The sequence below is a fragment of the Heterocephalus glaber genome, unplaced genomic scaffold, assembly GCF_053883595.1.
Source record: "Heterocephalus glaber isolate CG9 unplaced genomic scaffold, H.glaber_assembly_v1.0 deba00001569, whole genome shotgun sequence".
NCBI lineage: Eukaryota > Metazoa > Chordata > Mammalia > Rodentia > Bathyergidae > Heterocephalus > Heterocephalus glaber.
The window spans coordinates 4281506-4353594 of NW_028258354.1; positions in this window are offsets into that span (position 1 = coordinate 4281506).

The following is a 72089-nucleotide window of genomic DNA, read 5'->3' on the forward strand; positions in this document are numbered from 1 at the left end:
AAAAACTTGATATGAACACTTGAGTAAGAATAAGTAGAATGGGTTGTCGTGCTTCTCTCAAAGATAAAAATACTAATTTTAATTGAACCTTATTCTCTTGACTTCTAACGTTGAAATTATTACAGTAAGTATTCTTTTTCTTTTTCTTTTTGGTACTGGGGATCGAACTCAGGACCTTGCACTTTCAAGGCAAGCGTGGTGCCACTGAGCTAAACCTCTGGCCCATAAATATTCCTATTAGTGCGCATTTTAGAAGTTAAATCAGCCTCAATAATAAATTTGAATGATTAAATTGCATGTTTGCACTTGAAGCCTACTCTTGCATATGAACAATAGTGAGAGACAGAAATAGCACAGGTAATTGAAATAGCCCCCAAATCTACACATCTAATGCCCTCCAAACTTACACATCTAATTCTAATGCTTTCTTTCATTATCTCCTATTAGGCTTTTTGGCAAGTAGCAGGTAAGCAGAATGGATTAGTCTGACTGACTGCTCTGTCAGCTTCTCAGTTCATCTTCCCACAGAAGTCCCGGCCTTCAGAGCTTTGGCCAACCTCCTGGCAGAGCCACAGGTGGGCAGAGATTGGAGACAATTGACAGATGTCCCAGTAAACTCCTGGAAGAGTGGAGAGTAATTTGTAAGAAATCTAGTTTTTAACTTAGGTACAAATAATGCTGATCATCAACTCTGTATTTGTTCTTGCTCTCAAAACTAGTCCCAGTTTTAAGATTCTTTTTCTATTTAATTAAAAATAACCAAATAAAGAACAGTCCTTTATCCTTTTTGGTCCCACATATCTTGCACTTCATTCAGGGAAACAAAAATCTTAAGAACAATTTAGCAAATGAACATCTAAAGCATATTTAAAAAAATTTCAGCTGGGCACTTATAATGTGAAATTACAGGCACATGTCTATAATCTCAGCCCTCGGGAGGCTGAGGCAGGAGGATTGCCCTGAGTTTGAGGCCAGCCTGGGCTACATAGTAAGACTGTCTCAAAAAAATTTTTTTTTCAGTGATAACTGGGATGAGTATAATTATTTTTTTTCTGTCTTTTTTTTTTGCATCTGAGAAATGAAAGAACTTGTTTTGATTCACTACTTGCAAATGCATTTGAGATTAAGGGCTGTGTCAAGAAAAAATTATATAGTGTAATGAGGCCTTGTGATTGGACCCTCTCCTTGTCTTCCAGAGAAGAAGGTCCTTGATTCTTTTGACCTGAGACTCTTGCCAAAAGAGAGATGGGAAGAAAATGGCAGCAGCCAAGACACAAATAGGGTAGGTTACTCTGTAGTAAAAAGGATGAGACACGTCTCTTAAACTTGTCTCTTAAACACAGAGTGGTTAGCATTCATGAGTATGACTGTTCTCACATCAACTAATTATATATAAAATCTTCATGACTTTTTTTCACTTGTGTCTTTTATATGAGATACAACTGTGTTATCTTTTGTTTTCTTAAGCTTAATACAAACAACAATGATAAACAGGCTGTTTTTTAGAGCACACAACTTTATTGAGGATGAAATTTAATTTTTATAGGCTGGAATTGAAGTGGGTCCCCTTAGAAATTCTTAAGTATAACTTTTTCCTTTAACATATTTATGTATTTAAAAATTTTTATAAGTTGACAAAGCTTCATTGTGAAAATCAAAACAGTCCTGGTTTGTATTCTGAGAGTGTTGTTACACACTATTAATAAGACTTGGATACTATATTAGTATGAATGTTTTTTCCTTTTCCATTTTCTTTTTAGAGATTTTAGCGTTTTTGCACTGATTTCTAATATAATTTTTAGAAACCCACTTTTATCTTACTTTTCTCTTTGTCACTTCTCTCTTTGTCACTTGTTCTGTTTTTTCTTTCCTTGTAGATATTTTTGGTCTGGCTATTGCCTGACATTTTGTTACTTTTTGTAGGTTTCTATGCAATAAAGTATCCTTTGTCTAGGGTTTATTGCACCACAGAATCAATGTTTGTGGGCTTGTGGAGTTCTCTACTTTTAAGGGATATGATGGCTCTTTCATAAATCATTTTGGTGAATCTGAACTAGTCTTCAGTTATTCATTCAGACACTAATTTAGGTGCTACAATAAAGGAATTTTGCAGATTGAAGCCCTTAACTAGATGGCTTTAAATGAATCAAAAGGAGATTGTCCTGGGTGGGCCTGACCTAATAATGGGATTGCTTAACAATGCCTTTCCTAGGCTCAGAGCCTCCAACAGCTGCTGGGCCTGGAATTCCTCTTACCCTGTATGGGGTTAGAGGTTCTAGCCTGTCTGAACTTTTCTCTATTTGATGGCCTGTGGACTACAGGCCTAAGTTGTGTCTGTGGGGTTCCAGCTTGTTTGTAATCTTTGCTTCTAACTATGCATATGTGAACAAGAGCTTCAGTCTGAGCTCATGGGCAACAGTCTGCTCATTTCTTCTCTTTCAGAGTGTATTTTCTTGAGAACTCAGACCTCAGCCTTGTTTAACTACCTCCATAACTGTGTAAAGCAAGTTTTTGTAACAGACACACACACACCCCCTATTGCTTACTACTTCTGCTTCCCTGTCTGAACTCTGACTGATAGAGTTGGTTTCTTATTCCTCCTCTTGAATCTCCAAGGACTCTCATTAGTTTAGTTCTCAGCAAATACTGGCTGAACAATTCCTGAAATCCTCAAGGTCTAAAGCAGACTTTGCCTAAAGTATAATTTTAATAAACATATAGGCTTTGGATAAATCAGTATACTTTAGGAGTTCACTGTTTCCTTTTTAATTTAAATGTCTGCCCTTTTATTTTTAAATCTTGTTTTCCCCTTTATTTTGATGAGAAGAAAACAGCTCCAAAGTTTTGAACATATTTGTCCCTAATTTTCTCTCATGTGTCTGAATTCAGTGAACAGAGACTAATCACGGACCAGGAAAGAGCTGCTCTTTTGAAATTACAAACAGCTTCATCCCAGCCAGCGAAAAATGCTCATAAGTTGAGGGCTGGTCTTATCTGAGGTGCTGAATCAGGAGAGTATTCATCACACACTTTTATCAGTAGAGGGCAGTCCACATTTCTCTCCAGACCCCTCACTTAACCTGAGAGGTGTCAAGAATAAAGAGGACACAATAGGGCTTCTAAATTCAGGCTGAGTGGAAAGTAAGAAATGTAGATTTTAAATGGAAGAATAGAGCCATTATAAATAGGAACATATCCTTCTGCCTGCCTGTTTTCATTTCTTCCTTTCTCCTCTCCTCCTCTCTCTTCTTTCCTTCCATGCAGCACTTATGGAAAGATAAACTGATAAGATGGGTCAGGAAATACTTCTCCTTGACAAGCTATCAGAGTCTTGGAAGGCCAAGTAAGGTATAGTCAGGGTGAGGGTCAGGAGTTACATGTGAGGAAGGAGGCAGGGTGTGGACAGGTTGATCTTGCTCTGATTGGGGGTGGGGCTAAAGGCATTTGCTTATCTCTATTTCTACTCATTTCTGTTTCAGGAAACTGATGGCAGAGAAGCACCCAACCTGGTAGCATCTATGAGAAGCAGTGGGTCCACAGTGGTACTCAGATGAGAAGGGGGAAATATTTGCTGCCATCAAGACCTGTGTCAAAATGCAACAGAAAGCATGAGGCACACAGTGGCCTAACCCAGCTCCCCAGGGCAGGAGTCAGGTCCCAGCCTCAGAACATATTTTCCTGGAGTGTCTTCTCCCACCGATCTGGTGTGTGTGTGTGTGTGTGTGTGTGTGTGTGTGTGTCTGTGTGTGTCTGGAGATGACCTGTCCATAGTTCTGAAGGAAGTGGCTGGTCATGGTCAGACAAGCAGATGTTCTTAGATTTAGGGACTTGGATCCTGTTTCTGGACCATCTGACCAATAGAAATGTGTTTTATTCCTGACCAACTTCAAAGATTTCTTATTTTACATAGCCCTAATTGTATAGCATTTGCTTTATAAAAGCAAAGTAAATAGAGGAATAAGTGGTATAGAAGATCACCTAAACCTCTTTTGTGGCACTATTTAGTTTGTCTTAAAGAATAATTCTGGGGAACATTATGCTAAACAGTTTTCAGGGGGATTAAGGGGATTATTAAAATGTTCTCCCTTAAATATTGCTGAGGTTTGTAACACTTTTAAATTACTGCCAAGAAAACAAAAGGATGTGTTATTAGGTAGCATTATATGAAATGCATGGAGCAGGATGTTTAATATTAATCTATATTTCACCCCTGGGAATACCAAATGGATGAACAGTTGTTTTATGCACCCTAAAATTATGTTTTATCATAAAAGGGTCACATGCTCTATTACCTTACAAGATAAATTTTATTTGAACTATAACGCATTTCTAAACATTGTGAGTGATTAGTGGGAAGTGTAGTCTTTTGTAACACAAAGGGCTGCTGACTAGAATTATAGTTCCCATTAACACGGATGTAAGTGAAATAATTTTGTTTCAACAGTCATATCCTAAGGGCAAATGGGTCATAGGGAGTGATTAAATTGAAAAACATGAACTTGGTAATAATCAGTATATATAAATCCCCTGTGGATGACCTTGATTTTTTCCCTCAGGACTTTAGCATTTTCAGGCATTTACCATTGTATTAAGATATACTGGAAACAATAATAAGGTGATTGACTATGCCATTAGATTTTTTTACTATATAAGTATTCTCAGCACAAGAGACTGCATATTGATATTTCTTTCTAAATTGAAATATTATACAGAGAGCAAAAGGATTAGATAGATGCAGCAAATAATTTGACGGCAAGAAAGATACCATAGATCAACAATGATGAGCTTCTGTGGTAAAAACACAAGTACAATAATGATAAAAACATGCTTTGCAAAGTTATAAGGCATACATTTGAATTGGAATAGCTCTTCAAACTGAATATGATGGAAACATTATGAATGTTTATTTAAAGGAGTTTTTCTGACCTGATAATCCTGAACAATTGACAGAAATGAGAATTTATGCTTTTGCTCATAAAAAGGAGATTTTACTCTAGGAAATTATGTATGTTTCCAGAGCAATACAACTTTCTCAAGATTACCTGTATCTAATATATTTTTGAAGTTCCTTTATCCTGGGCCATGGTGGCACTCTGAATTTTTAATACTAAAGTTTGTACTGACATTGACTATGTGATATTATACCTTTCTTGTAGCTGGATGAGCAGCAGCACCTCATCCAACAGATTTTCTGGCAGACTTGTATAGGCTTCACATGTGTTAATGGTACACCATGGCCTTGGGTGCATGTTAGGCCCAACATATATGTAGAATAAGGAACAGGAGCAAGGAATGAGGCATGAATAGAGACATAGAGAGGCAGAAAAAAGCACTGAGAATAGCTTCTCTGCAGTTGGGCATTCAAATACATGGAGAGACAGATAGAAGACACAAGATATGTCAGAATTAAGCCACAATGATGGATGAGAAAGAGAAGGGAGTTATGCTAGGGGAGTAGGAAGGTGTAAAGAAAAACAAGAAACTTCCCTTAGGCCAAGAAGGAAGACACAAACACATTTTCATAGATGTTTGTATTATGTGTATGTTTACAGCCTTGGTCCTTTGTGTTTACTGGTTTTATTGTTCTATACAGGGTCATATGGTGCTAAATAGGTAACTATTCTACTCTAGTTAAACGATGCCTCTTGTTTTGATGTAAGTTTTGCTGACAGTAGTGGCAGGGTTCTCCTGAGAAACAGTCAACAGCATAAATAAATTGTGGAGGGTAGGCTGGCAGGCTGATGATCCAGGGATGAGTTGATGTCAGTTTGTGTGTGAAGGTAGTATACTGTCTGAATTCTCTCTCCTATGAAGGATGTGAGTCTTTTTCTTAGAACCTTCAATTAATTAGATTAGGCCCACTCACATGATGGGCATAATATGCTTTACTTGCTCTACTAATTTTAATGTTATTTGCATTTAAAATACTTTCATAACATCATACAGACATGTTTGACTGAATATCAGAATACAGTGGCCTAAGCAATTTGACACATAACGTTAATCATGCTGGCCTCTAGAAGAAAGAATTAGAGTGAGAGAGGGGGTGAGGAAAAGTTGTGATAGAGTGCTAACAGAGAGGAGTAACGCTGTCTGCTAAGCCCACCCACTTCCTTCACCCTTGCACTCAAAGTTGTTTTTAGTCAACTCTGTGGAGAGACCTCTGACAAAGTCTCTATTACACTTATTACATCCACTTATGTCATCCAGATGTTCACCAATGCTCTCCTTTTTCATCCTTACCACTTTTACAAGAGGCAAATTCTATAAATAGATAAAAATTGCTTAGTTCAAATTGTTTGTTAGATGAATGAATGAGTGACTTATCCTCTCCTGCCTGCTCACTGTATTAAGGAATTCCCCAACTTCTCTTTTCAGCTCTTGTCCTGGATCTTTCCCTAAGGGATCCTCACCTCTGCTTCCCTGGGTTGAACTTAATGGCACGATATACATGGCTCCCAGATCTTATTCTTCAGAACTTATTTTTCTCTCTAAAACTAAGGATCTGAATTTCTAATTGTTTATGTCCTAAAAAAGTCTTTGAAATACAACATGCCTAACATGAATTAATTTCTTCTTGTAATCCTGATTTTCCTCCCCCTTGTTCTGTATCTTCAGTTTTATGATTCTACTGTTCTTTTTATTAGCCCAACCTAGAAATTTTATTGTCATCTTCCTTATTTTCTTCATTGAAATACTCATAAAATTACATTCATTTTGCCTGTTCAAGATTTCTTGCCTCATTCTCTTTGCTATTCCCTAGAACATTGCTCTAGTTCAGGACCTTATTATCTTTACATTGTTATTTGAATCATTTCCTAAGACACTTATGACCATGTCATTCCTTACCAGAAGGGCCCAGAAGAGATGCATGAGGATAGAAGGTGACCCTGGCCTCCTGAATCTCTGAAAGGTCCGAAAGAGCCCACTCTCTCAGGGTAAGTGAGACATGACTCACACTTGAGGATGTTCTACAAAATGTACTACTGAAAACTTCTTTTAAAATTTCCATATATTCTGGAGATGGAGGTGCTTTTAACTTGCTTCAGTCATGACCTAATTGGCTTGATGAGAGTTATTAATATGCTAGAAGAAATTCCTTCAGGTCTCTTCCTTCCCAGAATGAATTTTTTAAGGGCAACATTAAAAATCAAGGTCAGCACACAAAGGCATCATTTTCCTTATAGTACGAGATACAAATTTTAAGTCAATCTTATTCTGAGTTAAATTTTTTTCATGTAAAAACTAGCTACAGTAAAATTTTAAAAAAAATCACTGCACATATATTACAGAGGCCTAATGACATTTTCCCGCATAGCAGTTACCAAATAGCCATACTTATCTACAATGGTGGGATTCTAAATCATCAAAGAGCTATTCTCAGCCTTTACAATATGCGATGCTTTGTCTTTGTCTATTTTCTTCACTGTCACCTTGGATCCCTTTTTTTTTTACTGACATTTCTCCCTTCTTGAATTATCTATCTCAGATTAGCCTTCAGAAGGTGTTGTTTTACTGAATTAATGCAGTGATTTACATTGGCTAGGGCTTTTGACTTAAGTGACTTTTATTGTATCCTATTTTTAAGGATATTGTACACATACACAATATATTTTAGCAGCTTGGTCAGATACCTAATCTTCAAACTGATATTACAAACTGATTTTTTCTTGTTTCATTTTTAATGGAAGTGATTTGGCTTTGGTAAAGGCCTTGATTTTTTTAAATAATTGAAAATAGAAACTTAAGAGTAAGAATGAAAACAGTTTTTAAAAAGAAAAGAGTTGCAGGGTTCTGAGCAGAGTAAGGTTAATTTCCTGCTATAGGATTTGGTTTCAGGTGTGCGAGGCACAGAGAAACAGAAGTGTCTGTGTGGTTATCTGTAGGCATGTGTGAGTCTCTGTATGAACTGGGACGACAGGAGGGTACCACCTCTCCCCTTAGCTAGGTAAAATTGCACTTGCTAGCCGTGAGCCATGTGGATGCAGATCTCATGTAGCTGTGAGTCTCAACATTTCCAGGGAGCACACCTCTGTAGGAGAATTATAGATTTACCCCACTTCCAGCATGTCACATATCAAAATCTGACTTTACAAAGTGGTGAATTAAGAGTTGATTTTTACTATGTAAGAAGATTTACTGTAGGCTTATTTAAAATGCAGACTACCCAAGAGTATTCCAAATGTACTAGATTTACATAATTGCAGCTACTTGAAACTTTCAGGATTGCTTTGTGTAGAGTGGTAACAGTCTCTAGATGCACGTATGAACTTGGTATGAACTTGTTTCTTGCTGTGTGATAAAGACCTAAATGAGGTACATCTACTCATGATCTTGCAGTCTCAAGTTGGCCAACAGTTTAAGCCAAACTTCAGTTTTGGTAGTTCGGATTTCTGTTGTCATGACAGATCAAAACTGAATTATTTACTCCTGACTTAGAACCCTCCCCTAAATCTTATTAATAGAAAGAGGCAACATCAAATTATTTCTTCCCTTTGTTCATTTTCTAGTAAAGATGCCCCAAAAAGAGATAAAGTGAAAGAAAATTTAAAAATCTAAGAATCTATAATAGCTGTATAAAGTAATATATTTGTTAGCTTTATTTATTTTAAAAATTCTTAAATACTCTATACTGCATTTTGGAACTCAAGACTGTATAAAAGTTTTTATTGCATTTCCTCCTTATATCTTTAGCTCCCCAAACACTTAAGCTTTTTATATTTTACTTTTGAAATAACATTTCCTTGTAATTTTAATTGTAGTATACTTGGGAAACATAAATTCAAAAAAACTATAATTCTGCAATTTAAAGGTAAACACTTTGTATATATAATTATAATCTTTTATTTAAAACATGCACAAATTAAATTGTATCAGTTCGCTATTATCAAAACAATACTGCATAACAAATTACCCCCAAACTCAGTGACATATAATGAAATTCATTTAGTTTTGCTTATGAAAGTGCATATTGACTGTGTTCTATCCAGTTTCAGTGTGGCTTGCTTGGAGCTCTGCTTGACACTGTGGGTCTAACTGGATTTTGCTGCTCACTGAGTTGGCATCAGATGGCTCCATGAATATTTATTTTGGAGCCTAAGGTGAATGGACAGTGTATCAACTTGTGCTGCCATAACAGAATACCATAGACTGTGTGGCTTAAGCAACAGAATTTTATTTTCTCACACCCTGGATTCTGGAAGTCTGAGACCAGGGCACCAGTATGATTGGGTTTTGATGAGAACTCTTCCCTGTGTTTGCAATGGTGGCCTTCTTGCTGTGTTTATGTGCTTACAGGACCTTTCCTCAGTGTAGCTCTAGGGAAGAAAAAAATTAGTCCTCTGATGTCTCTTCTGATAAGGGTATTAGTCTCATCAGTCCCTACCATCATGACCTCATCTGACCCCAATTAGCTCCCAAACACCATCTCATTGAGATTTAAGGCTTCAACATACAGATTTTGGGTAGACATAAACATTCAGTCCATAACTAGCAGCCTGCCTGCCTTCCTTCCTTCCTTCCTTCCTTCCTTCCTTCCTTCCTTCCTTCCTTCCTTCCTCCCTTCCTTTCCTTCTTTCTCTCTCTTTCTTCTCCTTCTTCTTCTTCTCCCTCTCCCTTTCCCTCTCCTTCTTTCTTCTTCTCCTTCTCCTTCTTCTTCCTCTTCTTTTTCTCCTTCTCCTCCTCCTCCTTCTTCTTCTTTCTTTCTGTAGAACCTAATACTTCACATATTTGACTTATTTTTTTACTCTTATTTTTAGTATTTGATATCTTTTTAAAAAATTAATTTTATTGGTGCATTTTAGATATACAATATAATGACATTCATCGTTGGAAATTTGCACCTTTACATAATCTCTCTTGGTTCTTATTTTTTCCCCATTCCCCTGCTCTCCCTTCAACCCCTCCATCCCTCCCTATTTACAAAGACTGTGTTTCCATTTTTTCATTTTCTCATATTAATTCCATTCCCTTCTTTCCTTTCCCCTACCCCTCCCACTACCCCTTCCCCTTTGCCTCTTTTCTTCCTATTTCACATTATCTATTATACCTTTTAGTCTTTAATTACACTTTCAGTTCCTCACACTAGAGAAACTATTTGGTTTCTCTAGGGCACATGTATGTCCTATTTATTTCACTTATGAGTCTTGCCTCAGTGTGTATCCATTTAGCTATAAATGTCTCTAATTTCTCATTTTTTATGGCTGAGTAGTACTCCATTTTATAAAAAACCACAAATTTTCTTTATCCAGTCACCAGTTGATGGGCAATTGGGCTGCTTCCAAATTTTAGCTATTACAAATTATGCTGCTGTGAACATGGGTGAATATATATCACTGTGGTATGATTCTTTTATTTTATTTTTTCATTTTTAAATTTTTTGCTACTGGGGATCTAACTCAGGATCTTGAGCTTGTGAAGCAGGCACGGTGCCACTGAGCTAAATCTCCTGCCCCAATTCTTTTAATTCTTTGGGGGAACATATCCAGCAGAGGAATAGCTGGATCAAATGGGACTTCCAGTCTTTGTTCCTTGAGGTATCTCCATACTGATTTCCACAGTGGTTGCACCAGTCTACACTCCCACCAACAGTGGAGCAGTGTTCCTCTTTCCCCACAGCTCCACCAACATTTTCATTGGTCAATTTCATGACAGCAGCCATTCTTTCTGGGGTGAGGTGGAATCTGAGCGTTGTTTTCATTTGCATCTCTTGAATGACCAGTGATGTGGAACATTTTTTCATATATTTATTTGCTATGTCTATTTCTTTGAGAAGTGTCTGTTCATTTCATATGCCCATTTTTAGATTGGGTCTTAAAATTTGGGAGGTCTGATTTTTTTCAGTTCTTTATAGATTGGAGATAGTAGGCCTTTGTCTGAGGAACAGCAGGCAAAATTTTTTTCCCACATTGTGGATTGTCTCTTCACACTGTTGGTGGTTTCTCCTGCTGTGTAGAAGCTTTTTAGTAAAAAGAGATCCCATTTGTTGATCGTTTGTGCTGGTTGAAGGGCAACTGAGGTTTTGTTCATAAAATCTTTTCCTACACCAATGTCTTCAAGAGTTCTACCTAATCTTTGTTCCAGCTGGTTTAGTGTTTCTGTTTTAATATTTAGATCTTTAATCCATTTCAATTTTAGTTTAGTGCATAGTGAGAGATACAGGTCTAGTTTTAATCTTTGGCAAGTTGAAATCCAATTTTTCCAGCACCATTTATTAAAGAGGCTATCTTCCCTCCACTGAGGGTGTTTGGCTCCTTTGTCAAAGATAAGGTGACTGAGTGTGTCTGAAGTTGTTTCTGCATCTTCTAATCTGTTCCACTGGTCCTCAGGTCTGTTTCTTTGCCAGTACCATGCTGTTTTTATCACAGTAGCTTTGTAGTGTAGTTTCAAGTTGGGGGTTGTGATACCTCCTGCCATGTCTCTGTTGCCTAGAATTGTTTTTGCTATTTTGGGTCTCTTCTTGTTCCAAATGAATTTTTGGATTATTTTCTCAAGGTATTTGAAGTAACCAGCAGCTTTTATAATGGCTGTGGCAGAAACCTGGGAGAATAAGAGCAATCACACACTCATTTTTCAAACTACTGCTTGTAAAAAATCTGCTAACATTCCACTGACCAAAGGAAATCATATAACTGAGCCAAAAGTCAAGGAGCAGGAATAGTAAAAGTGGGAGAAGCCACATAGTTAATGGCAAAAAGAGGTGAAACAGGGAATTTTAAAGAATTGAGGTCAATAATTTAAACTGCTGTGAAAATTTCATTTTTATGAAACGATTGTAGCAATAAATGTATTTGTACATATAAACACACACTCATTTTTTTGGCTAATATTTCTGTGCTAAGCTTTGTTGAGTGATTTAACTCATTTAAGCCTCAACACAGTCTTATGAACTAGGTAATACAAATAGCTTTATATTTATGGGTGAGGAAATAGAGGCACAGAGAAATTAAATAAATTGCTCAAAGTTCTGGGGTGTGGACAGTGACAGTTTTGCTATAGAAGATCCTGTGTTCTTATACACTACAGTAACAGTGAGAGCTCTGCTTTATGTATTGCTCAGTCTACCAATCTTATTTCGGTTCTCAGAGGTAACTTTCTGTCAATAGTGTTGGTTACCAGATTAAGATCTCTCTTTATAGAGAGCAATGTATATATCCTAGAATCCTTTTTTTTCTTTTAACAGGGTATTGCTATGTAGTTCAGGCTGGCCTTGAACTCATTATGTAGCTTAGGCTGGGCTCGAACTTGCTGTATTCCTCCTGCTTCAGCCTCCCGAGTGTTGGAACTACAGGCATGAGCCAAGGTGCCTGGCAACCTAGAATCCTTTTTTGTTCCTCATTGTTTCTTTTTCTTTTTATAATCTGCTGAGAATACTAATCTCCTTGAGAATAATAATTAGAATAATATTTCATAATAATAAGGCTCTTTTACTCTGTGAGCCATGGTTCTCTCTTGTGCTGCCCACCTCCTTGAGTGTCTAGAGAGGTATGATGCAGGAGGCACTGAGTCCATCAGCATAGGTAGCAGACTGAGTTTCTTCCATGGTTGTCGACATTCCTCTCTTTCAGTTTTCTTTTCAGTGAGTAGGTTATAAATTTGTATATAAATCTTGTTAGCTGTGTGCTGATTAGTAAGCTTATAATTTTTTTATCATTTAATCTTTTCTTCCTGCTTTCCTCAAGTTGATTTTGTTCTTTTATGCTGGCTTCAGACTTTACTGCTTATTCTGGCACCCAGGAAAACCATAATTGTTATGTGTTTTTTCCTAGTGCTTTCCTGTTTTTTTTTTTTCTCTTGGAAAGAAAAAGAATATTTGTATCATTGGGAAAAGTAGGGTGCCTTGTGCAGTAGAATGCAGAATTTACAAGAATGTTAATGATAAAAGAAAGCCTTTAAAAGGGCTTAGGAGAGGAATGAAGAGAGTGGGAAGGGGTTCCCCGGGCTGTGCCAAATCCAGAAAGGTTTCTTATTCTTTGCTCTGTGGATTATTTTGTTCATGGACCTACTTTTCACTCCAAGGGTGAAAGGATCTGGCTTAAGCAGGTGTTGCATATGGTGGAATGGTTGGAGACAGTCTCTCCAGCTCCATTTGGGGTTTCTGACACCCCCACAACAGGACCCTACACAAGGGAGTGCATGCCTTGCTTTGGTGAGGTTGCCCCTGCTTCCTGAGATAAAAACCATGCTCCACTGTCCTCTGAATAAGTCCTCTCCAGAATCCTGCTCCAATGTAGTCAAACTTCATTTTCTTGCATGAGAAATCTGGGAGTGCTTTTCCTCTGTGGGTGACTACCTTTGTTTCAAAGTCAATTTTACTAGGTTAAACCTTGGATTTGGGGGAGAAAGAGTGAGAAGCAGTGGGTGTAGAAGAAACATTTATCCCCACAAAACAGGCCCAAACTTAGGGGTTCATCTCTCAAGCTTGTTACAGATTCCCCCTGAAGTACTCTCTTGCTGAAAAGCAGAGCAGAGCTACTATGTTACATGTTTCCCCTTTTCAGTGGAGCACAAAGAAGACCGTACAATATCTGTGTGCATTTCAGTATAAAACTCGTATTTCTTTTCTCCAGGCTTTGGATAAAATGTTTAATGAAGGGGGTCAGGTGATTTCTTGTTTCCCTGAGTGAATATCCTGAGAAGGAAGGAAAACTACCAGTCTTGTATATGACATTTATTTTAATTTAGACCCTTGAACAAATAAAGTTCTCAGGAGATTAATTGAGGTGGGGCTTAAAGAGATGGAACACATACAGAAAGGAAGAAAATAGATACTTAATGAGTGCCTCCTGAATGCCAACTGTTATCTTGGTGATTTCAGAAATCCTCACAGATATCTCAGTCTTCACAGCAATGAACAGGTGTGCAGGCTGGTGGCATTAATGGCACAATTCTTCATTCTTTGCCGTGCATCTGTGTTGACTCTGTTTTAGGCCATATGATTGTTTTGGTCAATTGAATACAAGCAAATGTGCTGTAAGCAAAGACTTGAAAACAAATCTTGTGTGTCTGAGGTTGTTTTCTCTTAGCATCTTTATTATTTCAAGAGAATGAGCCCAGGCTAGCCAGCTGGAGGATGCGAGACTCCTGAAGCAAGACAAGATTATCCCAATTGTATGAGCCAAGGTCATCTTAGCTCAGCCAACAGAAAGCCACACCTTGTGAGAGCCAAACCCCAGACATGAAGGACCAGTCACTCTACAAGCATAGGAGGGTGCACAGCTATACCTCATTGCACCCGGTCTCAATCATCTGAACCTCATCGCTTAGCTGACTTACGAGCTAAGTAAATGTTAGCTGTTGTCTGCCATTGAGGTTTTGTGGTTATTTGTTGTACAGCATTATTGGTGCAACAGGTAACCAATACTGCAAGATTTGCATTATTAACGATCTTTTTATAGATGAAGAAAATGGGCCTTAGAAAGGTTAATTAATGTACCTAAGGCCGGTAAGTAAGTGGTAGTGCCAGACTTTGACTAAGATCTTCTGATGCCCTGAGTTATGTTATAGATGGATTAAAGCCAACAAAAGTGACATCATAAATTTATAATCTTTAAAATAATAAGCTTAGGCTTCCCCTAGTCCCAAAGCTGATCCTTTAAAAGCACAGCCAAATATAAAAAGAAGTCTAAAAGTAGACCAATTCCGAAGAAAGCAAAGCTATTAAACAACTCGATGTATTTTTTGCATTTACTAAATTTGTTTTTCTTTTTATATATTTTAAACTGAAATTTCTCCTCACTCAAAAACTTATCCCATTCTATTTATATGGTATATGTCAGGAAGACCTGTAAAAACATAGAAGAAACTCTTGCCTTTTTTAGGCGAAGAAAATAAGATATTATGTAGTTTTCTCTGTTGGCATAGATGAGCAGATTAAACATAAGTAGAAGATTCAGCATATCTCTATTTCCCCAACACAAAAATAGTGCACTTGACCACTTTTTTATGTTTTAGTACATTTTTTGCTAACAATTTTTTATTATATATAAAAAACCCCATGTCTATTCCTTACAGAAGTTTTAAAATCATTTCACAGCTGAGCGGAAACCTAAACAGAGCTATCTTAGTGTAATGAAGCAGAAAACGATTGCTTCTTAACAAGACTGGTATATGGTGACAAACAGCTCATAAAAATCCCATCTGCCGCAAAATGCCTCTATTTTAGTTGCCTTAGAATTTAAATAGCATATTTCCTATTTCTTTTCAGAAACAACAGAGGAAATAAAAAACTGTCACCACCATCAAATTGTCCTCTGACAAGAAAAGCACTTGGCTCTTAATGATTGATGTAGCACAATCATAGGACCACCCGTGTCTGGTGATGCCCCTTGGTCTGTGCAGAGATTTTAGTCCACTCCTCTCCACCCCTGCTCTGGACTCCAAGGGGAGGTCATACAATAATGCAACATCGTGTCTGATGTTTTAACATCAAAGACTGGCCTGCGTACCAATCAATTTTAGATTTTCTTTAGTAAAAACAAAGGACGATTCGAGAGCTAGTAGGAATGAAGAAATGGGAGCACCTTCAGTCAATGATTTTATGAAAAACTGGAATGCATGTTGTGAGGGCATTGCTGTTGACTTCCACTTAACAGTTTTATATAATTATATATGCGTATATCTGTTTTATTTGGGTGGCATTTTAAAAGTGTTTTGCTATGCCCTATTAATTTCACATATTTAGCTCAGCCAAATAGCCTTCACTTTTTGAAACATGTAAGTCAAATGGCTTGATTAAAATATAGAATAAAAATTTTAATGATTTTGTCTAAAACTATACCATTCACCTTTGTACAGAAAATACATGTATCAGAACTTTAAAGCAACTCTTCAAAATGCCAAAAATCAACAGGTAACCTCGTATGATTTTTATTTATTTATTTATTTATTTATTTATTTTCCCCATTAACTTTATTGGTACATTTTTGATATAAAATACAGTTACAGTCATCATTGGGATCTTGTACCATTACATGAGTACCTTGGTTCTTATTTTTTTTCCCCTTCCCTTGCCCTCCCTTCACCCTCTCCATCCTTCCCTATTTACAGACATTGTTTCCATTTTTTTCATTTTCTCATATTTTTTCTTTTCGCTTTTATCCTTTCCCCTACCCCTCCCACTTTCCCTGCTCCTTTAGACCTTTTCTTCCTGTTACATAATATCAATTATACATTTTTAAAAATTACAATATCAAGATCTAGGAGACATTACCACAGATTTTACAGAATTTAAAAGGATATAGAAAGCATATTTCAAAAATCTGTTTTGAAATAAATTTGACAACTTCTAAGAAGTAACTTGGAAGACAAATTAATGAAACTAACTCTGGAGGAAATATAAAATTTGAATAGCACCTATTAAAGAAAGTATATTACTAGCTTGAAAACCTGCCTATATGACAACAGCAGGCTCATGAACATTTTAACTGATAAATTATATCAAAAAACTAAAGCAGAAAAAAGAAGGAACATTTCTCCCCTCATTTTAGGAAATCAACATTGTGCTAATCCTATAACTGGATAAAGATAATAGAAGGAAAAAGTATGAGCATAGATAGAAATTTGTTTAACAAAACAAATTCTTAGAAGTCAGATCTGGCAGGATGTAGAAAGTGGTTTTGTTATAGGGATGGCAGTGTTGGTTCAGCCCTTGTATGATTTTTAAAGCACACATATATTAGTTCGGTATAGAAATAAACTGCGTTCTACAGTTAGAATATAAAATGCAATATTTATTGGCTTATTTTGCTTTTAGAAGAAGCTGGGAAATTTTCTTGGAAAGGGACAATAAAAGCTGACATTTAAATACATTTAACTTTCACATAAAATGTCACAGAATTTTCTGGTCTTCTGCAGATACTACTAACTTTTATAAATTGGCTGTGACTCAGTTCCCATCTTCATTTTAAGTAGAACCTTCTTTTCAAGGATATAGCATGTTTGCTTTTCATCATGACTCTAATATTCTCAGAATGCTTACTATCACGCTCATTCTTGAATTATCTAACACACCCTTCAATCAAGTCTCTCAAATAGTGCTTTTACATCTCTATACAGAAGGGGCACGGAGGTTCAGAGAGCAGGAGGTCACACGAAGGTCACACAGCTGATTCCAGGGCTCTTTTCATTAAGTTGTTTTGCCTCACGGAGTAGGCAGGAGAACACACACCGCCGAGAAGCACTGAATTAGGAGCCAGGAACCCTTTGTTCTTGTCTTTATTCTCACCAGTACCTGCATAAGTCTGGTAAGACGCTTCACATTGATGAGATGGTTGGACCAAATGCTGCTAAGGCGTCATTGTAGAAATGTGATCTGCATGTACATTATTATTTAAAAACATGTATGCTGAAGTGAAGGAAATCATTGATATGTGAGAGATATATCAATTAAAACATTCCAGTTCTTTGCCTGCTTAAAATGCTTTAAATATTACTCTAATGTTTGAAAGTTCAAATAGTTTGTGTATTTGTTCTCCTGTTTGTTGATGGACATTTAGTTTATTTTCTGGTTTTGGGCTCTTCTGAATAAAGATGTGAAGAACATTCTTGTGAAAAAAATTTTGAGAGCAGGTGCATATATTTCTTATAGGTTTATAAATGTATGTATTCATTTAATAAATATTTACCGAGCAACTATTGTGTCAGGCACTATTTCTAGCATTAGCAGTAAAATGGTGAATAAGCAAAGAAGATGTCAGCTCTTATGAAGCTAACAATCCAAGGAGAGGAGACCGATGATATGCAAGCATAATGAAGAAATGAAAAGTGGGTGAGGAGGTAATAAAGAGGTGCTGAGGGTTGCTATTTAACATAAACAAGAGCTTTATGAGGTGACATTGGACTGAGATCCCAAAACAGTGAGGAGCTGGAAAAAGATATTTAATTTTTCAAGAGCCACCATTTACTCACCAAAATGTGTCCAGTTGCTCTATATATTATTTCTTATTTTATTTAGAAAAATAAGAAGGGGCTGGATTTTGGTCAACAGTCTCAAATACCCTTTAAATATTGTTTCTCCTGCTCTAAGAAATTTTTGTTGGTGTTGCAGATTTTAAGTCTGTCTTGGGGAAAAGAATGGGTAGTTTCTAGCCTTTGTAATTTTTAATGATACAATGATAAAGGGTATACAATGTGCTGTGTCTCTTAATGTCTTCCAACCTCAGATTTGTTCCAGTTCTCTGAAAGAGAAAGTCTCATAGGCCAAGACTGTTTAAAAAATGTGGCCTAAGTAAACAGTCACATTTGCCACCAGAGTTCACTAGCAAGAACACAGGCTGCTGGGATATACAGGGACAGAAAGTGGTGTTTTCATCCTTTGGTTCATGGACTGTCTGTCATATATCTTCCTAAATTTCCTTTCTGGTCTCATTATACCCTCAACTCCTCTATTCCCCCTTTCCTCCCCTTTGGTACACGAAAGCGAATTGTTCTAATTTCTTTTGTAATGAACATAAGACCACACAATATTAAAACCATTCTCTTTAGGAAATGAGGGAAATCAGATTTTCCTCAATTCTATTCTGTCTGCTGGCTTCCATTCTAGTCTGAGTCTCCGTTCCATTTGCCATTTGAAATGACAGGTAGGTTTGGAAACACTCACTCTTTTTCAGATGCTATCATTCTTTATCTTTATGAGTTTCTTTGGTGGCATAAAGATAAAGACAGCCATAGCTCATATTCTAGAGCTTAAACCTAATGTGTTGGAGGTGAAAGAAGCATAAAATCACATGATGTCTCTTGTTGGTCCATGGTATTACTAATTGTCTTATACTGCAATACGCTTATGCTATATTCCTTCCAAAGTTACACAAATGAGGCAGAAAATATTTGAGTGGGTAAAATAAGGCTAATTTTATAGGACCATGGTTACAACTTTCTTGAATTCTGTAAATGGCAAGGGTTTCCCATGTGTGGCAGTAGAGATATAAACTGGCAGCAGGTGTTTCAGGTGTGAAAGAAAAGATGAAAACCAGATCACACTGAGTTAATAAAATACATTTCTGGTGTTGACACTTCTCTCCCAGGGAAGAAACAGTCCCGAATGCATATAAACATTCTGACATGCATAAATACAGTGCTAGCTACATTTTCACTTTTACCAATCCTAGGGATTTTGGGGCCTCTGGCTATGATATCTGGTAGTAACTCACCTTTCATTTAGGGTGAACTTAGGGTGAAGTAACTACAATCTCAGAGGTAGAGGGTGGTAAAACCATTAGGAAAATGATTTAAAGGTTTGCTTTGGGCTTTGTAACTAGGCAATGGTTATTACAATAGAAAAAAATTCAGCCTTCTTGGATATGCATAATAGTTTTAGGATGTTTGGAGCAAATTAAATAAGAGGTAATAAAATCTTACTTTCCACTCCTTTCTTTTGATATTCTGAGTAAAGGTTTTTTGTAACTTCTCCCGTTACTTACAATGGGATATGTTATAGCCCTTTCTTTCCTTCAGGCTACCTCTTTTCTCTTCAGAGTTAGGAATAAATTAATGATAAGGTCAGAATTCAACTATGTGTGGCTCTTATGAGAATGTAGATCAAGAAAGGAGTGTCTATTTTCCAAAGGAACAGCAGGTTATTGGTGCACTCCATCATAAATAGACACAAAATCTAAATAGTGCGTTATTAAAACAGCTGGTAAATTTCATATTATATTTATCTTGAATTGAGCAAAATGATAAAACTGATGAACATGTTTAAGTTTTCACTTTCTTTCTGCACATGCTGCAAATCATTCATGGATGAAGATGTGGTGGTGTACAGTATACATGATGTTATTTAAGAGATTCAGGCAATGATCACAAGAGATAGCACAATGGAGATTTGTATCAGCCATTATTGCTTGGATACAAGCAACAGAAACTAACTCTAGGTCAAAAGAGAATTGTTTGGAAGGATATGAAGGAATAGGAATTCTAAAACTTAGGCTTGGTGTGGGGCAAAGAGTGGAGGTGCTCCAGGAATTCACAGAGCAGGACTCCTCTTTGGGCTCATCAGAGTGCTGCTGCTAGAATAAATGGGGGAGTTATAGACAGAGAATGGAAAAATACTCTACAAAGGAGGACCTCCTACATAGCAGAACCATGGTCTCACAAACCAGAGGAGTAAGTGTAAGTGTTGGGTTTGTCTTGTTGAACATATGGGAAGGAGAAAGCCTCCTTGGTAATATTATTGATAACTACTGTGTAGTCACAAGTGTAGGGATAGAGACTGCTAACATTAGAGAGGTAATACCAAGTCCCAGACACTATGCTGTGAATGTCTTAAAGCAGGCTGCCAAATGACAGGGGTTCACCAAAACCTGAGCAAAAACAAAAGAGGAAAAAGGCAGAACATTTATTTCATCATGGAGATATTTTATCTTTTATATCTATAGTACAGGATAGGACTTTCTATGGATTAAAAAACATTAATTATACTAGCTCCTCCTTATATGCTCTTCACAATTATTGTATTTAGTTTTGTGTGGATTAACTGTGAGGTGTTCATTTTAGACTGGTGTTTCAGTTGTTCTCAAGTTAGCTTTCTGCTATTTTCAGACAATTCCTAGAGGATCAGAGAAGATCTTGGCAGATCTCCAAATGGATCCAGAAGGTTCTACACAATGACTTAATGGGCAAGGAGAAACCAAGCAGCTGCAACTGCAAAACAGAATGAGTTTGATGACGACAAAGATGTAATATAGAAAGAGGAAGGTTAGTGGAGCCTCTATGGCTTTGACACCACCAGATCTGAATCTTAGTTTTGTCATTTACTATACAGCTTTGTGACCTTGGGTAGCTCACTTAATCTCACTAAACCTTAATGTCTTCAACTAAAAATAGATATGATGAGATAATTCCTGTTCAGTGGAGCCACTGGGAGATCAGACATGTAAGTAGTTAACACAGTGTGCAAAGTAAGAGCTCAATATGTATTAACTTAGTTTTTATACAAAAGCCAGATTTTGGTCATTTCTGCTATAACATATGGGAAAATAAATTTTGAGTAGAAGTTTTAACTATAAACTTGAGGCTGCTTAGATTATTGGTAACACGTGCCACATACATAATAAAGCAAGTATCTGCACATTTACATGGACTCTGGTAAGTACTTTGTAAGCTCAATGCCTAGCCTGTGATTATCTATCCAAATTCCAGTACAGTCTTAGGATATATCCATAAAAGCAAGATGTCCAGGTGACCAAGGGGTGTTATACTTGATTCTCATTAGTTGACATCAATGGCATTCTGAGCAATTCTGGGGGCAAAGTACATGTTAAGAAGATTACTGACATTAGGTAGATAGAACTGGCAGAAGTTCTGGCTATTCGTATCAATTGGGAAATATATGAATAACTGGAAATTGGTTGGAGCACTTGAGTATAAAAAGAAACTGGTCTGCTCTCCTCAAAAGTTAAAGAGTTGATCTTGAAAGGGTCTATTTGTCTGGGTGCAGTTGTTGGAAACAACACAGAGGGAAATTATGGCTCAGGTTGAGGAGGCTGATAATTAGAGCTACTGTGAGTCCAGAGGGTCCTCTCTGTCTGTTAGTTGGGCTCCTATTCCTGGATGATCTGTACTCTGATAAGAGACACTGAGAAGGGCATTTTTACCTAGAGTTGGAGTTGTTGAGAAGGTAACCTTTGTAAGCTGTTCCAACTATTAACTCTAACATTTAATAAGCATTCTATAAAGGCAGAAAGAGGAAAATAGCAGTCATAAAGCTAGTTGGATCCCTACACCTTCCTAAGACTAATGAAAAACTTCTACACTGGTGGGCCTATTTCTCCCTGATCTCAGGACTCGGTATCCCTTGACCAAGGAGACTGTATCCAGCTGTGGAAAAGTATAGCTAGACATTAAGAGGTTCTAAGCATCATATACTCAAAGTAGAATAAAGATATGTGAGAAAAAGTGGCTACATTTTCCTTATTGTATCTTACTGAATGTGAGTTATGCTTTGTTACTATGGACTTCAGAGGTGAAGAGCATTCATGATGTAGGATTAAGTATCTTCACACTGATTGGAAGAGGCATGGAAGGAATCCCATGCAGCATATTTTCTAAATGTGGACCTGGGGAGTGAACTCAGGGTGTTCACACTAAACTACATCCTTAACTCTTTTTATTTTATATTTTGAGACAGGGTCTGGCTATGTCACTAATTTGCCCAGGCTGAGTTAGAACTTGGAATCCTCCTGCTTTCATCTATCAGGCATCCACTGCTATGGCTGGACACATCTCTGGTTTTCACCACCTCTATCTTGCATAGGGAGAAGAGATTGTGTGTTTGTGTGTGTGTGTGTGTGTGTGTGTGTGTGTGTGAAGAGCAACAGGCTTTGGGACCAGGCATCCATGGTCTTCTGGAGACCATTGGCAAACTCCCGTACAGAGCTCAGGTTCCTCAAATGAATATAACACCAGTATCCACTACATAGTTTAATTACATGGATGAATTAAGATAACATGTAGCACAGTGCTTAATACAGTGCCCAATGCATTATAAACACCCTGTGAATGCTACTTCTTATAATGAACTTCATATTTATTTTTCCTGCTCTGTTGTGGAAGGAATGACATATGGTAACAACTTTAATACAATTTCAAATATGCATTATTATCATTAAGCACATATTAATTACTTGGGGGAAAATTAATTCAGAATCTGGAAATCTTTATTGTAAATATTTCCTAAATTTTAGTTCACTTCTAGCCCTCTCAGAGCTCTTTAAATTATTGGCGTCCTCATTAAATTTTAGTTCTCCAAATGGTAAAATGATAAGCCATATATATTTATAGACTTTTCTGGAATGAACTTCCATGTTCAGAGTTAAGATGTGTAATAGAGTTGAGAAATAGCTGTAAACTATTGGAAGCATAATAGATAAATAGCTACCTTGATAATTAGTCGTGGAAACTGGAGAGTAAAGTAACCTTAAGTAATTATATACCCTTAAAAATTTATACTGGCTTTCCTTAATAAATATTGAAAAATTTATATCAGAGACACCTGTCTTTACAAGACTAAGAGAAAAGGGGTACAGTAGGTTCTAATTGAATTTATGTTTAAAAATTCTTACTTCCTAGCAATAATGTAAATTATTTCTTGTAAATGCTATAAAGCAATTATTCACTAGCCCATAAATTCATTATGTGTTTGATTATTATAGGAAAATATATTTTAAAGCCAAATGGAAATTTCAAGAGCTGCTATGAATTACATTATGTTGTATTTTTAAAAGAATTTGATTGTTATGATACTATAATTTCTAACCTTCCATCAAAATAGAATAAAATAATACTCACATCTAATTGAAACTCATTTACAATCAAGCTATATGAGGAATTAAAGACAAAAATTGACTGTGTTATGAAATTTCATGCCCCAAATTACTTTGTGCAGGTCATTAATATTTATAACTAAACTGTCCTTTGATGTGCATTAATAATGTACCTCGGGATTACACAAAGAATAATTCATAAATATTCTGGAAAAGGGAAACAAGCCATAATTAAATCAGAGTAATTAACATAGATATTGGATTATGATTTGAATGAAACACAAATTCTTACAAGTTGATATGTTGGGCTTTTCATGAAACTCAGAATTTGATAAAAGAAAGTGGTGATGTATAAAAGTAACTTTCTAGAAAAAACCAGAATCTCCTAGAACTTGTGCACAGTAAACATTAATTTGACACTGAAAATATTATGAAATACACCCATATATTCACTTGTTAAAGTTTTGTTTAATAATTATGTAGTCTGTTGTGGAACACTATGTTAATTTTTCCAATGAGTTCCAAAATATTAGGTTACCCAAATTTCAGTGATGTTATACTTTTTGACTCACTTTTAAAATGCAAATTTAAAAACCTGATATGGCCTCATATGTTAAGAAACTGAAATAACTAATTTATTTCATATTTAATCTGTATGATATTTGTGGCTCCTTTAATTTACAGGCAAAGCAGATTTATCAAGTCAAAATTTATTCATAATTTAATTTTTCTTCTAGACTTGAAAGGTGCTGCTGTTATAGAACCTATACCAAACCACTGAGCTCCCATGGAAATGTGTCATCATCATTCAAACTGTAAATGTTTGTTGGAATTTTAATCTTTATATATTAATTTTTATCCTTTAGATTTATTCAAGTATTGATCTGGTGATGTGTCCTATAGTTTAGGTGGTGCCCAGATTTGCTCTTCCTTTTCCTATTCCTGTTTCAAGGAATGAAACTAGCATCTGATCTTGGCCCCAGTCATCTGATCTTGATGTCCTGGCTCCTTCTTCTCTATCACTCTCCCCTATAAAACACAAAATCCTTCTTCTACCCCAGTGTCTCTTGGAAACATTCATTTCTTTCCATCTTCCCTGCCCCTACATTAGGTTGAACCACTGTAATTTCAGTGTTTGGGAAATTGTCTGCCTTTTTCTAGTGTTCATATCTTTCAATCTGTCTTTTTCATCGTAGCCAGAGGAATCATTCTACACCACAAATCTGATCACAGTGTCCTAACTACTGCTTTTCAATTTTGAGTATCTTTAACGTTCTGTGGATTACTTAACCTAAATTCTGGCCTCTTAGTGTTTTGGGCACCTCATTTCAATGAGTATTTCTTCTATGTCAACTTGGCCAACATACTTGCCACAGATCCAACTTCAAAATCATAAATTCATACATTCCATTCTTTGACCAGTATGTTCTATCTCCAGTTTGTATCCTCAGTCACCTATGGAAACAAACCTTCAAAGATAATAAACATCTATCACTTTCCTTTCTATTTCCAGCCTTAATTTTCCTTTTTCATCTAATTGGAAGCTATTTAATTATAACCACATAATTTTTCACAGAAGTGAATCATTATAATTATACTCTAGAAAATCCATGTCCCTATGAGATCTAACCTTCCACCTTCTCCATGCATATGACCATACAGCCAATCATGGCTATAGAGAAGTCATGTAATGGGCAGATTGGAGAAAGTGTAAATTGTGATCAACACCTTCCATGATCTGAATATTTTTGCCTTTCCTACATTCATGTAGAAATCCATTCCCTTTTAGGGAGGCATTAGTAAGTGGGGCCTTTAGAAGGTGGCTTAGGTCATGAGGAAAGATCCTTTGTTAATGAGATTAGTGCCTTAAGAAGTTGAGGGAGATTGTTTGCCCTGTCCACCATTGGGTGGGTGGGGGGAGTGGGGAGGAGAGGCGTCATAAGAAGGCTCTTCAAAGAAGAGAGCAAGTCCTCACCAGATACCACATCATTGGTGACTTGATCTTGGACTTCATAGCTGCCAGAGCCATAAAGTTTTGTTGTTCATAAATTTCCCAGGTGAAGGTATTTGTTATAGAAGCCTGAATGGACTAAGAATTCAACCTAATGTAGACTCAGTGCTGGTATACCATTTTGTTGCACATAATGGGATGACTGTTGTATTTTATATATGTTGGAGATAAAACTGTGATCTAAAGAAGACATTTTCTGCCTTTCCCTTGCACAGCTTTCAGTCTTATGGGGAATATAAGCAATTACCAAGGAGTTAAGAGCTTTAATTGCAGCAGTATGAAGTGCTGTGGGAGCTATGGGAATCTAAACCAGTCCTGGTACTGGGGGTAGGAGTCAGAGAGGGCTTTCTGGAGGAAGTGGCATTGCAACTGAGACTTGAATCAGTTGGAACTTATGAAGTGTGAAGGAAGAATTGTAGTAACAGTATACAAAAAGATTTGGAGTGGAAGGAAATTATGGTGGAATATAAAGAAGTTCAATGTGGCTAGAGCATAAAGTACAAAGTGAGAAGTGGTGGCAGTGAGAGGCAAGTTTGGAGTGGTGTCAGTCATGCAGTACTTTGAAAGAATGTCAAGAAATTTGAACTTTTTCAAAGAAATGAAGATCATTGAAGGAGTATCGAAGAGACTATGGATATGATTGTCTTTGTATTAAAATGTCTGAGATAACTGGTTGGAGAGAGATAGATGAGTTTTCTGCTGAGCAATAAATAAGCAAGATATTGTAGGATGAACAATTGGGTAAACATTATCTCCAGATGAACAATAAAATTTTTAATGATGCTCATTTTATTATAATATGTATAATTATATACTGTGTATTTTATTTTGGCATTGTATACAAATACAAGATTCACTAAAGTAAATTAACTTCTAGCATCTGTGCTTAGTCACTGGGAATAAGAATGGAGGAATGAGGAAAGAACTCTAATGGGGAGCACAGAGAGAGACATTCATAATTTATCAAAGTATCTATTATGTCTCATGGCTGATGATTGCTTAGATTTCAGGCCTCAGTTTAAATATCATTGTTTATAGTTTGAAATATATATATCCAACAGTTAGTTGCATTAATAATCAATAGTTGCATTAATATCAACTAATTGAAAAATGAAGCCAAGCGCCTATGACTGGGAGCTTTCCATCCACCCATATGCATCCTGTAGTCCTCCTATCTGTCTCTGAGGCCCTGGCCATCTTTGGATGATGACATATAGAGATATCCATGAAAGGGGGAGAAAGAGCCCTTCTGTCTATAGCGAGGGTCTGATTATAGAAGTAAGGGCTGGTGGCAATGATGGCCACACTTACACAGTAGAAAATTTCCAAGGAGTGATAGGGATGGAGTGAGTTCTTGATGAGCTGAAGTAGGAATAAAAATTCTGTTATTACTTTATGGTTATCTACATAACAGGCATCCCTCTTTTTATTACACTTTATTGTGCTTTGCAGATACTTTTTTTGCAAATTGAAAGTTTATGGCAACCCTATGGTAAGCAAGCCTGTTGTCACCATTTATCAAATGGTTCATATATTATTAGCATTTTTTAGTTATAAAGTATGTTTGTATTAAGATATGCACATCTTTTTTGGATACAGTGCTATCGCACACTTAATAAAGTACAGGGTAGATAAGCCTAACTTTTATGTGCACTGGGAAACAGTGTCTTTATGCAAATTTACTTGGCTGCAGTGGCCTGGAACCCAATGTACAACATCTCTGAGGTATGCCTGTAGTTTGAAAATCACTTTTTATTCCTTGTGTATTTGAGTGTAACAGTGACACTTTGATGGATAAGATTATTCCCATTTCACTGGCAAGAACAACAGGATTCCTATTATGTAAACGACATGCTGCCATCACACATTGTGAGTGGTGGTAATAAGATTTGAGTCCTATCTTACTCTTTTCATTTTTTTCCTGCAAGGTTTTAATCTCCAATTTTTTCTCAATGCTAGTATTCTCTACTCAAATTAACCATAGTTTATGAAATGGTCTTGAAGAAAAAAGAAAGAAAATTGTTTTACAGAGCTTCATTGTAGGAGAATGAGGCATTCTGCCTAAGGTAATCATCCAAATAAGGACATTAAAAATCATTTTTAATGGAAAAATTCCAAACAAAAATTTTATCATTTTCTGCTTAATTTATTGTTTTATCTGTGGAAGCACAGTGGCAGTAGAAAGAAGGTACTTAGCAAATATGTATTGAATTCTCATCATAAACAATTGCTATTACCCTGAAGGCCTTCCTGATGATGCCTGCAGGCTCCTGCCTCTTTGCTGAGCGATTAGAAGTGACTGCAGTTTTACTTGCTTAGTGATTTGTGTGTTTGCCCTTGTTGTTAAGCTATTACTTGTTACATCTTTGCATTTATAACATGATCCTCTGATAATTTGCTATTTCTAATCTTCTGTGGGCTAGGAAACCAAATATTCAAGTTATTTGAATTTCAGAAACTTATTTTATTTCTTCCATTTTTACTGTGATTGCTTTTTGAATAGTGAAAGGGAGAGTTTAAATTGTTTGTATGAATGTTAGGACATGGTGGTTCTGAAACAGACTTATTCAAATTGAATGTTAATGTACAGACTCCTTGATGGATGCTTAGTACACTGGGTCTTGTGTTTCCTCAGGGGCAAAATTTATGGGACCAATATGTGAGATAAACTTAACCCTATATTATGTGTTGTCTATATATTTTAATCAGAAGCCTAACCTCCCTGCAGACTTTGCTTCTGTGAATCACTGACTTTGAACTCTGTCACTGTGTCTGATTGCTCATGTAATATTAAACCCTAGCTGAGCTTTAATTTCAAGAAACATGAACAACATTCTGTCATTGAGCCTTTCAGGAACTGTGGAACTATGGAAAGTAGTTTCTTTAACATTACTGAAAAATGCAAGTAATGAACAGTTTCTGATACAGTCTTGAACTCAGCTGCTATGTTTTAAAAATGGACAGAAGCTATTAATGGTCAGTGTACTGTACAGTGCATTCCATTTTGTTTCATGATAGCTTTGCCCACGTCTGATACACATTTCATGCATGATACCAGAACTGCACTCTTAATTTTACCCTTCCCCCAATCTATTCTCCCCAGATCTCATATATCAATAAAATCATTACCTTCCGCCAGGTGCTCATTCCTCAATGTAGAAGTGATTTTTAGTTCTTCCTATCTCCTCCTATAAGCAACTCACCAGCAGTCCTTTCTAAAATAAACAAACAAGATAAAAATAAAACAAATTCTGAATCTTTATTTTTTTTCTAATTCCTTTGGTGCAACCTTGCAATGCCATCTTATTTTTCTCCTGGCCACAAGAGCCCTCTCTTTATGTGTTCTCTCGCCGCTAGCTCTAGAGTATGTACTTCTAATGGTTGCAAATTGCTGTCTCTTGTTTGCTTCTCACTGCACTTATAGTAAAAAGCAAACTCCTTACCCTTGCCACTGGCTTTGGCAACAGGGAACTCATTAGGAGCTTCTGCCAGAAGTTTTAGAGAAATTGTGCAAGTGAACAGCAGTAAGCAAAAGGTGGAGGAGTGAATAGCAGTTAGAAATTGCAGGTAGCAAATCATTACTTTCAGTAAGTTTGATATGAAAAGAAAGAAAGTAGAGGAAGGGGCCAATGAGAGAGGCTATCAGTGTTAGAGGGTATTGTCTTGTGAGGCTCCAGCTAAATTGGGTTCCAGTATCAGAGTAGCTGGCAATCCTGCCCTACCAAAAAACTAAAAAGGGATGGGAGTTTATCGTGTCCCTTTCACAAGAAACTTCTTTTGTCTGGTTGACAGTTTAATGTCTAGTTGTCTGTCCCATAACCAGGAGCCACCCCCACAGGAAATTTGTTTATACTGACATGTGGCTCTTGTTTGACCTGTGTCCAGATGCACCTGGCCATCATTCTAGCGCTTGGAGCCTGCCTTTGTGTTCTCCCTGATATCCCAGGGAAAAACTGCCCTGTGCAATGCCAGTTCTTTGGATGGAGAGTGTAAATTCTATACACTAACACAATAAAAAAATAAGTTCAGAGATCCTAGGCAAGGAGGGAGCCAAGAGTTGGGGCTGCTGGGAGCGCAGTCCTGTGTTCCTAGGTCACCTGAGGAAGAAATGATGTGTGGGGGAGGGGCAGAGAGAACGAACTAGCAGTATATAATGAAATAGGGTGTGGGTCATTTTAAATTCAGGATCTAATGCCTGAATGGTCCATTTAAAAGGAGTAGTGGAGAAGCAGAGAGTTCCGTCTGAATGGTGGGAGAGATGCCTCTAAATTCTTATCTTTGACAACTGACTTGGGTCATTTGGGTGTGGGTGGTCTACTTCTAAGGCCCAGCCAGTGACCTGTGTCTTTTCCATTATAGGGAGTAGGAGTGGTGCTTTCCCTCTTTCCTCCTTTCTTCCTTCCTTCCTTTCCTTTCCCTTTCTTTCTTTCTTCCTTCCTTCCTTCCTTCCTTCCCCCCTTCTTTCTTTTTCTTTCTTTCTCTGTTTCTTGCTTTCTTTTAAAATGGGGAAATTGAACAATTTTGGGCAAAAAGGGAGAAATGGAAATCTGGAAGTTTAAGGAAAATAAGGTGTGTAATGTCACTGAAGTGACACAAAGAAGTGCATCATTTTATCCTTAGAGTCTGCAATCAATATTTATTGCTATATAATAAATTGCCCCCAAATTTGGCAGCCTAAAACAATGCAGTTTATTATCGCAGACAGTTTCTGAGGGTCAAGAGTGTGGGAGCTGCTTAGGTGGGTACTTCTGGTGGCAGATCTCCTGGGAGGTCAAGTCGAGCGGCTGGCCAAGTGACAGTCTCTGAAGACTTGCTGGAGCATCTGTGTTCAGGACACTGGTGAGATGCTTCCTGACTCCCCACATGGGCTCCCACAGAGCTCCTTAAGATCAGGCCCCACCTTGAGAAAGTGACCCAAGGGAGAGCAAGAGAGCGAAAACATGGGACAGACTCTGTAGCGACTTTGGAACCTGATCACCTAGTGAGGTATTGTTACTTCTGTCACATTTGTTGTTCATACAGATTGTAAAGTGGGAAGAGACTACAGAAAACAAATACCAGGAAGCAGGGCTCCATTGGGGTTCTTCTTGAAGATTGGCTACCACAGAACTCAAAAGGACTATCTTTGCTCTGTGTAAAGGGAGTTTGAAAGAAAGGGGAGAAAGTGGAGAGAGAGCCTCTGTTTTCTGAGTGAGGTGGAAGGCAAGTGATTGCCTGTGAGAATGTGAGAGGATTATGGGAGAGAGGTTGAGGCTTGGAATCGCCATTCAGGAGAAGGGGAACAGGAGCCCGTTTGTAGTGTAGATTGATCAGGTAGAATTGAGAAATCAGCTGAAGTAGGAAGCCAAAAATGAAGCACCAGTATACATGGTTGTGTGATTTTTTTCCCCTCAAATACTGTCTAATGAAACAGAAATGTAGATATTGGTTGATTGGTGTGATTCAGGATGCACTTTTGTTAAAAGGATATGGCTCAGGTGAAAGGAGACAGGATCGTTTTAAAATGAGGTTGAGGGAATGGTAGAAATAATCTATTATGAAGCTGTAGGAAGAACTGAAGATGCAAGACAGGGAGAAAGTGGAAAGGTCAAGGAACTTGACATTTAATGTTTGAAGTGAAAATAAAATTAGATGGGGAAAGAGTGCTGGGCTGCAGGAGGTGGCCCTCTGAGGTAATTTTGGAATTTAAGATATGCTAGTTTATGGATATAGAAAACTATTTCAGGAAATTGTATTAGAAATAAACTGCACTTATAAGAGAACAAGATGGGTATAGTCCATGGAAAATGGAGTACTGGTTAATAGATCAGCAGGTATTTGTTTGCACTTGCTATTTTTTCACAAATATGGGAGGTTATGTAGGTCATAAAATCAAATAAATTGTGTATTTTCTTCTGCTGAAGGCTTTACCACATGATTTTTAAATCTCTGCCAAAAGATTTTTCACTTTACACAAGAATCCATCACAAATTTTATGAAATTATAAACACCTTTTATGGGTATATTGGAGAAATTTGACATGAGTTTTGCACACCATTAAAAAAGTATATTTTGTAAAGTAAATGTGGGTTCTTTCTCAGTGTTCCCAGTTTGGAAAATATTTCAAAAACTATCTTCTTATACTAAATTGTTATCAATTTTTAAAAAATTTATTCTTAAGTTCTTTTATTGGTACATTTTAGGTATATAATACATTTACATTTATCACTGGGTGCTTGTACCTGTACATGATGTATCTTGGTTCTTATTTTTTCCCCATTACCTGTGTGCCCTTCACCTCCTCCACCCTTCCCTATTTACATAGACTTCATTTCCATTTTTTTTTTCTTTTCCCATATTTTTTCCTTTCCCTTCTTTCCTTTCCCCTTCCCCTCCCATCACACCTACCCCTTTGGACTTTTCTTCCTATTTCAAATTGTCAATTATTCATTTAAATCATTTTAACCCTTATTTATACTTTCAGTTTCTCATACTAGAGACCCCATTCAATATTTACACATATGTGTCCTATCTATTTAGCAATAAATGACTCTAGTTTCTTGTTTTTTATGGCTGAATGGTACTCCATTTTATAAAAAAAACACATCTTCTTTATCCAGTTTCCAGTTCATTGGCACTTGGGCTGTTTTCAAGCTTTAGCTATTATAAACTGTGCTGCTATAAACATGGGTGCACATATATCACTGTGGTATGATTCTTTTAAGTCTTTTGGGAAGATATCCAGCAGGGGACTAGCTGGGTCAAATGGGATTTCCAGTCCGAGTTCTTTGAGGTATCTCCATACTGATTTCCACAGTGGTTGCACCAGTCTGCACTCCCACCAGGAATGGAAAAGGGTTCCTTTCTCCCCACACCCCTGCCGCCATTTGTTATTGGTTGATTTCTTGATAGCAGCCATTTTTCTGGGGTGAGGAGGAATCTCAGTTTTGTTTTCATCTGCATCCCTTGAATGACCAGTGATGTTGAACATTTTTTCATATATGTGTTTGCTGCTTTTATTTCTTGTTCTGAGAAATGTCTGTTCATTTCAGGTGCCCATTTTGAATTGGTTCTTTGAATTTGGGGGGTCTGACTTTTTTCAATTCTTTATATATTCTAGACAGTAGTCCTTTGTCTGAGGTATAGCTGTCAAAAATTTTTTCCCACATTGTAGGTTGTCTCTTAGCTCTGTTGGTGGTTACTTTTGCAGTGCAAAAGCTTTTTAATAAGATGAGATCCCAGTTGTTGATTCTTTGTGCTAGTTCCCATGCTACTCAGGTTTTGTTCATAAAGTCTTTTCCGATGCCAATGTCTTCAAGAGTTCTACCTAACTTATCTTCCAGCAAGTTTAGTGTTTCTGTCTTAATATTTATATCTTTAATCTACTTTGATCTTAGTTTAGTGCATGGTGATAGGTATGGATCTAGTTTCAATCTTTGGCAGGTTGAAATCCAGCTTTTCCAACACCATTTATTAAATAGGCTATCTTTCTTCCAATGATGGTGGTTGGCTCCATTGTCAAAGATGAGGTGGCTGAGTATGTCTGGAGTTGTTTCTGCATCTTCTAATCTACTCCACTGATCCTCAGATCTGTTCTTTTGCCAGTACCATGGTGTTTTTATGACAGTAGCTTTGTAGTATAGTTTCAAGTTGGGGATTGTGATACCCCCTGCCATGTCTCTGTTGCTTAGAATTGCTTTTGCTATTCTAGTTCTCTTCTGGTTCCAAATGAATTTTTGGATTGTTTTCTCTAGTTCTGTGAAAAATATTGTTGGAATTTCAATCAGGATTGCATTAAATCTATAAAGTAGTTGTGGAAGTATGACCATTTTCACTATACTGGTTCTTCCTACACAGGAGCAAGGGATGTCTTTCCATTTTCTTATCTCCTCTTTGATCTCTTTTTTCAGAGTGCTGTAGTTTTCAGTTAGAGTTCCTTTGCTTCCTTTGTTAGTTTGATTCCTAGATATTTCATTTTTTTTGGATGCAATTGTAAAAGGAATTGTTTCCCTAATTTCTCTCTCAGTGAGTCTGCTATTTGTGTACAAGAAGCCTGTTGTTTTCTGAGTGTTGACCTTGTATCCAGATACTCTACTGAATCTGTCAGTTAAGTCTAGAACTCTTTTGGTGGAGTTTTTTGGGTCTTTTATGTAAAGTATCATATCATCAGCAAATAATGAGAGTTTAACTTCTTTCTTTTCTATCTTTATTCCTTTTATTTCTTTCTCTTTTCTAATTGCTGTGGCTAATGTTTCTAGAACTATATTGAACAGGAGTGGTGATAGTGGGCATCCTTGTCTTGTTCCTGATTTTAGTGTGAAAGTTTTCAGTTTTTGACCATTTAGTATGATGTTGGCTATTGTTTTTTCATAGATAGCCTTAATCAGGTTGAGATAAAGACCTCCTATTCCAATTTTCTGTAGCGTTTTTGTCATGAATGGGTGTTGGATTTTGTCACATGCTTTTTCTGCATCTATTGAGATGATCATGTGGTTTTTGTCCTTGACTCTGTTAATATAGTGTATTACATTTATTGATTTATGGATGTTGAACCATCCTTGCATCCCTGGGATAAATCTGATTTGGTCAGAGTGTATGATCTTCTTGATGACCCTCTGTATTCTGTTTGCCATTATCTTGTTGAGGATTTTTGCATCTATGTTCATTAAGGAGATCAGCCTGTGGTTCTCTTTTTGGGTTGGGTCTTTCCCTGGTTTTGGAATCAAAGTAACACTTGCTTCCAGGAATGAATTTGGAAGTATTGCTTCCCTTTCAATTTCCAACTCTTTGATTGATTGATTTTTTTGTATCATTCTCTTAGTCTCCATTGCATTGATTTCTGCTCAGATCTTTATAATTTCCTTTCTTGTATGAGCTTTGGGTTTATTATGCTTTTCTTTTTCCAGGAGCTTGAGGTTCTGCATTAAGTTATTTAACTGAGTTCTCTCTGTTGTCCTAATATGGACATTCACTGCTGTGAATTTCCCCGGTAGAAATTTCACAATGCTTTCATTGTGTCCCATAGATTCCAGTGTGTTGTACTGGCATTCTCATTTACTTGTAGAAACTGTCTAATTTCTTCTTTAATTTCCTCTGTCACCCATTGTTTGTTCAGTAGGGTGTTCTTCAGTTTCCATGTGTTTGTGGGGTTTTGAGCTTTCTTATGTTATTGATCTCCAATTTTATTGCACTATGGTCTGATAATATACAGGGGATAACTTCAATTCTTTTACATTTACTTAGACATGTCCTGTGAGCTAGCATGTGGTCTATTCTGGAGAATGACCCATGTGGAGCCAAAAAGAATGTGTATTCTGATTTTGTGGGGTGGAACACTCTGTAAACATCTATGAAGTCCATTTGATCAATAACTTGGTTCCATTCTAGAATTTCCTTGTTAACTTTTTGTCTAGATGATCTATTTGTGATAGTGGGGTATTGAGGTCCCCCATCACAATTGTGTTGCTGCTTCTTTGGTTTTTCATGTCCATTAATACTTGTTTTGTATAGTTGGGGGCATTCGTATTTGGTGCATATATATTTAGGATTGTCATCACTTCCTCTTGGATTGTTCCCATCACAAGGATGTAGTGACCATCTTTGTCTCTCTTACTTAGTTTTGGTTTGAAATCTACTTTGTCTGCAAATAAGATTGCTACCTCAGCTTTTTTCTGGGTTCCTGTGGCATGGAGAACTGTTTTCCATCCTTTTACTTTCAATCTATGAATTTCTTTTTGAGTTAGATGTGTTTCTTGTATACAGCATATTGTTGGATTTTGCTTCTTAATCCATTCTTCCAGTCTCTTTCTTTTGATTGGTGAATTGAGGCCATTAACATTGATGGTTATAATAGATAGATATTGATTCGTCCTTGTCATGATGTTTTACTTTTGTTGGCTCTTTTATTTATTTTTCCCCCTTTCCCTTTGGTTTCTTACCTTGCCTGGTGGCTTCCCTCCATTGGGCCTCATGGAGTTGTGACCTTCATTGTTTTTTTCTAGGATATTGTTTAATATTGCTTGTAGTGCTGGTTTGGTGTTCATGAAATTTCTCAGGTGTTCTTTGTGGTATAAGCATCTAATTTCACCATCAATTTTGAAAGATAATTTTGCCAGATACAACAGTCTAGTTAGGAAGTTATTTTCTTTTGGGGCTTGAAATACTTCACTCCAGGCTCTCCTTGATTTGAGGGTTTGTGTTGAGAAGTCTTCTGTGATTTTGATGGGTTTTCCTTTGTAGGGGATTTGTTTCTTTTCTCTAGCAGCTTGTGGGGTTTTGTTCTTCTGTTGGGTTTCTGGGATCTTGACTCTTATATGTCTTGGTGTAGATTTTTCTTTTTTGATCTTGGCTAGTTGGAGTTCTACATGCCTCACTTATCTGTATGTCCAATTCTCTACCTCTGTCTGGGAAGTTTTCCACTATTACTTCTGTGAGCAGTTTTTTACGTCACTTGTACTTTCTCCTGTTTTTTTGTGGACTCCTATCAGTCTTATGTTATTCTTCTTTGCATCATCTAGAAGCTGCTGGATTGATTTCTTGTGGGCCCTTACTATTTTTAAGAAATTTCTGTTTTCATGGTCCTTAACCATGATCCTGTCTTCTACATCTGATATTCTATCTTCAGATTCCCTTAATCTACTGTTTACACTTTCAGTGGAGCTTTTAATCTCCTGAATATCAGTTTGAATCTGTTTCATGGATTCCATTTCTTTCTTATGTTGGGCATTCATGGCTTCCAACATGTTTCTGAGCTCATCTTTTTTTTAAATCTGTTTCTGTTCTAGAACCTCTAATCATGTCTTTCACTCTGCTCACCATCTCTGTAGTTATCTGGGAGATTATTTCTGCTTTGAATTTTTCTAGAGCCTCATTCATCTTTATTTCCTGTGGTATCAGTTTAGGGTGTCCAGGTGGTTGATTTTCAGACTTTTCCACCTCATTTTCCCCAGAATTTGCCTTTTGTGTGGTGGAAGTCTGAGTTTGTGTCTTGCTTAAATGTCTTCTCATTTTTGTTTTTGGTACTGTCCTTGGTTTAATTCCTGGGTTGATACTTAAAAATTGCTTATTGTAAGTATCTTTGTTGCTTGTAATTTGAATCTTTATGGAATGATTGCTTCTCAGAGGTGTCTTCCAGATATAGCTGGTCTTTAAGTTTTGAGTCTCTAATGACTCTGAGGCTATCTCATTTTCATTATCATAGAAAAGACCACTTACTAGATCAATAACAACACCTTTACCCAATGATACAATCAGCAACACCATAGCATCAAGTACATCTCAGAAAATGACATTTTGGGGCTGGGAATTTAGCTCAGTGGTTTCACTGCCTGCTGTGCAAGTGCAAGGACCTGAGTTCAATCCCCAGTACCAAAAAAAAAAAAAAAAAAGAAAAAAGAAAATGACATTTTATGGTAGTTATTAATCTATCACCTTTAACTGTGTGTATTAAATCAAAATCGAGGACCAATCCAACATATGTTTATAGTGAATAAACTCTTCAATATAGCAACTTTACCCTTCAGGATGGGGAGTTAGAAGGAGTTGGGGAGGGAGGGATAGATGGGTAGAAGGACAGGGGAAGGTTAGCAGTCAGGCCGGAGGACAAGGGCCAGAGAAGAAAAAAGATAAGAAAAGAAAAAGAAGAAATCTGAATTAGTGCCAGAACAGGAACAAAAAGGGAGATGAAGAACAATGTGGGACAGTAAGAGAGTGAGTATGAGAGAGAGGGACTGGAAAGGGAAAGAAAGAAGAAGGAAAAAATTAAAAAGAAGAGGAGAAAAACAAGAATTTTCAGAGTAGGAAAAAAAATTAAATATAAGAGAGAAAAAAAACAAACAATACTAATTTTGGAAATAAATAATAAAAATGAAAATGAAGGACCTCCTTCAGGTTATGTCTCTGCTTTCACAATAGACAATGTGGGCAGCAGTGTGCAGATATGTCAATGAGTCTCAGCAAGCCAGTCACAGACCTGTGTGATTTAGGCAGATTTCTGGCTGCAATACCCAAGTTGAGCTCACTGTCCTCCTGTAGAGTTGAACTCTGCAAAGCTCTATTGCAGGTTCCAGGTGCCCTTCCCCTGAAGTCCAGGTTCTGATGGGAGGTGATGATCCCTCCAACTTACCCAGCCTGGTGGTCTGGTGGTCCAGTGTCCCCTGTGTCTTTGTAGTGTGGAGCCAGGTGGTGGTACAGCCAAGAGGCCAGAGGAGCAGGGGTGGGGGTCCTGCAGGCACCTGTGTGGCTAAGTGGATCACTGCTGTGGGTGCGAGCTGGATGAAGTGAGTTCCCTGTGACCCGGGTCCTCTCTCCAGTGTTCCCCAATGTGCCTGGTGGGAGCTGGATGGGGTGGGTTCCCTCAGTTATTATCAATCTTACAGAACAGTTGTTCTCAAGTGTGATCTCTTAAATCATACTATATGCGTATATGAAAATGTCACAACGAAACCCATTATTTTGTATAATTAATATGCACTAGTAATATTAAAAAGCTAAAAAAAAGACCACAGTTTAATCCCTGGTGAACAAAGATTAGGCACTTCCTGGGGTGTTGGTAGAATTGTAATTTAGGGTCTGGCTTCATGGTACATGCCTCTAATTCTATGGCTCTGGAAGGCTGAACCACAAGGACCACTTGTGTGAGTCCAGCCTGGGCAATTTAGTGAGATCCTGTCTCAAAATAAAAAAAAATTTTAGAAGGCTGTTGATGTAGCTCTGTGAGAAGGCCCTGGGTTCAACCCCCTGTACAAAGAAACAAAAAGCAAAAATCAAAAACCAAGATATTTAGAGTCCCATTCAGATTGACTGTCAGAAACTCGAAAGGGTTGCAATCTGTATTTTCTAAGGCCCTCTAATTTTTGAGAGCTAGCATAAAAAAAATTAAAACAACAAAATAAAATAGGAGACCTTTCCCCCTCTAAGTTTTAGATTTTACTTCAGAATTACTGCTGAAAACCATTTTTAACTTTGTCACAGATAGCTCAGTGAAAATACTTTACTGTTTTAGTGCTACCATTACTTCCTAGTATGTTTAAAAACCTTTAGAGTGAACTTCTTATTACCTTCTTCAGGATATGTTCACTAAAATTTCATAGTGTAAAATCCACAAAAGAATGTAAAAGCCCTATTCAAAAAGAAATAATTTCTCCTTAAAGAGCATATTTGTGATAGTCGAAATTAAGCTTCAGGGCCTTTCTTCTAGATAATGGATTTTGCCATTCTGTTGTACTTAAACAACTTACTTACCCAAGATTAGCCCATAAAACAAAGTCCAAAGAAGGTATAGTCCTAATACTCCATTATTAGGCATTCAGTGTTCTGGGAGGAGAAACTATTTGAGTGTGCTATTACACATATCATTGTTAGATAGGCTATTTTTCCTAATAAATTTTTAAAAATGAGTTTTTTTCAAATTTCAGTTCTCTGAAATAGAGGAATATTTTACTCAGCAATATTGAGGAAGGAAATCTTCCATACAAATGAACTTTCTAGGGACTCGACCTATGTTTGTGTACAGTGGACCCTTGACTTAGGAACTCAGTCATTCCTGAGGGCTGGTTGTAACTCAAGTTGGTTGTAAGTCAACACAGCTGAGATCTGAATGTTTACATGAGAACATGCTATAGATAACAAGAGGCAGATGAATCTTCCATTAACCTAATTAACCCCAGTTGTTTGTATGTCAGGCTGGTTGTAATTTGAGAGTTCATTGTATTTTGTGTTATTTCTTTTCTGATTTTTATCCATACTATCAGAAGATAGTTTGGTTAAGTGACTAGGGTTTAATTTTTCCTCAATGCAGCTTTTTTGAATACATTTATAATCTTTTATTTTACTGCAGTTAAATAAATACTTATTGGACACTCACTCTTTGATTGAACTGAGTTGGGTAAGAGGGATAAAGATGGATGAGCTATGACCCTTGTGTTCAAGGGGCTTGCAATCCAATGGAAGATTTGGCTTTGAAAACAACTAACTATAATGCAAGTCACTTTATTAAAAATATCTTTAAGGATTACTGGCAATCCTAGCTTCATTTTTATTCCTGTTAACATACCTGATTCATACTATATTAGTTGAGATTCCATTGGTTGCATGTGGCAGAAAGCCAATACTTGTCGGCTTAACCCAAAAGAGAATTTATCACTAACATGAGAGAAGAGCCAGGAACAGGGCTGATTTCACACATGTCTGGATTCAGGGATCAAAGGAGCTTAGAAGGTGATTTCTCTTGATCTCTCAGCTCTGCCTTCAGATATACAGGTGGAACTGTGTTGCAGTGAATATAAACCTAGCTCCTTTCTAGTTCCTGTCTGGAAGGAAATAATGAGAAGTCCCTGGAAAAAAAATAGTGTTTATGTTATTTACTTTGATTGGGTAAAATGTACAGATTAGCATAGGGCTGGGTAACAGGTACCACCCATTCCAAAACCACATGGACTGAGAATGAGGGAAAGGAGTGATTCCTAAGAACAGAGTATGTTTCTTTTTTTGTAAGAATCTTTTTGGTTTATGTCTTGTACTCCGAGTAAATACTTTGAAGATAACAATACACATTGTAATAACTATTGCCATTCTCTTACTCTTTGGTTATGAAATTTTGTTTTATTTATTCATTAAAAAAAGAATGGAACTACCACACAATTACTAGAGGAGAGCTGAATGGATGCTAAGACGAAAAGTAAGGAAATGCTTCACTTACTGAGAATAGACAATTCCTACGTGTATGTTCTTGTAACATATCAGCTTCCATGTGTCAAAACATTTTTCCTTCTCCATTTATTCATCATAGTTTTTAGTGTTTTACCTCTTCTTGTCTTATCTTACTCACAGGCTATTCTATAAAGTGTTGAAAACTTGGGTAAGAACAATTTAAAAATGCATTCAGTTATCTTGGTATTTCTAAATGGCCCTATGCTTGATGGTCTAGAGGTAAGTTTTTATTGGAGCTTTTACTAAGCCAAATATAAAAACTTCAATACATTATAAAGCCATAGTTGTAGTCATAGGCCCTCCTTATAAGTTCTAGTGCTTTCTATTCATTGTACATATAAATGTTCTTAGTTGAAAGAACTTATCTGACATTTTTCTTAAATGCAATGCTCTTCTCTTGCATTCTGATATAAAGTACATAATTAAGGTCGCATGACAGTTGCACTGGGTGTATAGTGCTTAGTGACAACTATTCATGTTACTGAACTTGAAGGGTTACATTTGGGCTTTCACAGATGTTTTTGCAAACCACATTCTACATAAATGACTTCAAACTACTCCCACTTTGTTTACCTAATTGGCTTTAATGCTCCTTCTTCTCTTTGACATTAATAGTAGCTTGAAATAACCCAATTTTTTTTGACTTACCTCAATTTTCAGAGATTTTTATTCCCCCCTCCCCCCACAAATTTGCATTAGTAAGACCTCAAATGGACATGGCAAATGCAGTGCTTCAGGGTAGCTGGGAAAAACCACATTTCAATCTCTTTATCACCACAGAAAATGGACCTTATTTCAATGAAGGGCTGAGCAGATATTATCAGTGGTGAGGTGAGAGAGAAATAAACTATAGTATTAGCACTTAAAATTCATAGCATGAATCTGAGCATTAGAGAATAACTTCTACATTGACACTCCTGATGTTTAACAAAGAGAAGCATTCAATTTGCATTTCATTAAATATTAGAAATCAGGTGGGGGATCATTTTTTTCCCAATAAAAAACAAACTTACTAAATTATCTTTGAAAAATTTAGTTTTCAGAGTTTAGTACACTCTCCAGATTTCCATTATGATATATGCTTCTTATTTATAAGGGCTCTAAGATTTGGTTATTAGAAAGATCAGTATGTATTAAAACTAGTTTTATGGCAAAGTATCCAGTTTTCATCAGTGGTAAGAGAAATGTATCTTATTTTTAGTTCCTGAACCTGATGAATTCATGAGGCACATTTTGTAGTTGAAAAAAAACATTAAAAAAGCTGTGTTGCTTAGAGCATGCAAGTAGCATATTAACTAATATAATTTATTTAGGATTTCCTTGTGTCTTAAATTCCCCTTACCTTTTGTTTTAAAGTGAGAGATAATTTAGGGATTGCAGAAGTTATTCTAAACAGTTTGGTGAAAAACACTACTATTACTGTAATATCAATTTTTGCTTTTATATTCACAATTTGGTACTATTAATAAGCTGATGCTCTGATAAATGTAATTTTATATTTGATTAAGTTGATTACCAGAATCTAGATAAATTTAGAGCTTTTAATAATAATATTCTTCTTCTTATTATTATTCTGCATATTTACTGTGCTTGTTTTCTTTTATTAAAACTTGTTCTGTGTACTGTAGGAAAATTATTTGTTAATTCACAGTAATACAATGTAATAAATAAATCCATTCATGTTACTTCATCAAAGTGCAGGAGTTACTTCTCATTTATCTCACCTATTAGTTAACATATGGATATTTTACAATATCTTTTAAGATACAGTCGATGAATTATAGTCTAGTTCATAATTTTTATTCAATTATATCAAATGGCTTACTGTGTACCCTTTATAATCTTGGATATTGTTTAAAATCTGATAATCTGCTCTGTATTTTTAGTTTCGAACTTTCTGTTGAAAATATTTTTTACTCCCTTGAAAATAGTAGATTTATTTTAAAACTTGTGTTTAAAGTTACTAATATCTAGAATGCCTGTAGATCTGTTTCAGTCTGTTGTTTTTGCTGGTTTTTGTTCAGGTGGTCTTATATCTCTGTATGTCTTGTTATCTTTGATTGAATCTACACTTTGGATTTAAGTATTTATTTGCAGATTCCTTAATCCAGAGAGTATCTCCTTTTGCCAAGAACTTAAGGGTGTTAGAGATCCAGGGTCACTTTTAATCTAATTTTAGGAATTGAGCCCCAATCATCTAGAAGACTTAACGACGATTTTTAGTACCAGTGGGAGCTGGCTTACATCCAGTTATCCCTTATGCAAATGATGCAGGTTTTGCGATCCCAACTCCAAACATGAGGGACTTACCTTGTGAACTACATTTAGCAGGGACATTTATATTGTCCCACTAGGTCAAGAGACTGGCAATAACAGTACTTCTTAGCTTTTTAGCATCCTCCTCTGGAATTTGTCTCAACTTAAAAGTAGATCCAAAGGAGAAGCTCACTTCTCTGGCTTTTTGTAGTTTTCAAGATTGGAGTTCAATTACTGTTCATTATTTTGTAAAGTGTTTGATGTCTTCAAGCAAATATTTTTAATGTACTTCATCTAGTTTTTCTAGAGTTCTCAGCCAAAGGATTGGTTCAAATTATCTAATCCATCACTAGAACTAAAAATGCTCTTTTCTACTCTATTTTTAAAAGGCTTATAATTTCCAATGTAACAGTGATCATTCCTGGAAAATTTTAAATGTTTAAAAGTAGGAAGATGAAAACAACCTCTCATAAACTTACTCCTTAATTATATATATAGTATATTTCTTTCCTGTCAGTTCTCAATACTTTTTACATCATATTGTTTATATATTACATTCTGTATATATTATATTTTTAAGCTTGAAATATACATTTCCATGTTATTTTGCAGTATACTTAACTAGCATTTTGCTAACTGCATGATATAATCATGCAAAATACTGCAGTTTATACAATTTATGTTTTGTCATTTACGTTGTATTCCATTTTCACTTTTATAAATATAGCTTTACAAAAATTTGTGTTCAAATTATTTTATTTCAAAAATAAGATTATTAATTTATGATATGTTCTTAGAAGTTCAATGATAAATTAAAGGCATGTATATTTTTAAGGCTACGGAAACATAATGTTAAATTACCTTTCCTAATACATGGTAGGTTTTTAATTTTTTAAATTTGAGACAGGGTCTCACTATGTAGTTCAGGCTGGCCTTGAACTCATTAAATAGCCCAGGCTGGCCTCGAACTCTGCCTCCCAAGCACTGGGATTATAGGCCTGTGAGACTATGCCTGGCTCATGGTAGGTTTTTTAAATACCATGTTGAAAGTTCTTTCAATTCCTTTGCTGTATTGTTTTCTGACAAAGTTATTTCTAACATTTGAGTCAAGGTAAGCATTGCTTTTAGCATAGTCTAATATAATAAAAAATGATAGGGAAAACTATTTAATTTTACCCATTCTGTGCGTTTAAAATTAAATAGCTGTTCTTGGTAAGAAAGGAATAGTTAGGTGCTTCAACTTCTTGCAATTAAAGTTTATTGATAACTTCCTTGATACTATTTTTTAAAAAAATTTCTAAACAATAGACCTTTATTTGGCTCATAGTTCTGGAAGTCACTTTATATATGTCTGGTATAACTGACTTTGACTTGGAAGTGGTTCAGAATTCTCAGTTTATTTTTGAAGTAACTGCAAGTGCTCTACCACAGAGCTACACCTCTAGCATGTGTGTGTGTATATGTATATATATATATATATATTATATCATTTTGAGACACATATATATATAGATACATAAATACATTATACATACATACAGATACATACATATATATGTGTGTATATATATGCATGTATGTATATATACAGGTACATATACATATGTACATATATAATATATAATTTTGAGATATCTATATAATATACATATATATAATTTTGAGATAGGGTCTCCCTAAGTTGCCCAATTTGGCCTTAAACTTGAGATCCTCCTGTCTCAGCCTCCTGAATAGCTGGGATTACAAAGTGTGTACCATGGCTGGCAACTGTCATAGTTTTCTATTCCCATATATTTGGTTATTTTGCCTAACTAAATTGAAGAGAGGGCTTAAATGGTAAAAATAAAGAACTTTGGAGCAAAAAAAAGGAGTTCTGTTCAGCCTTTCTCAGTCATGTGATTGTAGAGAAATTGTTTCTTCTCCCTGATCTTTAATTTCTCTTTTTATACAATAGAGAACTGAACTCTCTTTACTTCTCTGGTCTTGCATAGCCCTTGGGTATGTTTGACAAGCAAAAAGATTAAATGTCTTAAGATACAAATAAAAACAAAAACACACCTAGTCTTACCTTTACAATATTATGGTGAAATTATAATGTCTTAAAGTTGTGAAGATACCTTAAAGTTTTAGAATGATGGACAGTATTTAGTAAAAAATAAAAATAAACAAAAAGGTGAAACTACTTAAAATACATTATTGGAGAGAATGCAGATTCAGATATAGTAATTATTGAAGTAAGAGTATTAAATTATTGTGTGTAATTTCACAACAGTAACTAAAAGTCATGACATTTTTATTTTATGTGCTTGACCCAATTTATATGTAAATATAGGGTGTGTAGTGGTACCTAGACATTAAGTACTCTTTGGCTTATTCTGGGAAACTGATGTGTATTTCTACTTAAACACTATACTTGAAAAGAACTCTGTAAAACATATTTTAGTATATCTATTTTGAAGTATAAAAATTATAAAAAGATTAATTCAGTTGTTTTATAGGATTGGCAGGTAGAATGAGAATACCAGAGTTTTATGGTGACCTGAAAATTATGGAACCCCTTACCACTGATGATAGAGGAAATGCTACGCCAAACTATGGAATCCTGCCATAGTAAGAATTTTAAGCTGAAGAAAATTGAGAAAACTGTAGAAACATCTCTCTGACTGCCTCTCTTAAAAACCTTCATGTGGTAGGTATTCTACCTTATTCCCAAGGTAGAAAGATGTTACACATAGAGGCCAAGAAGCATTTGAACAAACTGATCTTGCTAAGTTCTTCTCTGTTTATTACCATTTAGTCATACACTATTTTTGTAGAAAAGCCCTTGATATTGGTTTTGTCAATGATTTTTTGGTATTATGCCAAAAACGAAGACAACAAAAGCAAAATAAATAAAGAACTGGAGCTACATTAAGCTGAAAAGCAAAGAAACAGTCAGTAAAATGGCCAGGCTCATAGGCAATGTATGAACTAGAAAAAAAAATATGTAAACCATGTATCTAATAAGAAGACAATATCCAAAATTTATAAAGGACTCCTACAATTCAATAACAGAAAAAAATAACCCAATTTAAAAATAGGCAAAGGATCAATAGACATTTCTCTAAAGAGGATATAAGAAGGCCAACAGGTCTATGAAAAAGTGCTCAATAACACTAATTCCCAAAGAAGTGCATATTAAAACCACTATGAGTTGTCACTACACACATGTAAGGATGGCTATTACTAAAAAACACAAGATATAAAAAATGTGTTGAGAATATTGGGCAAAAGGAATCCATACCCTAGGGTGTGGAAGACCCATCCTAGGGCAGCTTGTTACCTGGATGTTATAAAGGGGAAATGAAGAAGGACAAATCTGCCCATTTCTTTGTAGGAGCTCCAGTCTTTGCCTTCACCTTCGATGTCATCTGGCTTCCAGAGTAAACTCTTCAACTTCCTGTGTAAACCCATCCTGATACGGACTCACAGGGGATGTGACACTGAGCTCCAGACCTCTGACTGGACCTTTCAAATTTCCAGTGTGTAGACAGACCTTCTGCTCTCTTCCACATCTGACTCTGTGGGCAGCCATTGTAAGCCAATCTTGTAAATTTTTATGTATTTGTATATCTTGTGTTATATCTGTTTCTTAGTAAAGACTGACTGGTACACTGTTGGTGCAGCCATTACAGAAAATAGTACAGAGGTTCTCAAAGAAATTAAAAATAGAATTACCATATAACTCAGCAATCCCTGTTCTATGTTATACTCAAAGGAGAAGCAATAACCTCCTCTTAAAGATCTCTAGACTTCCATGTTCACTGAAGCATAATTTACAATAGCCAGATACGGAAACAACCAATGTTTACAGACAGATAAAGAAAATGTGATATGTGTATGTGTGTGTGCCTGTGCATTTTGTAATTTGTCACAACCATGGATGAATGCTGATGACATTATGCTACGTGAAATAAGCCAGACACAAAAAATATTTTGATAGCACTTATATATGAAAAACATTTTATTTTCTTTTTCTTTTTAAAAATTTTATTTCATTGGTACATTTTAGATATACAATATAATGACATTCATCATTGTGAAAAAATTTTTTAAAGTCAGATATACACAGAGAGAGACTGAAGTAGTAGTTACCACAGTTGTGAGTGGGGGTGGGGGTAGAGGAAGATATATGGAGAAGAGCAGATATGTAGGAGGAACCGGTTTAGAGATTTAACATACAATATGAGTACTAAAGTTATAAAATTATATTGTAATTAGATATTCTTGTTAAATAAGTAGATTTTAGCAGCTCTTGTCACAAAAAAGTAACTATGTGAGATGATAGATGTTATTATGTTTCACTTGAGTAATCATTTTACTACCTATATATAGCCTAAAAAATCATGCTGTAAACCTCAAATATACACAATTAAATTTATTTTTAAAAAACCAAGGATAAAAATACACAATTTCCATGGGTCTTTAGGTCTTCATTTCTAAAAGCTTCCATGTCATGTAAAGCTTCCATATCATGTAAATATATTTGTTATTTTTTTCTCTTGTTAATCTGTCTTTTTTGCTATATGCCTGCCAGCCATGAATTTTGGGATGAATGAGGAAGAGTTTACTTTTTCCTCCCTTAAGCCTACAAAAGCAATACAAAGTTTTGTATTCTAACTCCAAAGCTCCTTGAAGTGTGCTGAAGACATCCAGCTGAATTCCAACCAATTTATGACAGGAAAATGAAAGAGTGGAGTACTAGAATTTTTTAACCTTAATCACTTAAACAAGCACTTGTATGTTCCAAAAGTTAAACATCCAGATTAATCCATTGTATCTATCTGCTTACTAGAGAAACAGATTTGATTCAAGATACACAAATACATAAGACTTTACAAACTTGGCTTACAATGGCTGCCCGCAGAGTCAGGTGTGGAAGAGAGCAAAAAGTCTGTCTGTGCGCTGGAGATCCAAAAGGTCCAGTCAAAGGCCTGGAGCTCACTGTTGTGTCCCATGTGAGTCTGAATCAGAGGCTGAAGGGTCAGTGATGGGAGGCTGAAAGGTGTGCCCTGGAAGCCAGAAGACTGCATCCAAAGTAAAGGTGAATGCTGGAGCTCCTCCAAAGAAACAGAAGCAAAGCTTTCTTCTTCATTTCCCTTTTATTCCATTCCGGTGCTGAGCCTATTGGTTATCATCACTCACACCCAGGGTGGGTCTTCTGTCTTCAGTAAATCCCTTCAGCCATGCCCAAAACTATGCTGATCCAATTTAATTGGGAGCTTCTTACTCAAGGTGACACAATCAGTTAATTATCACATCCATGAATGTGGACTGTTTGGTTAGCTTATTGTTTCTAAATCATTTTCATTTGTGTGATAAACTTGTGGGTTGTTAGTATTGTTGTGTTTTTATTACTAAAGCCAGTTATCAGTTCATTCCCCTCTCATCTGCAAAAATATCTGCTTTTCACAGATTAAAAGCATGACTACAAAAGGGTTATTTAGGGTAACTGACATTTATCATTCAGCTCAATATGTTTTCTATCGACTTTGAAAGTGCTCAGAATCACCATGAAGAACCTTTGGAATGCACAAACTTGCAATCATAATTCTCAAAAATTTAATTCTATGATGATGGACCACTGATTTTTGTGTTTTAAAGAAATGGAGCATACTATTAACCACAGATCTTCATTCCAGTAACCATGTCATAAACAAGGGCATCAATACACATTGAAAGAGGCCACATGCAAAGTTAAAATTAAAGTTGTCTTTGGATAGTCAAGAAGTTTAAACCTGGGAATAAAAATGACATCTGTGTGCTACATATCACTTAAATAGAAAGGAACAAGCTTCAGAAGTTATTATGGTAAAGACAGGTATTTCAAAAATAAAGTTTGACTGGAAATAAAAAAAGTTAGAGGGATGTTATGACCCTGGATGACCATAATTGATACAGAAAGCCTTCCATGGTGACTTCTAAGGACCATTCTTTTACTGAAGTCAGCAGGCTAATGGTGGACAGCTTTGGGATGCAGGTCTATTTGCACAGGTCTGTAATTCTAGGGATAACTGAGGTGCTAATCACTCTAGGATTTGATTGCCTAATGGGGGTTAACCAGGATCAATCCTGGTGTTGTGTTCCCATGACACTTTTCAATGCAGTTGGAATTTTCTTGGGAAACCAGAAGTTGGAAGTTGTCAGTGAAAAGCTAGCCTCAGCTAATTTTCACACAGGTGTGTAGTAGCTTTGAAAATTCTAAATGCAGCAAGCAGATAACTGAGGGCTGATTACTGTTAATTAATTTTATGAGAGTTTTACAAAGGAATTTGTTGAATTCTTCAACGATGTATCAGAGGCACTGGATGAGTTCGAGTAGAGCTAGAGGAACTCAAAGCTAAAGGGTTAGGATGATTTATTGAAGAAGAAAACAAAGAAATAAAGGAGGACTATGTTTGACACATGTACAATTTCTAGCCCTTTTGTGAAATCACGTGCCACTTGCAGGTAAGGCTATGCATAACACATTGGCTCCTCCTTACTTTCCCAGACCTAGGTACAGTAGTTAGGATGATTGTGATTATTACTCTCAGACTGTTGTGTGGATTTTGATTTTGTTTTCAGTCAGAATAATCTGGGGGTAGAGACTAATTATTTTAAATTATCTTTATTTGTATGTGAAAAGGTGGTAAGCATGACTTTGTTGGTTTGAATGCCAACAGCACGCTTTGGTTTGAAAAGCCTAACACATTTTGAGTAATTTCTTTTGAAAGTTTAAAATTGGTGAAAACAATTTTTTAAATTATAAATCTTTAGCAGGAATCCAATGAATGATGAGCATTTGATTTTCCCTAGGGCTTCTTCACTCTTTTACGTGAAGACAAATGATAAATACTGGTGTTTTGTTTTGTTTTGTTTTGGTGGGGGAAGGAGGAGGTTGGCTGGTGGAAAACTTTTTTGGCTTTGGTTTTGTTCAAGGTGAGCAAAAAAATCAGAAAAATTTAAAATCAATATCTCATTCTCTTCATGAATCAAACAAAACTATACTTAAAACAACACAAAACCAAACATCCCTATGCATTTCCATCTCCCTCACAAATATTGACAGCACAAAGGACAGTTTGGATTGTTTTTTTAACTTGACCAAATTATCTTTACTATTTCATGAAAACCTTACTTTCCATTCCTTCTTTCTTTCCTTGCATCTGTGAATAGTGGAATGAACTTCACATACTTTATTCTGAGATAGAAAAAGTATAGAAAAACTAATACACAGATCTTACTCTTTGCAGGATGCTATGGATTAGAAATGACAAAAATATAGACCTTCCTTTTTAAAAAATAATTTTCTTTTTAGGATACCATTTGACTAATGTTTATTGTTTGCAGTTCACTGTATGGCTTGTAACACAAAGCTGAATCTTTCTATTTTCATTAGCCCCATCCCTAGCCCTGTGTTCTATGCAATAAGAATAGAATCCCTGTCTTGAAAGTTGCAGAACACAGTCATGTCCCACCAGTCAGTGAGTCATAGGGAAATGGGTTAGGTATGGTTTTGGAATTTTCCAGGGAGACAGTGCTGCTTCCAAAGTTGTACTCTGCAAAGAGTATTTTGAGACTGAAACTAGGGTACCTTGTCTTAGTGTTCCAGATATGGACCTGGCATGCATGTTCATAATGCTAAATAACAGACTGGAGTTAAATACCAATGCATAGTGTTGCTGGGTGCCAGGACAGCATCAAGCGTTAAATATCACTTCAGGAAAAATGTATTTACAAACATGCTGACAGTTCATTTCCAGGAGGGAGCCTCATGTCTGCTCTGTGCACTGCAACTTCAATCTTCCCACTGTGAAATTTTAGACAGCTTGTCTGCAGAGGCTCAGCCAGACCTATTAATATTTATGCATTCCATTCACACTCCAGTCAGAGCATATAAGTTGCAGATCTTTCTGATTTGGAAGCTATTAAGATTCATGACCCCTTTAGCTATTTACTTCTTGCAGTCCAGGAGCCTTTGCAATCAGCTTATACTTAAGAAGAAAGCACAAATCATTACCGTTCAAATATTGTCCTGTATTGTGACCATTTGTAGTCCATCAAAAGGGTGTTAAGAACTTTAATGCATTCATTTATCTCAAGACACAGGTTATTAGATGAGGTATTCTTTTCTTGGAAAGGGATAGAATACAAGTGTTACTTACACCAAAAATTGCTTTTTTAATTCCAAATTAGTGACTCAGAGTGAAGCTTCATATGTTATTAAGAAGTAATATCTAATCAGTTTTTTTCTTTTTGAGAGCAGACATTGATTGAAGATGCAGGTGATGTCCTGAATGGGATAGAACAAACAACAATGAAATGTTTAAATGTGCATTAGGCTTGTGTTTGAAGAAATCCCATTCTCTTCACATATTAAGTCTTACATGTCTTTGGTTTACAAAGAATTGTGAAATTGCAGAAAAGTCTTATATTTAATTAATTTGTGGGATTATTTGATATGTTTTATTAGAGTCTCTAAGAAATTTAATTCTATTCTATCAAGATAGTCTTATTCTACTGAACAAAAAATGAGAACATTAAAACTCATGGAAAGGAAGGCGAGGGAATTAATATTTGTTAGGTGCTTATTATAGACTAAACCTTTTACATTTATTAATTACTTTGAACATTGCAAAAATCTATGTGGTAGATATTATTATTCTTATTTGCTGAATAGAAGTGGAATTGTAGAAGAGGTCAAGTAGCTTACCCAAAGTCACACAATTAGCAAATGAAATTCTAACTCCATTTTGTACTATTTCTAATACTGTGTTATTTACATACTATTTTACTTACATTTCTCAAGAATATTACGTTATGGCTCCCAAAAGATCACATTTTATGTAGACTTACCATTTATGGGGAATGTGGTTAATGCAAAATGTGCAGTTTGTGAGTTCCCCAAATAAGCTGGGACTGCTGGTTTTCTTCTGGTTCATCGTTTATTTCCTAACCTTCAAATTAAAACCAAAACAAACAAGCCAAATCCCAAGATAACTCCTTTGTAAAAACTACCAACCTCTCCTTCATCATCACCTTTAGCATCATCTCCGCCATCTTTCCCATACACATCTACCACCTGTAGGGTAAATCATTAAATTAAATTAGACCTAAGTAGTTCTTATTTTTTCTTCTTGAACTGCCAAATAAAATGTATTATGTTTTTGGAATCAAGGACCAAAGCATTTTTGCAGTCTAGAGACATTTGCAAACACACACTTTTGAAGAATTTTTCCAACACCTCTATATTTAAAAGTATTACTTAAAATAAAGTAGATCATTTAATTGATATTATTTTTGTTTGCTCTGAAGATGAGTCATGGTTAAGTGTATAATTTCATTAGCTACAGCTTCAGGCAGATGAAAACAGTGTTGTTGTTGTTTTTTTTTGAGATCTGGATTTCCTGAGGCTGTTTTATCACTCAGGATTCGGGGTTTGTGGGGCAGTGTGGTTCCACAGAGACCGGGCTGATTTTTCTTTGGAAAAAACAGTGGAAAAATTAATTTTCCTGCAATGAGCATGAGCCCTTAGCACTGGCCATCTCCTATCAAAAAACAGGACCCTATGGCAACTCATGTTTAAATTTGCTCAGTGTTTGGTCAAGTGTACAACACATTAAAATGAGTGAAGTAAATTTAAAGGAAAAAGGCCCCAGAAAACTAGTTAATTCCTTTTATATTAAAAAAGTAAACAAAACAAGAGCAATGAAGAAACAAAAACTATTTGATACCATAATCAAAATAGGCTATAGGCTTTGAAATGCAGTTCCTTTTAGGGAAAAAGATACAGTTTTGATTCTTTGTGCTGCTTTATTGTGATTGGTAATCTTTTTGTCCATCTGGTTTTCTGAGGAGTGGGCAGAGGATGAAATAACTTCTGATAGCCTTGATTTTATTTTCTACTTATGTTTTTTTCTCTGGAATCACCTGGCATCTAGAGAAGGAGCTGTCTGATGAGGACAGAGTTTACTCTTGAGATCCACTCTCTCTTCTTTGAGGATTAAATTTAAAGACAAGATAATTCTATTTCATTCAAGATCTGGAATTCACAGCCTGTGAGGTCACCTCAAGGTGATTCAGGCTTTGTCATGAGAAAGAAAAACAGCTCAGGAATTTTTGTGCACTGCGTGGTACAATACCTGAAATTCCCTGTCAGTTTCCTGTTGGCTGGAAGTTAAAGGCAGTGGATATTTAATCTCAGTTTAATTCTTAAAATATGTGCTCCCCAAATTTTACATGATAGTCAAAATACTTCTTCCATGCCTATTTTCACCAGAAGAAGTCTTAAATGAGATTTTAAAATATCTTAAGTCATCCCTTTATTCATCTCAGTTATTCTCCTTTCAATAGGGCCATTGCACATTGTCAGAAATGTTCCAGGCTGAAGGCATTTTAATTGGAAATTGAAAACTAAGAGAGAAAAGAGACAGGCTTGTTCCCTAACTGTGTCATAATTGTGTTTTTAAAAACTGATATTACTTTAGAAGCACTAAAATAAAGAAAAATACCTAGCATATTTTATTAGTATATTAATCATTATTATGTTGTTAATTGATGTCACCTTATTATGTGTTATGCAGAAAAGCCATAATTCTGAGCTCAGAGCCCCAATCTTTGTTAATCACCAGTAATGCTGCTTTCTTTACTCTCTCCCTTCACCCACCCAAGCACTCACTCCTGGCTGGCTGTTTGCCTCTCCACTGCATTTTCCCATCATGACCCATCTGCTCTTATTTGTAGTTCTCCGTGTCTGTGGTGGTCTCACTCACTGTTTTGTTACTTTTGAGAACTAGGCTAGTGCTTTATATATTAGTTCATTTTAAACCATTAATTTATAGGTTCCATTAGTTTGACACATGGTCATCTCTTTAAAAACATTTACTTAGTGAATGATTACTACATTGAATAATTAGTATTCTACCACTTTATACTTTTACACACACTTTTGGAGTACTAACCTTTCAGAAATAGAAAACAGATTGATAATTTTCAGGCTTCACAGAGAGGAGACAAGTTAAAGAAGTCCATACCATTAAACTTAATGAAAAAAAAATGTCCATCTTTCAAAAAGACTAAGGCTCTTCTTCAAATATCATGAAAAATAAGAGAGGGTTAGATTTTTTCAAATGCTTTTGCTGCATCTATTGAGATGATCATATGGTTTTTGTTCTTTGTTCTGTTAATATAGTATATGACATTTATTGATTTGCATATATTGAACCATCCCTGCATCCCTGGGATTAATCCTACTTGGCCAGGGTGTATGATCTTCTTGATGATCTTCTGCATTCTGTTTTCCAGTATCTTATTGAGGATTTTTGTGTCTATGTTCATAAGAGAGATTTGTCTGTAGTTTTCTTTTTCAGTTGGGTCTTTCCCTGATTTTGGGATCAAGGCGATACTTGCTTCCAGGAATGAATTTGGGAGTGTTACTTCCCTTTCAATTTCATTGAAGAGTTTAAACAGTAGTGGGAATAGTTCTTCTCTAAACATCTTACAGAATTCAGCAGTGAAGTTATCAGTGCCTGGGGTTTTCTTAGTTGGTAAGTTTTTAATTATGTTTTCAATTTTGTTGATTGATATAACAAATGTTGGCAGGGATGTGGGAAAAAGGAACCCTCCTCCACTGTTGGTGAGACTGTAGACTGGTGCAGCCACTGTGGAAATCAGTATGGAGATACCTCAAAAAACTAGGATTAGAGGTCCCATTTGACCCAGCTATTCCCCTGCTGGGTATCTTCCTAAAAGAATTAAAAGAATCAAACCAGAGCGATGTATGTGTACCCATGTTTATAGTAGCACAGCTAAAACTTTGAATAGCTAAAACTTGGAAGCAGCCCAATTGCCCATCAACTGGTAACTGGACGAAGATGTGTGTGTGTGTGTGTGTGTGTGTGTGTGTGTGTGTGTGTGCATATGTGTGTGTGTTTAATGGAGTACTACTCAGCCATAAAGAATGAGAAACTAGAGACATTTATAGCTAAATGGATGTACATTGAAGCCATACTCTTAAGTGAAATAAATAGGACATACAAGTGTAAATACCAAAGTTTTTCTGGTGTGAGAAACTGAAAGTATAAATGAGGATCAAAATGTATGATAGATAGAAACGTTCTGGGCCACTGTACCACTGCCCCCAGCACAGAGGATCAGAGCTGCCCCCAGCGCCGAGGAAGTGAACCTTCTGGGCCACCATACCACTACCCCCAGCACCGAGAAGGTGAGCCACATGGGTGCCAGCAGCACACACCACTCCACAGCCTGTTGAAATGAGAAGACACGTAAATAAGTCTCAAAACCAGACTTCTAGATCATCTACAGTAATCCCAAAGGAAAACAAGATGGAACAATCTGATACTCAAACACCTGGACTCCCTGAACTGGCAGAAAAAGAGGATCAGGTAAAAATAAAATCAGAAATAATTTCTCAGATAACAGCAGAGATTGTGCCCATAGTGCAAGACATGACTAATAAACCTAGAGAGGACACAGATAAAAAAAAAAAAAACCAGAGGAGCTGAGGAACATGATGGAATCCCAACATAGGAAAGAAATGGAATCCATACAACAGATGCAAACAGATTTCCAGGAGATTAAAAACTCCATTGAAAGTTTATGCAGCAGAATGAGCCAATGTGAGGACAGAATTTCAGATATAGAAAATAAGATTGTCATTAGTGACCAGGAAAAGAAAAATTGCTTCAAAACAGTAAGTGACCATGAGAAATCAATCCAGCAGCTGCTAGATGATGCAAAGAAGAATAACATAAGACTGATCAGAGTCAATGAAGAAACAGGAGAGAGTGCAGATGACATAAAAAAAAACTGTTCATAGAAGTGACAGCAGAAAACTTCCTGAGCAAGGGAAAAGAACTTGACATACAGATAAGTGAGGCATAGAAACTCCAACTAGCCTTGATACAAAAAACTACACAAAGGCATATAATAGTTAATATTCCAGAAACCCAACAGAAGAACGGAATTCTACAAGCAATTAGAGAAAAGAAATAAATCACATACAAAGGAAAGCCCATCAGAATCACAGTAGACTTCTCAATGCAAACCCTCAAGGCAAGAAGAGCTTCAAGTGACGTATCTCAAACCCTAAAGGAAAACAGCCTCCAACCCAGATTGATGTACCCTGCAAAACTAGCTTTCAAAATTGATGGTGAAATAAGATACTTCCATGACAAAGAGCACCTTAGGAACTTCATGAATACCAAACCAGCACTCAAAAAAATTTTAGACAATATCCTAGGAAAAGACAATGAGGATCACAACCCCAGGAAGCCTGGCAGAATGAATCCACTGGGAGTGACAAGAAATTAAACACAAAAGTAGAGAATCCAACAAAAAGAAAAAGTCATGACAATGATAAGTCAATAGGCATCCCTTGTAACCATCAATGTTAATGGTCTCAATTTACCAATCAAAAGAAGTAAACTGGCACAATGGGTCAAGAAGCAAGATCAAACAATATCTTGCATACAAGAAACACACTTAATTCGAAAAGAAACTCATAGACTGAAAGTTAAAGGGTGGAAAACAATACTCTGTGTGACAGGAAGCCCCCAAAAAGCAGAAGTAGCTATCCTCTTTGCAGATCAAGTGGATTTCAAACCAACACTGCTTAAGAGAGACAAAGAAGGACACTACATCCTTGTAAAGAGAATAATCCAAGAGGAAGAGATGACAATCATAAACATATATGCACCAAACATTAGCGTGCCCAACTGTATAAAACAAATACTAACGGACATGAAAAAGCAAATAAGCACTAATACAATAGTAGTGGGGGACCTCAATACCCCACTGTCACAAATAGATAGATAAACGACAAAAAATAAGCAATGAAACACTAGAACTCAATAAAACTCTTGGACAAATGAACTTAACAGATGTTTGCAGAGTGGTCCACTCCACAAAATCACAATACACTTTCTTTTCAGCTGCACACAGGTCATTCTCCAAAATAGACAGCATACTCACTCATAGAACATGTTTAAGTAAGTGCAAAGGAATTGACGTTATCCCCTCTATATTATCAGACCATAGTGTGATGAAATTGGAGATCAAAAGGAAAAGGAACTGCAAGAATTTCATAAACACATGGAAACTGTGCAATACATTTCTGAATAATCAATGAGTCACAGAGGAAATTAAAGAAGAAATCAGACAGTTCCTTCAATTAAATGACAATGACAATACAACATATCGGAATCTATGGGACACAATGAAAGCAGTCTTATGAGGGAAATACATAGGAGTGAATACTCATATTAGGAAAAGAGAGTGAGTCCAATTAAGCAACCTGATGCTGAACCTCAAGCTTCTAGAAAAATAACAGGACAAACCCGAAGCTCATACAAGGGAGGAATTTATAAAGATCAGAGGAGAAATCAATTCAATGGAGACTAAGAGAATGATACAAAAAATCAATGAAGCCAAAGTTGGTTCTTCAAAAGAATAAACAAAATTGACATACCCTTAGCCAACCTTATCAAAAAAAGGAAAGAAAAGGCTCAAATCCATGCAATTAAGAACGAAAAAGTTGAAGTGGCAACAGATCAAAAAAGGTAAAGTCACAACAGAGCAAAAAAGTCACAACAGAGAAAAGGAAAAAAAGAAACAAAGTCTTAAATAGGGAGGGATGGAGGGGTTGAAGGGAGGGCAGGCAAATGGGGAAAAAAATAAGAATCAAGATATATCATGTAGAAGTACAAATTTCCAATGATGAGTATACTGTATACCTAAAATATACCAATAAACTTAATGAATTAAAAAAAGAAAAATAAGACAGTACTATTTCATTGTAACAGTGAAGCAAACCTGTGATTTTGTGAGATACCTAGTAGTAAAAAAGTCACAGTTTGGCCAGCAGATATTTTTAATACCCAGGCTTTTGTGTCAATTACAGGAAGACCACATCAATAATTTTCATGGAATTTCCTTTTAAGAAGTACATGCATCCGTTTCAGTGTTGGTTCCCTGGAGTATCTAAGTTGATTGTGCTGTTAGACTCCATATTCCATTAATTCATAATAAAGTATCAGTTTCTTTTTTAAAATTTATATATTTATTGGTACATTTTAGGTATACAATACATTTACATTTATCATTGGGTGCTTGTACCTGAACATGCTGTATCTTAGTTCTTATTTTTCTCCCCAATACCTGTGCACCCTTCACCCCCTCCACCCTTCCCTATTTACATAGACTTAAACATCAGTTTCTTGATCACCCAGATTTGCAGTTTCCACTTGCACCTCTTTCAAAGCCAATTATATTTTTAGTGATTATACAGTGATTACTTGATATCTAAGTCGATTTTCTTCTACTATACCAGAATACCCAAGGCTGGGTAACTTATAAAAATCAGACATTTATTTCTTTCAGTTTGAAGGATTGGCAGTCAAAAAACATAGCACTTGGATCTGGGGAAGGCATTCTTGATGCATCATAACATGACAGAGGGCATCACATGGCAAGGATACAAGAGTATGCCAGCTTGAGTCTCTCTTCTTCCTCTTATAACATCACCAATCCTATCATAGGTTCCATCTGATTATTTCCTAAATGGCCCATTTACAGTATACCATTTCCCTCCAGCTTAGAATTTTTTTGGTGTCAGGAATTGAACTCAGGACCTTGCCCTTGTGAGGCAGGCAGCAGTACAACTGAGCTAAATCCCCAGCCCCACCAGGTTAGAAATATTGGGGTTGTGCATTCTGCTCTACTTATTTCAAGGTGTGGTTGTATTTCATGAATGAAATACCCCATCATTGTAGGTAAGTAAACTGTAATATATACAAATGAATGGTATTCACATTGAATCTGGTAAAAAGCTTTCTTTTCTGTAGGCTCAATGAGGTAAATATGGCATCCAAGTTTTCTTTTTTTTTTCCCCTGTAACATGGTTTATTTTTTAACTCTTCATTTATTCTTCCAGAATGGCTAGAAAGTCATTTTGTTGAGCATTTCTTTTTTTTATAAATTTAATTTTATTGATACATTTTAGGTATACAATATAATGAAAATCATTGGAAATTTGCACACTTACATAATCTCTCTTGATTCATATTTTTCGCCCTGCCCTCTGTTTAACTTCTCCATCCCCTCATCCCTCCCTATTTACAAAGACTTTGTTTCTATTTTTTCATTTTCTCATTTTAATTCCATTCCCTTCTTTCCTTTCCCCTACCCCTCCCACTTCCCCTTCCCCTTTGCCCCTTTGCCCCCTTAGTCCTATTTCACATTATCTATTATACCTCTTAGTCCTTATTTACACTTTCAGTTTCTCACACTAGAGAAACTATTCTGTATTTACACAGGTGTGTCCTATTTATTTCACTTAAGAGTATCGCCTCAATGTGCATCCATTTAGCTATAAATACCTCTAATTTCTTGTTTCTTATGGCTGAGTAGTATTCATTTTATTAAAAAACCCACATTTTCTTTATCCAGTCTCCAGTTGATGGGCATTTGGGCTGTTTCCAAGTTTTAGCTATTACAAACTCTGCTGCTATGAATATGGGCACACATATATCAGTGTGGTATGATTCTTTTAATTGTTTGGGGAAGATACCCAGCAGGGGAATAGCTGGGTCAAATGGGGCTTCCAGTCCTAGTTCTTTAAGGTATCTCCATACTGATTTCCACAGTGGTTGCACCAGTGTACACTCCCACCAGCAGTAGAGCAGGGTTCCTCTTTCCCCATAGCCCCACCAGCATTTGTTATTGGTTGATTTCATGACAGCAGCCATTCTTTCTGGAGTGAGATGGAATCTCAGCATTGTTTTCATTTGCATGTCTTGAATGACCAGTGATGTGGAACATTTTTTCATATGTTTATTTGCTGTTTCTACTTCTTTTTCTGAGAAATATCTGTTCATTTCAGATGCCCATTTTTGGATTGGGTCTTTAAATTTGGGAGGTCTGATTTTTTTAAAGTTCTTTATAGATTGGAGATAGTAGACCTTTGTCTGAGGAAGAGCAGGTGAAAATTTTTTCCCACAATGTGGATTGTCTCTTCACACTGCTGGTGATTTCTCTTGCTGTGCAGAAGCTTTTTAATAAGAAGAGATCCCACTTGTTGATTGTTTGTGCTAGTTCATGGACAACTGAGGTTTTGTTCATAAAATCTTTTCCTACACCAATGTCTTCAAGAGTTCCACCTAACCTCTGTTCGAGCTGGCTCAGCGTTTCTGTTTTAATATTTAGATCTTTAATCCATTTTGACTTTAGTTTAGTGCATGGTGAGAGATATAGGTCTAGTTTTAATCTTTGGCAAGTTGAAGCCCAATTTTTCCAGCACCATTTATTAAAGAGGTATTTTTCCTCCAATGAGGGCATTTGGCTCCTTTGTCAAAGATGAGGTGGCTGAGTGTGTCTGAAGTTGTTTCTGCATCTTTTAATCTGTTCCACTGGTCCTCAGGTCTGTTTGCCAGTACCATGCTGTTTTTATCACAGTAGCTTTGTAGTATAGTTGCAGGTTGGGGATTGTGATACCCCCTGCCATGTCTCTGTTACCTAGAATTGCTTTTACTATTCGGGGTCTCTTCTTGTTCCAAATGTATTTTTGGGTTGTTTTCCTCAAGGTCTGTGAAGTATGCTGCTGGGATTTCAACTGGAATTGCTTTGAATCTATATAGCAGTTTTGCCAGTATGGCCGTTTTTACTATATTGATCCTTCCTACTCAGGAGCAGGGGATGTCTTTCCATTTTCCAATATCCTCTTCAATTTCACTTTTCAAAGTGTTATAGTTTCACAGAACAGGTCTTTGATTTCTTTTGTTAGGTTAATTCCTAGGTATTTCAGTTTTTTGGATGCTATTTTGAAAGGAATTGTTTGCCTTATTTTTCTCTTAGTGAGTGTTGTTCTTGTAGAGGAAAGCTATTGATTTTTGTGTGTTGACCTTGTATTCATCCAGCTACTCTACTGAATTTGGTTATTAAGTCTAGAAGACTTTTGGTGGAGTTCTTGGGGTCTTCTATATAGAGTATCATGTCATCAGCAAATAATGACAATTTGACTTTTTCATCTCCTACCTTTATTCCTTTTATTTCTTTCTCTTGTTCTAATTGCTGGCAGTTGTGCTATGGTGCCTGGGAGCCTCCTCCTCTGTGCTGGGAGTGGTGTTATGGTGGCCCAGAGGCCTCCTCCTCTCTAGCCTCCAAGTTTTCTAATGATCCTTGTTCTAGGAAAATAATATACATTCTCTATTTTTCTCCTAGACTTAACTGTTTCACTTCTCAAGTCTAGAAGGCCTTTCTGAGAGAAAATTCTTTGCAAAATTGTTTCATTTCACCAGGAGTGCTAATCCCAGCACTTCGGAGGCTGAGGGAAGGGGATTGCTGTGAGTTCAAGCCCATCCTGGGCTGCATAGTAAGTTTAAGCCCAATCTGAACTACATAGTGAGATTGTGCCTCAAAAAATTGTTTTATTTTTAGATTTGTATAAAGCTGTGGCAGAAATAATAATTATGGTTCACTGTTCTCTCTGTGTCTCTTTCTGTCTCCTTTCTTCCCTCTCCCTCTCTTTCATTCTTTCTTTCTTTCCTTCCTTCTTTCTTCCAAAACAAAGGGTTTTTTTGCTGTTCACCTGGATCTTAGAACAAAGAGTTAGGGTCTTCTCAAAACTTATCTTTTAGGCAGGTGTGGTCACGTGACTAAGCACTGGCCTGTGAGATGTAAGGAGTAGGGATGTGTGGAACTTTGAAATTTATTCTTTAAGGGAGAGTTGTGTGCCTTATTCCCGCTCCCCTTCTCATCCTGTTGCTCAGAATGTGGATTGAGATAAGCAGATAGGAGATAAGTGGATGAGGTCAGAGGATAAGTGGATATGAGCAGAAATTAGAGCTGGTAAAGCTGTGGGAAATAAGGAGCCTTGGTCTTTTGAGCAAAGGATGCCCTATCATCTTTCCATCACTGTGACTGGAACAAAATGAACTTCTGTGTTATTGAAGATACTGCCATTTTTGGCTTCTGAAACATGTAACCAAATGTATATCCCCCAATACAAATACAGATAACATGGGAGATTATTTTTACTTTGGACAATGCTTAAAATAAAATAATGACAAAATAGAAGCAGAAAATTCTCTTGCCCATACATCAAATATGCTATGGTGGCTTAACTTAAAAGGTTTGACTTCCTATGGATGAACAAAAGCAAAGACAGAGTACAGAATTCTACGAATCAAGATTTATTTTCTTATACATCAGCACAGAAAATATTATATATTCATCTTTCACAATCATTTCATTTAACCTGGGCCTTTATTTCAAGTAAGGAGAATTACTCATAGATGTCTCATCAAGACCACTACATTCAATCATCTAATTTACCTTGCTTTTGAGAGAAGGACAGTTGCTGATAATGTGGAATGCTACCTTCTCAGAAAGAAGCTTTTAGAAGGAATGCCAAGCCCATTAAGAGTTTGAAAAGATTTTCTGCCAGCCTCAAGTTGCAGTAAGTCTCAAACTTTTATTCAGATTAAACAAGTGTCCATTCATCACTTTGAATATGGGACATATTGAAAGATTTAGGGGAAGAAAACTATTGGAGGAGGTTACAAGCCAAGGTGGGCAAACCCAACTCCTGCAGAGAGGGGGAGCTATAGAGAGCTGAAATCATGAGGCAGGTGCTTGGAAAGGTGAATAAACCAAAGAGAACTTAGTGACTAGATGGTCCCCAATTTCAGAGTTTTTGAGGGAATTTTACAATGTTTACTATGTTAGTTAAATAGTATCTTATTAGAATATGTCAACCAGGGTGAAGGGCACACAGGTAATGGGGAAAAAATAAGAACCAAGATACATCATGTACAGGTACAAGCACCCAATGATAAATGTAAATGTATTGTATACCTTAAATGTACCAATAAAAGAATTTAAGAAAAAAAATAATATGTCAACTGTATAGATTTTGGGACATATGGCAAAACCAGACCTTTTATTTTGTGCTTTTTCCAAAGTAATAATTTAGTTTTTTTAGTCTGTATAATGATTTGGAAAATAAAGCAAAATAAACTACACATACTCATTTTTGGAGAAACATGCATACTCATTCCTTTATGGTAAATATCTCTTTATATTTATTTATATTTATGAAGCACAAACATTATGGTTATGCTTTTCTCACACATTAACAACTGCAATTCCTGCAACAATCTGTGAGGTGGGAATTTTATTACTTACAATTTATAGATGAAGAAACAGTGACTATTTCTAAGTACCTTCTATTTGTAAAGTGATTAAAAACATTACTTGTTTATTTTAATTAGATTTTAATTAAAGTTTTCATTGTGTATATTCAAGGTGCACAAAATGATGCTTTTGATCTTTTGATGTGCATATACATAGTGAAGTGATCACTACAGTCAAATTAATTACCATATCCATCATCTCACAGTTATCTTTTTATGTGGTAAGAGCATCTGAAATCTATTCTCTTATTAATTTTTGGTGTACTGTATAATAATTTTAATTATAGTCCTCATGATCTATATTTATCCTATATAAATGCAACTTTGATCCATTTCTCTCTATTCTCCTTTCTCTCACCCTGCTCCCTCTTGTAAACAACCTTGTACTTTAATTTTTATGTATTTGACTTTTTAAGGTCCCATATATGAGAAATTGTGCAATTTTTTATCTATGTTTCCCTTATTTTGTTTAACTTAGTGTCCTCCTGGTTTATCCACCTTGCCACAAGTGGCAGGATCTTTTTCTTTTTAAAAGAAGCACAATAGTCTAATGTATATAATGAAATACATATGATGATTTCTTTATCCAGTTATCCATTAATAGAAATTAGGTTCTTTCTATATCTTGGTTTAAATATAAGTTGTGTAACTGTAAAACTCCTAAAAGAAATCATAGGGGAAAAGCTTCTTGACATTGACCTTCTGGAGATGACACCAAAATACACACTGAAAAGCAAAAATAAACAAGTCAGACTACATCAAACTAAATAGCTTTTATTTGATGAAGAAACAGTAACATGAAAAGGCAGCTACAAATTGGGAGAAAGTATGCATGAACTGTACATCTGTCCAGAAGCTAAAATCTAAAACATATAAAAAATCACATAGTTCAATACCATAAAAACAAATGATCTGATTAAAAACAAGGTAAATATATGAATAGACATTTCTCCTAAGAAGACATACAAATGGCAAACAGATATGTGAAAAAGTGCTGCCATGACAAATCATCAGGGAAATATAAATCAAGCCTCAGTGAGATATCATCTCACAACTTATTAGGAAAGCTATGATAAAAAAGACAAGAGATAATTAGTGTTAACAATGGCATGGAGGAAAGGGAAACTCATATACATTGTTGGTGGGATTGTAAATTGGTGCAGCTGCTAGGGAAAGCAGTATAGATGTTTATAAAAAAAAAGAAAAATAGAACTATCATATGATGTAGCAATCCCACTTCTGGGTGTATATCCAAAAGAAGGAAAATCAGATCCACACTCTTATTTTTTTTTTCTTTCCATTAAGTTTATTGGTACACTTTAGGTATCAAATACAGTTACATTCATCATTAGGATCTTGTACCTTTACATGATGTATCTTGGTTCTTATTTTTCCCTTTCCTGTGCCCTCCCTTCAACCCCTCCACCCTTCCCTATTTGCAAGGACTTTGTTTCCATTTTTTTCCTTTTCTCATATTTTTTCTTTTCCTTTTTTTCCTTTCCCCTACCTCTCCCACTTCCCCTGATCCTTTAGACCTTTTCTTCCTGTTACACAATATCAATTATACATTTTTAAAATTACAATATCAAGATCTAGGAGACATTACCACAGATTTCACAGAATTTAAAAGGATATAGAAAGCATATTACAAAAATCTTTTTTTGAAATACATTTGACAACTTCTAAGAAGTACCTTGGAAGACAAATTAAACATACTAAGTCTTGAGGAATTATAAAATTTGAATAGCACCTATTAAAGAAAGTATATTTCTAGGTTGAAAGCCTACCCATATGACAACAGGCTCATATACATTTTAACTGATAAATTATATCAAACATTTAAAGCAGAAAAAAGAAGGAACACTTCTCCCCTCATTTTAGGAAATCAACATTGTGCTAATCCTAAAATGGGATAAAGATAATAGAAGGAAAAAGTATGAACATAGATAGAAATTTGTTTAAGAAAATAAACTATGAGAAGTCAGATCTGGCAGTATATAGAAAGTGGTTTTATTATAGGAATGGCAGTGTTGGTTCAGCATTGGAAGATCCACCCCCAAAAGTCATCATTTTAACAGAGGAAAGGAAAAAGCCATATGATCCTGTCAGTAGTTGCAGAAAAAGTATTGGACTAAATTCTGCAGCTGTTCTTGGTAAAAGCTATCAGGAGACTAGAAGTAAAACAGAACCTTATCAACAAAGACATGCACTCCATACTTCCAGTGAGAATGCCCTATATGAATGGAGAAGATACAATGCTTTCTTCCTAAGGTGGGGAGCAAGGGGAGATGTGCATACTCTTCATCTGTCCATTAAACTTTGAAACCTAGGCCCCACCAAAATAGTCTGGCAATAAAATGACACAATTAGGATAGGATTGGCAAGGTAGAAGCAAAATCTTTACATGTAGATGAAATGATCATCTACAGAGAAAATACTAAGAAATCTCTAGGAACCCCTAGAACTTGTACTTGAATTTAGCAGGATTAGAAAACACAAGGTATATATAAAAATTCAGGTCTATGCATACTTACTATAAATGAAGAATTGGATATTAAAATTTAAAAGTTATGTATGAGTACCAAGGACCTAGAAAAGTAAAAAAGAAAAAAACAGTGTTGGAAGACGTTTAGTACCTAATTTTAACAATTCCTCTAAAGCTACAGTAATCAAGTCAGTGTTGGTATAAAGAAAGACATATAGATCATTGGACTAAAACAGAGAATATAGAAATAGAACCAAATATATATGGTCCACTGAGTTTTGAAAGGTTATTTAACATTAACATTTTATAGAATATAAACTCAATTCAAGAACAAAGGAAAAGATAGTGTTTTCAACAAATGGCACTAGAATACCTGGTATCCATATATAAAAACTTAACCCTTGATATCCATACATGAAAATAACTTGAAAGGATCTATGAACCTAAATATGAAAGACTAAAACTTTAAGAAGAAATTATAAAGGAAAATGTTCATGAATTTGGGGTAGGCAAGAATTTCCTAGGATACAAAAAACATGATGTATAAAAGAAAAAAATTGATAAATGAGATTCTGTCAAAATTTAGAACTTTAAATGACACATTGTTAAGAAAATGAAAAGTAGTCCTTAAACAGACCATATTTATAATCATGTAACCTATGACCAGAATATATAAAGAATACTTATAGCTCATTAGTAGACAACACAATTAAAAAGTAGACATAGGAAGATGATAAATAGCCAGTACAGCACAAGGAAAGGTGTGCAACACTGGAATCAGAAAAATACTAATCAGTGCAATAGCAAGATAATATTATACACTCATTAGGGAGATGAAGTTAAAAGTTTTAAAAGAACAAATGTCAGCTTAGGTGTGAACTAGTTGGAACTTTTTAATACTGCCAATGTGAATATAAAATGATAAAACCATTTTGGAAAACAATATAGAATTTTCTTGTATTACTGTTAAGAACCAACAGTTCTGTTCTTAAGTTTTTACTGAAGAGGAATGAAAACACATGTTCACAATAGATTTGTACATACCAGTTGACTATCCCTTATCTGAAATTCTTGGGACACGAAGTGTTTCAGATTTTCATTTGAAATCCACTTGATCTGCAAAGAGGATAACTACTACTGCTATTTTTGGGTTCCTATCCCATGGAATATTGTTTTCCACCCTTTAACTTTCAGTCTATGAGTTTCTTTTTGAATTAAGTGTGTTTCTTGTATGCAAGATATTGTTTGATCTTGCTTCTTGACCCATTGTGCCAGTTTACTTCTTTTGATTGGTAAATTGAGACCATTAACATTGATGGTTACAAGGGATGCCTATTGACTTATCATTGTCATGACTTTTTCTTTTTGTTGGATTCTCTACTTTTGTGTTTAATTTCTTGTCACTCCCAGTGGATTCATTCTGCCAGGCTTCCTGGGGTTGTGATCCTCATTGTCTTTTCCTAGGATATTGTCTAAAATTTTTTTGAGTGCTGGTTTGGTATTCATGAAGTTCCTAAGGTGCCCTTTGTCATGGAAGTATCTTATTTCACCATCAATTTTGAAAGCTAGTTTTGCAGGGTACATCAATCTGGGTTGGAGGCTGTTTTCCTTTAGGGTTTGAGATACTCACTTGAAGCTCTTCTTGCCTTGAGGGTTTGCATTGAGAAGTCTACTGTGATTCTGATGGGCTTTCCTTTCTATGTGATTTATTTCTTTTCTCTAATTGCTTGTAGAATTCCGTTCTTCTGTTGGGTTTCTGGAATATTAACTATTATATGCCTTTGTGTAGTTTTTTGTATCAAGGCTAGTTGGAGTTTCTATGCCTCACTTATCTGTATGTCAAGTTCTTTTCCCTTGCTCAGGAAGTTTTCTGCTGTCACTTCTATGAACAGTTTTTTTTTATGTCATCTGCACTCTCTCCTGTTTCTTCATTGACTCTGATCAGTCTTATGTTATTCTTCTTTGCATCATCTAGCAGCTGCTGGATTGATTTCTCATGGTCACTTACTGTTTTGAAGCAATTTTTCTTTTCCTGGTCACTAACGGCAATCTTATTTTCTATATCTGAAATTCTGTCCTCACATTGGCTCATTCTGCTGCATAAACTTTCAATGGAGTTTTTAATCTCCTGGAAATCTGTTTGCATCTGTTGTATGGATTCCATTTCTTTCCTATGTTGGGATTCCATCATGTTCCTCAGCTCCATTTTTAAAAATCTGTGTCCTCTCTAGATTTATTAATCATGTCTTGTCCTATGGGCACAATCTCTGCTGTTATCTGAGAAATTATTTCTGATTTTATTTTTACCTGATCCTCTTTTTCTGCCAGTTCAGGGAGTCCAGGTGTTTGAGTACCAGATTGTTCCATCTCATTTCCCTTTGGGGTTGTTTTAGGTGATCTGGAAGTCTCGTTTTGAAACTTGTTTATGCATCTTCTCATTTTGACGGGAGGGGGGTGGATGTTGCTGGTGCCCACATGGGTCACCTCCTCTGTGCTGGGGGGGGGTGTGGGGGGGTGGTACGGCAGCCTGGGGAATCCTCCTCCTCAATGGTGGCTGGGAACAATTTTTTACAGTAAATTTTATTCTGAATTTAGGATTGCACACACTCTTGATGTCCTAAGTATATATGGCATAAATGAAAACAATGAAATGTGCAATTTAACCCTGCCTCAATGGCACATATATAAATACTGTTCTACATGCTTCAATGAAGTTACATTATTGATCCATTTTTTCTTTTTCCTTCCTCACTTCCTCCCTCCATCCTTCACTCCCTCCATTTTTAACTTCATTTTCTAGCACGTTACACAGATCCCAGGGCTTTGTGCATGCTAGGCAAGCACTCTACCACTGAGCCACATCCCAAATCTGAGTTCACTTTTTATTAATTTTAATAACATAAGAATTGCACAAATATTTCATAAATCACATTACATAAACATATGAGGCTAGGACTCTTGCATCAGTCACCAACCACTGTGGTTACTAAAATGTCCAACAGGGAGCTTTTCAGGTTTGTTGAATAGTAAGTGAGTGAATGAAGGAAGGAAGATGGATGTTCAACTTCCAAAATATTGGCTTAGTTTTCAATTTTTTGTGGTACTGAAGATTAAACTGAGGGAGCATTCCATCACTGGGTTACACCCCAAGCCCTTTTCACTCTTTTTAGATAGGGTCTCTCTATGTTGTCCAGGCTGGCCTTGAACTTTTGATCCTTTTGCTTCACCTTCTCAAGTATCTGGGAGTAGAGGTGTGCACTCCCATGCCTGGTTTATTTTTCTTATTAATTTAATTACATATATAAAGAAATGGAGATATTTTAGACACTTTTCTACAAACATATCAAGTAATTGGTTCTCTTAATTTTCCCATAATATCCACATTATTAAAGCAAAAAAATAGTTCCAGTTCTCTAGTTTTTATAGAAGAAAATGTTTTGAGGATTCTGCTTTGGTTTTATTTCAACATTGCAATGATGATCTTCAAGTCTGTGTGAATTTTCCAGATAATTTGGGGTATTTCTTTGAACAGGTTGTTTAGACAGTGGAGATGTTGAGAGTAATAGGAGAGGTGACAAGTGTAAAAGAATACAGTCATTGCCTATTTTATACTTTGGTGAATACCTTTTTTAGGTAATATTATTTTTTGAACCTATGTTAAAAGCAGCAATATCAGACCCCTTGTGATATTTTGCTCTAAATTACATTTGGGAAAGCCAAAAATCATGATGATCAATATCATTATCTATCTATGGCTCTCAGTTTTGATTTGAAAAATTCTTGAGGATTCTAATCATGGCACATCCCAGAGCAGAAATTGTCAAACATGTCAACTTATAAAACTGACTTATGAAATATGAAATATTCCTGAGAAGTGTACAAGTTTCTTAAGTTGGAAAATCATATCGTGTCCTACTATGGACCAGCTGAATTTAACCAAGAGAGTCTTGACAAGGATTTCTTGATAAAGGGCTGCACTGCTTCCACACCCAGGCTTAACCCCTCTGAGAACATTCTGGAACAGATTTATGCAGAAAACGCAGGCATGCTAATGAAGTGGAACTGCAAAGCATACCCAATAGTAACACACTGAATTCTTGAGCTAATTGCTACCAGCCTGCCTTAAGTAAGATAAGTGAGAAGCACTGTAGGTGCTCTTCTACCTTGAAAATCCTGTTTGCTCTTCTGAAAAGTGTCAAAGTCATGTGCATACAAACTTTTAAAGCCTCAGTTTTGTGTCTCTAAACACAGAGGGAAGCATACTAATTGGAGTAATTTTTTTCTTTTAAAATAATTTTACATCAGGGTCTATGTCAATGACTTTCCAGTGGTAAATCCCCCAAATGAATAAGATTTCAGTATGATTATTTAAACTCTATCCCCTTTAGAATAGTAAAGTGGGATATATTCCATGGAAGAAAGTATTGTAGAGGTTAAGCCCCTAACTGCCAAACACATAACAGGGTGAGCCCTGATGAGTCCCTCTTGTATCATCTGCTCCTGTTGAGTGAGGATATAATTTAAGACTTTCATCACAGAGATACAATATGGCCAAAGTGATAAATGTCACTCTTGTGACATAAAATATATCTTTTTAAATATATGCATAAAATACAGTCTTAACAGGATTTTCCTGTTGGTCTTGAAGCACGATTCATGTTATAAACTGCTAATGAAGAGGGCCATTGGGAATGGTGGCTGGCCTCTTGGTCTAGGAGGCTGGCTTCCATCTGATCACCAATAAGATGTTAGGGACTATAGTTAGAATGAGACAGAGAAATGAATTCTGCCAACAACCTAAACGAAGTATTCTTTGAAGTAGATTCTTCCCCAGATGAGCCCCCATGTGAATATATAGCCTGGCTAGAGGCTTGACGGCAGCCATGTTAAATGAAAATAAAGGATCCTGCTAAGCTTTGCCCAGATTCCTGAGCCATGGAAAATATGAGATAATAAGTGAGCGTTTTAATTGCCAAGTCTGTGGTAATTTATTAGGCAGCAAGAAAAACAAATAAAATTTGCTACAGGTCAAATTTTTTTCTTACTAGAAGTGATTCATTCAATGATATGAGCTAAAGCTTGGTAAAGGAGACTTTACTCAGAGCCATCACAATAGGCATAGGGAGCACAACAATAGAATTTTGCAGTTGAGTGGAGAAATTGAGCTGAATGGAAAAGTGGAGAATTTTTAGTCAAGAAGAAAGGATAGGGATCGATGGATGGAAAATTTTTAAGAGGCAACACTAGGAGTAAGAGAGATGCTGGTTAAACCACCTGAACAGGATGCTTGCTAAAGACAGACTGGGATGATCAGACATCATCTGGGGTCTGGGGAAGGATGAAGTAACCTGAGAAGGTTAGAGGTTCTTGCTGTCTTAGCAGAGTTTCTGTTATAATTGGATTTTACGAGGGATGCACAAATGAACCTAGGAGGAGATTCAGGGTAAACTAAAGTTTAGTTAAGCAAAGAATCTTTGTCAATCTTGAGCATAGCAATTCTATGACTTTAGTAAAAATTTAATAAAACTGTTATTTGTCCTGGGAAAATTAACTATCTCAGAGGCTGACTAAATTTTTTTACTTCTCAAATAAATATTTTGCATACATGTAGTTATATTTCAAGGCTACTTAATTGAATTCCAAAGATATTTCAGAGCAATTCAAATAATGAATTTCCATCAAAGTATTTGTGACATTCATAGGGAGGCATGGATCTTGTTAGCCAAAAAGCTTGGTTGGGGCAGCATCTTGTTGAGAAAGGATAGTTTTTGGTAATGAATAGCAGTTGGAACAGGTATCCAGAGACAACTACACAGGAAAGGGTGTGTAATTACAATGGTCTGGTCTAGAAGCAATTCTTTTCTTTACCTAACATTCCCAAGGTGGAAATCATACATGGAGTGTTCTAAGGCAGAGAGAGGGACTTCTTGAACAATTAGGCTTGTTTTTGCCATATAAGGGCCTGTTTCAGAATATACAGGAGCAAAAATGGTAAGAGTGTTAGATAGAGAATTACTAAACACTTTATATAAAAGAGAAGTTGAACTCACACAGCACAGTAGTTAAGATCACTGCTTTCAGGTGAACTGGGATTAAACCACGAAAGAAATTTTAAAAAGCACATTATAACCTAATTTTAAGACAGTTAAAATATCAGCTAAAACAGTTTAAGACTTTGGAAAAGATTCACAGTAATATAATTCATAACACTAATGGGAGTTTTATTATCCATTATGAAATTATTTGACACCATTACTAATCTAAAGGTAGGGAAAGGTTACTTCTGAAATATAATTAACCTGTTTTCACTTGAGAAGAATAGGAAGTTAAAAATAGAGTTATGTTACTCATCTGTTTCTTTGGACAGATTCACCTCATGAATGAATGGAAATTTCATAGAACAATGGAGGCTGCCACATACTAATTTTCTAGTAGAGCTGTTCAAATATAGATGGTCTAAAGTTCTTTTTTAGTATAGCATACATAATGGAATATAGAATCCAGGCCTAATTTTAAAGTTATTATTTTGACTCAACTTCATTAAGGGTATTAAGGTTGGGTAAGCAGAGAGCACAGAGCAACTGCTCAACAAACACTGGGTACAGTGACAACAGATAATGAGGGGAAAATGGAGAGGGAGATGGTTTCCTATCTGTCTCTGCAGATCTTGAAATTTGGAGCTGCCTGATGCATCTTCTGTTTCTACCTCAGGCCATGAAGATCTTTTAAAGGTCCAAATTTTTCAGTGGTACCTCTGACTATATTGTTAAAGTTCACATTCCTTGGGAGGATAGGCAATGCCATCAACATCTGTCTGTTATCCACCCCTCTGTCCTTAGCTCTTTCTTCAGCTACCTTCAACCACTGTCGGTCCCTCTGGTCACTTCCAGCCTTTGCTCTAGGCCTTTTCTATGTCATTGCTGAATTCTGGCTGGAATGTCTCCTCTGACCTTTCTGAGTCAGAGCTTGGCTCAAACACTGACTCATAGGAAGCTTACCTAAAGCATTGGTTGGATGTAAACATCTTGTTCAGTCTGTGCTTCCCTTTGTAACAATACTCATGCTGTATGGATTGCATGGATTGGTGGTCTGCTTTCCTAACTAGACTGGGGTTTTCTAGACTCTAGAATCATCCACTCAAGTTTGAATCCCCAAAG